The sequence below is a fragment of the Maylandia zebra genome, linkage group LG2 (genome assembly GCF_041146795.1).
Source record: "Maylandia zebra isolate NMK-2024a linkage group LG2, Mzebra_GT3a, whole genome shotgun sequence".
Lineage (NCBI taxonomy): Eukaryota > Metazoa > Chordata > Actinopteri > Cichliformes > Cichlidae > Maylandia > Maylandia zebra.
This window is the reverse complement of record NC_135168.1, coordinates 19242293-19303240: the sequence shown is the minus strand read 5'-3', so window position 1 is coordinate 19303240 and position 60948 is coordinate 19242293. Positions and strand designations below refer to the sequence as shown.

General features: G+C 39.8%; 3 protein-coding genes and 2 long non-coding RNA genes across 6 annotated transcripts; 2 read left to right on the top strand and 3 right to left on the bottom strand.

Annotated features, from left to right (window-relative positions):
- Nucleotides 1-249: 249 nt before the first annotated feature.
- LOC101470093 (uncharacterized) lies at nucleotides 250-24395 on the top strand. The gene is made up of 4 exons (XR_191755.3): nucleotides 250-339; nucleotides 465-555; nucleotides 23149-23319; nucleotides 23648-24395. It is a non-coding gene; the product is annotated as an uncharacterized LOC101470093 (long non-coding RNA).
- Nucleotides 24396-30065: 5670 nt separating this feature from the next.
- LOC106675807 (uncharacterized) lies at nucleotides 30066-34051 on the top strand. Its single transcript, XM_023154063.3, has 6 exons — nucleotides 30066-30500; nucleotides 30810-31072; nucleotides 31268-31458; nucleotides 31592-31685; nucleotides 31867-32060; nucleotides 32681-34051. The coding sequence occupies exons 1-6, from the start codon at nucleotides 30303-30305 to the stop codon at nucleotides 32866-32868; spliced, it is 1128 nt and encodes a 375-aa protein (XP_023009831.2). The 5' UTR covers nucleotides 30066-30302; the 3' UTR covers nucleotides 32869-34051.
- Nucleotides 32948-35530, bottom strand: LOC101484417 (uncharacterized). Its single transcript, XM_004576652.3, has 6 exons — nucleotides 35068-35530; nucleotides 34677-34805; nucleotides 34277-34470; nucleotides 33633-33780; nucleotides 33333-33537; nucleotides 32948-33252 (listed from the first exon to the last, which is right to left on the bottom strand). Exons 1-6 carry the CDS (start codon nucleotides 35275-35277, stop codon nucleotides 32948-32950), a joined length of 1191 nt encoding a protein of 396 aa, XP_004576709.2. The 5' UTR covers nucleotides 35278-35530.
- Nucleotides 35531-41641: 6111 nt separating this feature from the next.
- LOC112432625 (uncharacterized) lies at nucleotides 41642-47549 on the bottom strand. Its single transcript, XM_076889891.1, has 7 exons — nucleotides 47453-47549; nucleotides 47138-47243; nucleotides 45358-45428; nucleotides 43292-45257; nucleotides 42835-42993; nucleotides 42700-42753; nucleotides 41642-42269 (listed from the first exon to the last, which is right to left on the bottom strand). Exons 4-7 carry the CDS (start codon nucleotides 44952-44954, stop codon nucleotides 42022-42024), a joined length of 2124 nt encoding a protein of 707 aa, XP_076746006.1. The 5' UTR covers nucleotides 44955-45257; nucleotides 45358-45428; nucleotides 47138-47243; nucleotides 47453-47549; the 3' UTR covers nucleotides 41642-42021.
- A 2366-nt stretch (nucleotides 47550-49915) lies between these two features.
- LOC143421061 (uncharacterized) lies at nucleotides 49916-54787 on the bottom strand. 2 transcript variants are annotated; one of them, XR_013100791.1, is made up of 4 exons: nucleotides 53090-54787; nucleotides 52856-53006; nucleotides 52550-52742; nucleotides 49916-49997 (listed from the first exon to the last, which is right to left on the bottom strand). It is a non-coding gene; the product is annotated as an uncharacterized LOC143421061 (long non-coding RNA). The 2 variants fall into 2 exon arrangements; XR_013100790.1 differs by lacking the exon at nucleotides 49916-49997 and having other exon boundaries at nucleotides 51859-52742; nucleotides 53090-54786.
- Nucleotides 54788-60948: the final 6161 nt, after the last annotated feature.

Here is a 60948-nt window from a genome sequence, read left to right as displayed (position 1 = left end):
TGTCAGCAGCACTGAGAGGTAGGGGATAATACAAATGAAAACAACAGTTCATAAAGGTTATGAAAGAACGTAGCATTGTCTTGCCAGATATATTGCACTTTAACTGCTTTAAACTGTGTTGTATCCCTGTTTTATTTTTCTTCCTGTAGGCATGTACCATGTTCCAGTTCTGCTTTTCCTTCACACTGTGCATTATTGAGTTGCCACCCCAGCCACGTGGTCCAATCAGGGTGCCCCAGCTCACTATCTCACCTACCTAAAGAAGCAGCTAAGCTGTTAGCTATGGTGCTTGTGATTTTATTTTAGCACCTTGTTGCTGCTCTCTATTTTTAATTAGAGGTCTGTACCTTGTTTTACATTTGCTGCAGTGGTATTCTTTTTTTGTGAGTCATTAACGTAGCAAACTTGTAGGTGTGGGCTGAAATCCTTGACTCCCACCTTTTATGTGCTGGTTTGCTTTACAGACTGAAAGGTTCTTTCTTGCACCTGTGAAGAGCCTCTCTGGCCAAGCCTCAAGCCTAGATTACACCTTCCACCATACCATGGATCCTGAAGGTTTGTCTAATTAGACACATTTTGGTTGTAGGAGTGCTGCCTTAAGTGCTTTTGGTTTGTCACTGTAGTTTAGGTATGTTACCTTGTTTGTTGGTTGTTATTAAATCACAGATAAAGGAGACGGAACCTGCAAAGAACTCAAAGTCAGTAAAAAAATGTTTTATTTATTTAATTATTTTTTGTAAAATTTTGTTTGCATATAATACTTGTGAATAGTTTGTGTGTTGGGAAGCAATTTTCTAGGGTTTTCTTAAAAGTCTTATTTCATTGTATTTACTACCCGGTAGTACTTGGCCTGCACCACTACACTAGCTCGAGTGTCTGTCCCCCTTCCTTCTTGCACATCATGGTATGTTCCTAGTCCGTCTTTGCATATCACTGGCTACATGGTGTGCTTATGAAAATGAAGTCCCGCCCTGGCTTACGTGGTTTTCCAGCAGGGCAGAGAATAGCTGTTTGCTAAAACGAATTGGCACTTAGAGCTAGCTTGTTCACAAACAACACATCACTAATTTGGTCTGGAGTTTGGACTCATTTGTTGACTGATGTTTTAGTTCCTGTCTTGAGTTTTACTGTCACCCTGCGATGTTATTGATTGTTTACACCTGTGTCTCATTTCCCAGATGTTTTCACTTCCCTGATCAGCCATGTGTTTATAAATTGTCCTGTCTTCCCCTCATCCTTTGTCACAGAGCCTGTTATGGTTGTCTTTTGTTGGTTTCCCCATTTGTGGTCATCTGTAATAGGCAATCTTTCTTTAGGCTCATGAATGAAATTCATCTTTTTCACATTTTGTAGTTTTGTTGTGGACTCTGTTCTTCCAGTCTAACAAATGCCAAGTCTGCCTCCAGGCTTCTGCATTTGGGTCCAAACTTTGCACTTGTACGGTATGTTATGGCAGTTTCTTTTGATCAAGATTCACTTGCATCACCATCCTTGTATCATTTTGAACAGCAGTGGCAATTTATAAGAATTAGTAATGATGCAGATAAGAGGGAAAGTTCAGATCTAAGTCTCATTCTTTTCTGCTTGCTTCACCCATGACTACCCATAATACCTAAAAATGAAGAGCTGACTCCTCACTTAGAGACATCTTTTGATTACACTGACGATATTGAATTTTCAGTTATTTATTTGAATTATAACAGCATAATGAAGAGGAGGAAAATTAATGATAAGGACCACCTTTAGCTCAGAGTATCAATTTTCTTGCATGCATAATTAAATCAATTCCCTATAGAGCATGCTCACTCTATACAGAGGCACAAAGATATGATTGAAGGGAAAATGGGAAATGAATGTAGCAAGACTCTGAAAATGCATGTTGTCACCTCAGAAGGGTCCCCAGTGGTGCTGTGTAATATTTTGTCATCTTTAATGAAAGTCACCGCTTGCCGATGAAATGGCAGAAATGGGACAAAGTCATTGACTTTGTGAGTGATGAGTCATATATGCTAAGACTGGAGAGAATTTATTTAATTGAAGGAAATATTCAGTGAGGTCACAGTTCACAGCTGGGTTTTTTGTGTTTTGTTTTGTTAGTTGCAGATGTGTATTTGACTGTGTCAAACAGGATTTTGCTATAGGATAACTGGACAAACTTCAGTCAGTCAGATATTTTCATATTTCAATTTTTCCTTCAAATTAAGACATTTTGTGTGTCTGCAGCCACCTAGAAATCTTCTAATGTCTGGCCAATTTCATTTTCCAATTTTTGTTTTTATTTTACAAAACCAGCCTAGATGCTGGTTAAAAATTTAATAAAAATACTTTTGTCATCATTATATAGTTATACACAAATTCCTTGATTCTCTGAAAATGATTATTTGGAATAACATACTGCGTCAAAGGTTTCTCATACTGACTGCAGTATCAAATATGTTCTGTTCTAAATGTTGAGGAATAATAATTATGCCAGCTACCCCAATAACAAGCAACTACTACTGCTACTACCACTTCTAGCGGGTTCTCTCAATATAAAATAAAAACATATTTAGATACTGAGGACTTTTGATGATGTCCTACCTAAAGGGAGAAGATGTTGGAGATTTATTTTGAGACTGTCCTTGTCATAAAATCACTGTTTCTTTAGATACTTTTAGTCTAGTTTCATTAATGTCACATGATAAAGGGAACTACATTTCAAAAAGAATATGTACACAAGATCTGATTTAAATGGAGACATACGATGAGACAGAGTGAAGAGGTGGAGGAGCCAGGAAAGTAACAGAAAGAAAACATGCCAGCTGACTGCATCAGTTAAGCTCATGTGGTCAGACATGAGCATGTAAGATGGTTCATAGCATAACGTGTAACATCTTGACTTCAATAATGAAGCAGTCTGTCTTTTCATAAATTAAATGTCCTTTCATCATCTTGTTTTTGTATTTATTTATTTTTTAATTGAGATTTTTCTTTGGACACAGACTACATAACTTTTTTTTTTTCATGTGAGATCCATTCAACCAGTGCTTAATCCCCCATTCCTTTCATGCATAGCGAGAAAGATCATTTGAAAAATAGCATTCAATTAACAATTAAATTCTTTGTCGAAGGGCATCCTGATGGTAGCTATTCACTGAAAATTTCTCTTTTAATTTCGACATGTCACTAGAATTTTGTTACAAGAGCCTAAAATCTCAAGGCTGTTGCTCAAAAAAAAAAGAGAAACTATATCAAAAAACACTGTATGGAAAAGCATGTGTGTGCCCTAAATCAGTCAGTTACCAGAACATTAATGCAGTGAAGATTAATGCAGTCATCAGAGGGACAAAGAAACTCAATAGTGAATATTTAAAAGCTGTGTGCAGGTGCTCTGTGGTCCAGCTTGGGGTTTGATTGGCGGGATTATTACTCAGGTGTGTGAGTCAGTGATACATGAAGGACAGCAAAGCCTCAGTCTTACCCTCCTTTGATGTGCACAGCAAAAGGCTCATTAACTTCAGTCACATACCGCCAAAGCTGTGATGATTAGCATCATACTATTATCCACACCTGAGGCCCAGATGGCTAAAAAGTGTCAAACTTTCTCGCTTCCAACTCTTGACCTCCTCATCAGCATTCTCAAAGCTTGCCGGTGTTCTCTCTTCCCCCGCCACTTCCTAACAGACAACCCTGGAAGGTCACCCAAGAAGTTCATGTTCATCATCTGTTGATGTGATAAAGGTTAATAAAAAAATAAAAAATAAAAATGTGCTACTACGAAGGCATTCAGGTCGAGCTGGCTCTCTTGGGGCTTCTGTTTTGTATTCCATTAAGGCACTTTAATTTTCTTTGGAATGACATTCAACTTTTGTGTTTTCACTTTCAAACTACCAATTAGTTGAGCCATGTTTGATGTAGGGAGCACGGAGGTATCTCGAAGACTAATTTATGTGCGACAGATTTGCTCTATCAGCTGACATTACTGGTCATGGATGACAACTCGAGTTAATTGAATATTTGGATGTGACAGTCAGGAAAAGAGCATGCGCGGTAAAAATGACACTGCATTTCAGACCGGACCAGAGTCTGTGTATCCTTCTTTCGCTCACTGGCAACTTCATTGGGTATACCTGTTTAACTGTTTGTTAACATATAATGAACCAATCACATTGCAGCAACCCATTTTGGCATGTAGACATGGTCACGAACTAACAGAGCATCAAAATTGGGAAGAAAGGCATGGTTGTTTGTACCAGACAGGCAGGTGTGAGTGTTTCAGAAACTGGTGACCTACTGTGATTTTCTGCACAAAATACACATTGAGCTTAATTCTTTTTGTGGAAATGCATTGTTGATGTCAGAGGTTAGAGAAGAATTCCCAGACTGCTGCGTGCTGACAAAAAGGGCAGCAGTACCGCAAAGACTATGACTTTGAATCTTGATTGTCAAGTCATCCATTTCCATCCCTTAAAGAGATGGGTCACATAGGGATGAGTCATGCACAGAAAAATGAGTTCAGTGTAGTCTAATGGCCTTCATAGTCACCAGATCTCAATCCAATGGATTCTCATGGATGTGCAACCAAAAAATCTGCAGCAACTGTTTGATGCTATTGTTTCAATGTGAACCAAAATCTCTCAGGAGCATTTTTGTTGTTTCACCTTTTTGAATTGATTCTATGAAGATGCATTTCACATGGGTTCTTCCAACCCAGGACTATCAACCTGTAATTGATGAATTGGCCAGTGAAGCTATATCAAAAAAGACTTGCATCTGCCTAAGCTGTTGTGAAAATAGACTCTACAAATAAAGTGCATCTGGAAAGTATTCACTGCTTCACTTGTTCAAAGACAAATTTAATGCCCCAATGAGCACAGTGGCCTAAATTTTGGAACCAACAGGACTGTTCCAAGATCTGGGAGCCCAGACAATCTCAGCAATTGCATTAGAGTGGGCCTTAGTCAGGGTGGTGACCAAAAACTCGATCGTCAAAGGAGCTTGCAAAGAAAAGCGTCTGGACTTCTTTAAGTTGCTTGAAGACGTTTCACCTCTCATCCGAGAAGCTTCTTCAGTTCTAAGGTCAAATGGTGGAGAGTCCCAGATATAAACCTAGTGGGAGTAACCCCCCCACAGAGGGACAAAAGGACCCCCTGATGATCCTCTAATCGCCTGAGCCAAGGTGTGAAACTGGGTGTGGGTCCCAATCAGCCAGAGTTTCGGGTGTGTTCATTGTGAAACCTGGCCCCACCTTATCATGCGAATTCCTGAGGTCAGATGGCCCAGGATGTGAGTGGGCGTTAAGGCGTCTGGGAAGGGATCTCAAAACTGGATTATAGATGGCAGAGAGTTGGTGTCGTAAACCCCCGCCTCTGTTCAAAGATGGTCGCTCACAGTGGACATAGATGGCTTCTTTCACTCCTCTTTCAAACCATCTGTCCTCTCTGTCCAAAATGTGAACATTGGCGTCCTCGAAAGAGTGTCCTTTATCCTTAAGATGCAGATGGACTGCTGAGTCTTGTCCTGTGGAGGTGGCTCTTCTGTGTTGTGCCATGCACTTGTGAAGTGGCTGTTTGGTCTCTCCAATGTAGAGGTCTGAGCATTCCTCGCTGCACTGCGCTTTTCTTTGCAAGCTCCTTTGACTACGATGACCTGGATGACTGAGAACCTTCACAGACAAAAACTCGATCATTCTGTCAGAGCTTCAGGACTGCTCTACGAAGAGATGAACCTCCCAGAAGGACAACCATTTGTTTCTTTTCTTCAGACTAGAGAATTTAGACGATCGAACTCTTTAGCCTTAATGCCAATTGTCATGTCTGGAGGAAACCAGGCACCTGGCCAATAACATCCATACAGTGAAACATGGTGGTGACAGCACAATCCTGTGGGGATGTTTTTCAGCAGCAAATCTGGGAGACTAGTCGGGGTCAAGGAAAAGTTGAATGCAGCAACATATAGAGACATCCTTGATGATAACCTGCTCCAGAGTGATTTGGATCTCAGACTGCAGTTAAGGTTCATCTTCCTATAGGACAGCGACCCTAAGCACAGGCCAAGATAACAAAGGAGCAACTTTGGGAGCAAACTCTTAATGTCCTTAAATGGCTTAGACAGAGCCCATAGTTTGAACCCAATTGAACATCTCTGGCTGTGCATCAACACTCTCCATCCAACCTGATTGAGGTAGAGAAGTTCTGCAAAAGGAGAATCTGCTCAAAATAGGGTTTGATGGCTTCCGAGCATGGACAGCTCTCTTTAACTCACACCACAGATTTTCAATAATATTCAGGTCTGGGGACTGAGATGGCCATTCCAGAACGTTGTACTTGTTCCTCTGCATGAATGCCTTAGTGGATTTTTGAGCAGTGTTTCGGGCCGTTGTCTTGTGGAAAGACCCAGCCCCGGCGCAGTTTCAGCTTTGTCACTGATTCCTGGACACTGGTCTCCAGAATCTGCTGATACTGAGTGGAATCCATGTGTCCCTCAACTTTGACAAGATTCCCAGTCCCTGCACTGGCCACAAAGCCCCACAGCATGATGGAACCACCACCATATTTTACTGTAGGTAGCAGGTGTTCTTCTTTGAATGCTATGTTCTTTTTCCTCCATGCATAGCGCCCCTTGTTATGCCCAAATAATTCAATTTCAGTTTCATCAGTCCACAGCATCTTATTCCAGAATGAAGCTGGCTTGTCCAAATGTGCTTTAGCAAACCTCAAGCGGCTCTGTTTGTGCTGTGGGCAGAAAAAAGGCTTCCTCTGCATCACTCTCACATACAGCATCTCCTTGCATAAAGTGCGCCGAATGGTTGAACGATGCACAGTGACTCAATCTGCTGCGAGATGCTGTTGTAGGTCTTTGGTGCTGGTCTGTGGGTTGACTCTTACTGTTCTCACCATTCGTCACTTCTGTCTATCCGAGATTTTTCTTGGTCTGCCACTTCGAGCCTTAACTTGAACTGAGCCCGTGGTCTTCCATTTTCTCAATATGTTCCAAACTGTGGAAACAGACAGCTTAAATCTCTTTCTGTATCCTTCCCCTAAACCATGATGGTGAACAATCTTTGTCTTCAGGTCATTTGAGAGTTGTTTTGAGACCCCCATGTTGCTATTCTTCAGAGAAAATTATAAGAAACTTACAATTGACCCCCTTACATACTCTCTTCTCAATATTGGATTCACCTGTGTATGTAGGTCAGGGGTCACTGAGCTTACCAACAGTGTTGGGAAAGTTACTTTTAAAATGTATTCCATTACAGAATACAGAATACATTTTGCGGCATGTATTCTGTAAACGTATTCTGTTACGTTACTCAATGACAGTAACGTATTCTGAATACTTTGGATTACTTAATATATTATCATGCTTTTTACAACAACGTGAATGTACTATTGCTGTGTGATTTATTACTATTACTGAAGGTCCGCGACTCCGAACTGTAGTAAAGGGACCTCTGACTAATATGGCGGGGTCCTTGTCGGCTGGTAGCCGAAAAATAGCTTTACTTTGTTGTGTGGGTCAACTTTTCTTGCGAGAGACAGAGAGAGGCGTTGAAAGACTGCTCCAACGGAACTTATTGTTTTCGGAGGAAAACACGAACACTGTGTACAGTCGAGTCTTAATAGCGTACTTACAACTGGGCTCGTCAGGCACTCTTCTTGGCTGAAGTGGTTATTATTATATTTACATGCTTCCAGCTCCCGTTTTTGCTCGATGACAACTCGTACCTTTCCACTCCCCTTTTTCTCCCTCCTCGCGCTCACAGACACATAACGTGTATGGCAGTCCATTCTCCCTGCAACACGGACTACACTGCCCATGATGCTACATTCCTTAGAGCTATGCTTGTAGCATTTTGCCTGTTAGCTTAGCACAACAACAACAACGAAAAGGCGCTCTCTCACCCAGGAAACACACAGTCGCAGAGAGAGAGGGCGTCGCCCCGTAACCATGGCAACCGTAACGCTGCCGCCTGGAACAAAAGAACGTAGCTGTCAAACAAAACCCAAACAGTCCTGACCCGCGACAATATGAAACAGGAAAGTACCGCAGTGTAATCCATTTATTTCAACAAAGTAACTGTATTCTGAATACCACCTTTTTAAACGGTAACTGTAACGGAATACAGTTACTCATATTTTGTATTTTAAATACGTAACGGCGGTACATGTATTCCGTTACTCCCCAACACTGCTTACCAAGCCAATTTGAGTTCCAATAATTAGTTCTACAGGTTTTGAAATCAATAAAATGACAACAGTGCCCAAATTTATGCACCTGCCTGATTTTGTTTAAACAATTATTGCACACTTTCTGTAAATCCAATAAACTTCATTTCACTTCACAAATATCACTGTGTGTCTCCTATATGATATATTTAACTGACATTTTTTATTGTAACAACCAACGATTTATACAGGAAAATGACTATTAATAAGGTTAATAACTTTTGCATCCCACTGTATTCAAAAAGACTTGAGGCTGTAATTACTGTTAAACTGTTTTGTTTTGTTTTCTTGAGAAATTTTAGTGTCCATTACAGTAACTGCACATTATGGCGCAAGTTAATATCAACAGTCTCCCTAATAATTCTGTAACACAGCCCAGACAAGTAAGAGTCTCATTTTATTTTTTTTTTTTCATTACCTGTGATGTGAAAATATCAGATTTCCACACACATAAATAACGAGTATGCCATTGAAAAAATTCCAGTCCATCACCGAGCATCTCTCTTGCTGGGCTGCAAAAAGCACTGTTAACTGAAGAGTAAACCTCTCATGAGAACAGTGAGGGAGGTTCTGACAGCATTCTGGCTTCACTAACATTCAGCACCAGAGCTGCGAGCACTGAAGCACAAACAGGGAAGCGTCACAGTTTTGTGCACTGACGCCCTGCACTGCATTTCTATCCCCCCTTACTCTTCAAGTTACACTTTGTTTTACATCTAGGTTCTTTAAAGTCAGTTTGTCAAACTTCACAGCTGCCGTGTTGTGCTCCTGTATTAAGTGGTAAGCCATTATCTCAAATCTGCAGATTGTTCTAATGCCATGTTTCAACACTGTACAGGAAGTTGTGTCTCTACTGTTTATAATTTCCTCCATTAATGATGGAGTTACTCAAAGTATTGCATAACATTAATTTGTGCTGTACATAATTACTCACAGGATAAAGTATAGTTATTACACTACTTGTTTTATTACCTTTGCATTACTGACGTAGCATGACCTAAAATGCATTGTGACATAATTATCAGTTAACAGTTAAACTGTAGTGCTGTGTTGAAAGCTAAATGTTAATATTAATGTAAACTTAAATTAGTAAAAGGTAAGTTAAGCTGAGCCGTTATAGTCAGGATCTTCAAGCATAACTGCTTTCTGTTTTTGTTTCTATTCATAGTTATTATGGTGTCATTAAAGTATGGCTCCTTAGCTGTGGCGTCTTGTTTGCTCATCAATCAAATTTCTTGAACTTTGAAGATCTGGACCATCATTCATCTCAAATAGTTATAAAAAGTGTATATTTTTACCCACCAGTGGTGTAAAATAATCATGAATAAAGCAGTTATAATGGCTATTTAGGAGGATCTACATTTAGCAAATACAGGCATGTTTTTCTCCTAGTTATATCAATGCTAAATGTCCAAATAAAGAAAAAGATTAGTAAAAATATGATTTTAACTTCTCTCCTTTTAATTAAGCTTTCATAGCAAATGATGAATATTTGGGCAGTCACATGTTTCTGTATTTAATTTAATGCTTCGCAGGTTTTAATAGTCTAATATAAAGATGCAATGATGGCGCTGGGACACTGGACTTTGGATCAATACTCTGGTGCCGGCGGAAAACTTAATGGGGATCTCAAACTGAGGCCAGAATTTCATTTTACATCTCAGAGACTTTTCTCATGAATTTTTGCAAATATACTCATACATCAGCTTTATTTTAGTTTTCTTTTTTTCTTAAGTAGAGTTAGTGTCTCTGGTGAGGGAGACAGACAACAAATCAAAATTCCCGACATTTCTATTCCACCTTAAATTCAACACTAACTGTGCCTGGCATGGTACACGCTGCTGTCAGCTTGAGCCCTGAGCTTCATGGGTAATGTGAGTGTGTGGCTCCAGGAAAGCTGGAGCTGGAAAGCTGCTGAGTAAGGTGGTCTTCACTCACCAAGACATTTTAGAAATGCTTCTTTGTGCCTTCACTGTTTCCTGAATCCCCACTAGTCATCGCCTCAAAGATAAGCTGGACGTTTTGGTTTTTTTCTCTATTCTTTTGGACATTTTGGTCTTCCCATCAAACTGTGATACAAAAGAAGGAAAGGAGGCATCTCTGCCTCAGGGCACAGAAGTATAAAAATGTAATGAGGTGTGAAAACAGATAAATCAAAATTAGCTCTCCTGGGTTCTCCCTTAAAAAGGATGAATCTGATCAGCCTGCCTCAAACTTTCCCAAAGTAATGCATGAACTCATGGGCTTTCAAAGAGCCTAAGTTTTTCTGGAAGACTAGTCCAACACTGCTGTCTTCCAAATAATGCTCAAAAGTGGATTTGAATCGGGAGTTACAGCACATCAGTAGTAGAGATGGCACGATACCACTTTTTTATGTCCGATACCGATACCGATATCATAAATTTGGATATCTGCCGATACCGATATAGTGTTTTTTAATCAACAAAACTGTTTTTTAAATATCTTGCTGCATTTTGTATAAGTTCATACTCAAGTTTAAAACAACAACTACACTAAAGCTATTCTGTTATACCTGTATGCAAAAAAAAAATTTCATAGTTCAGCAATACTGATCAATCTAATAAACTTAAACCTACACCATCCTCCCTATTCTGGTATTTTAAAGAGTACTTAGCGTAAATATTAAGCAACCTAACTAATAGGGTTCCAACTCCCAGCAACAACAAAAATAAATAAATAAAAAATAGGGAACCACCCCTCACGCTCCACCTCATGATGCTTAATCGACGTAATCAACCTTAATTTGATGCAGTGTGAAAAAAAAAAAATGCACAGAAATCAATTATTTTTCAAGAAATATTAAATAGATTCAACATCTTTCTTCAACAAAATTGCAGACTGCACAGATGGTACCTTCCCAAAGGAAAAAGTACTATAGCTTACTAGGGTGTATGTATGTGTGTATGTATATATATATATATATATATATATATATATATATATATATATATATATATATATATATACACACACATATATATATATATACACACATATATATATATATATATATATATATATGTGTGTGTATATATATATATATATATATATATATATATATATGTGTGTGTATATATATATATATATATATATATATATATATATATATATATATATATACACATATATATATATATATATATATATATATATACACATATATATATATATATATATATATATATATATATATACACATATATATATATATATATATATATATATATACACATATATATATATATATATATATATATATATATATATATATATATATATATATATATATATATATATATATATATATATATATATATATATATATATATATATGTATATTAGACTTAATAGTTACTATATACAGTAATTGACTTCTATTCATTTTACATCAAATTAAAACTTTGGGTGTCAGATAATTATTTATTAAAAGCTAGACATTTTAAATGAGAATAAGAAAGAAAAGTATGTCTTTGTGCCCCCTTTTCCCTGTTCATGCCCTATCGGCCCCCCTGGCTAAACTTTGCTAGATCCGCCCCTGCACAGTTACCAGCTGTCAGCTACGTAGAAAAGATCCTCGAGTAGAAAGTAATAATAAATAAATTCTAACAACAGCTGATCAAGCTTAAACGTGCTGCTGTTGTTCAGCCGCTGGTTTCCTCTTTCTGGTGCAAAGTGGGCCAAAAGCAAACTAGAGACACGGACTCGCAACAGAAAAGCCGATCAGCTGATCGTTAAGCAGTTTCATGATTGAAGTAGCAGCAGGAGAGGCAGTCGTTTGTTAAGCTTAACGCAGGAATGCTTTACAAACATTCAGAGATGGACTTACACACTTGCTTTACTTCTCTCGGGATAACTTTGTCAGAGATGAAATGCCGGGTTGCTAGCGAAGCTCCACATGCTATCCAGACCACCGACAGGTCCCGCATGCCACAGCCGCTCTATCACGTGATGCATACTGCTCCGACGTGCTAACGTTCTGAGGTGAGTTACGGCGTGTTGCAAGTTTTGTGAGGTGCTTTTGTGATATTTAATGGATCGGATTACATTTTTTATTTTTCTCCGATATCCGATCCAGTAATTTAGGTCAGTATCGGACCGATACCGATACGTAATATCGGATCGGTCCATCTCTAATCAGTAGTCACAGTGCCTGTCAACAGCCATCACAAAGCCCGGGGGGAAGGGCAATATAAGAAGAGCTGAGTGTTGACGTATTTCGAGCCTTAATTTACGCACACTGGCATGTTTATTACTGGTACTCAAAGTGTGGCTGCATTAGATACCTGGCTTCTCAATCTTTTATATTTCACTTCTGCATTATAGACATTATAGCATATTTAGAGTACAGAAGTTGATGCAACATGCTTTAGAGACAGAAAGATTTACATTAAAAGTCTCCAAAAAAACAGTTTCAAAATGTCAGCTGTAATGTGTGGAGTTGTTTGGGTTTTTTTCCTGTATTGACTAATTATTGTGGAAAGTATAAATAACAGTGATGTAGTGCTCATTAAAATGTGTTCAGGTTGTAGCTCCGGAGGTAGAGCAGATCAGCCACTAATAAGAAGGTTGGTGGTTCTGTCCCTGGCTGCTCCAGTCTGTATGCCAAATATCCTCGGCCAAGATAATAACCCCAAGTTTCTCTCCGATGCATCCATAGGAGTGTGATGCCTGTGAATGTTAAAAAGCATTTTAACATAGAAAAAAGTGCTTGTATGCTTGTGAATCAGATATGTTGGAAAAAAGTGCTTTGACTGTTCGGAGTAGAAAAGTGCTGCGTAAGATCCAGTCCATTAACCAGTCTACATAATGATGATTCATGTCATCAATCATGACACATTGCATAACCTGCCTTTAAAGGTTAAAAGGTATCAACAATACTATTTACTTAGTACAGGATTGAAACCAAAATTTGCAGAATTGCTCACCACTACCCTAAATTAATATTTGCAAACTAAGCTGAAAGCAGGACTACCTGTTCTGTTTGAGCTCTGAACATAACAACAACAACAACAACAACTGAGGAATAATGTCGATGCTGATGGAGGCAATGGAAAGAGTGTGCTGGAAGATGCACAATAAAGACACAAAACTATCATTGAAATGCCACAAACTGTGAAGAACAATGTCTCCCAGCCAACAAAAAAACTTTTTTTTTCTTTAAAATATTTAATTATGATGTTAATAGCTAACACATTAGCTATTATTTTGCGTTGTGCATTTGATGGAATCACAGCAAATGAATGTGGCCAGTTTTTTACTTCACATCAATCTCTGCTCTCTGGCATTCTATCCATAGTGTTCTGTGTTCAAATCCCGCTCACAGCTCCCCCAATTATATTACTCTTCCTAAATCCCTGACTCAAAGAAACATAACATAAGATGCCACAATGCTGTTGCAGTTAAACACACTTTTAATAGTAGAAATATAATTACTACTAAAGAACAACATAAGGAAGGCAGATGGGAGCCCTAACAAAAAAATAAAAATAAATAAAAATGAAACGGGTGAGGAAGAACTTGGACTAACCATTCAATGGCCAACAGTTTCAGACTTAGTGGTAACTCCCTGATGTTAGGATTATATATTTTTAAAAGCAGGAAGATATTTAATCAAACATAAACTAGAATTTCTTTATCAAATGGCCAGAAATTACAATAAAATGCATAGACCACTGCTAACAAAAATAAGTTTTTAACAGAGCAGGTGATTTTCAGTATAGCATTCCTAACCAAAGTAGTTTTGTTCCGTTTTCCAATATTTCCAATAATTACCAATATTATCAGCCCCCTGAAAAGCTGCCATTTTTATTGAGCCATAGCACAAAAAAATAATGATGTTCTTTAACTTTAACGAACCAAAGAACAGCATCCCCCACAGTAACGGTGGTGGTGGGAGTATTATACTGTGGGGACTTCAGTAAGTCTGGAACTGGAAATCTCGTCAAGATGGGAAGAATCATGAAGAAAAGACGTGAAGATTTTGAAAGAAAACTTCAAGCAGTGAGCAGCAAAACTGGGTTAGGGGATTATGTTGTCTTCCAAAACAACGATGCCAAAAATATGTTGCTTCTGGTGAAGAACTACCTCCAAAGGTCCAAAGTGAACTTTACTGACTGGCACGCACAAAACCCTGAATTGAATCCTCTGAAAATCTGTGGGCTGAACTAAAGACCAAGGTCCATATTAGAAGACCATCAAATCTCAGAATCAGAAAGACTTTATTTATCCCCAAAGGGCAATTAAGATACAGCAGAGCAGCATGACGTTGGAGATAAGGACAGGGCATAAACAGGCCTGAGGAGCCTGAGACATTCCAAAAGAAAAATAGGCTGCAATTTCTAAGGAGATGTACATGACACTATTACTATCAGGGGAGCTAATATTTATGCACACAGAACACGTTTTTTCACAATAACCAAAAAATACCAGGGTCAAAGTTTAAAAAAAAAAGTAAGCTTTGAAAATAAAAATCAAGGATGTTTAAACAGTTTGGAAAAGCTCTTAAAAATCCCAGAGGCTCTGTGTTTTAAAAAAAAAAAAAAAATGGGGAAAACCCTTTCAGAATGTGAAGAATTTAGTTTTTCAATTTAAAATGACTCATGAAGATTTAAATGGGGAAAATATGTATTTGACTAGATATCGTTTACCAGGTCAGGGCCTGCTACACATGAGATCTAAAGACATGCAATTTGTCAGGTCTCATTTCTTCAAATGTGCTGTCAGCTACAGCTTGTGGAGGAATAATCATATCTCCTTAAGATGGCAAGCTGGCTCGTATCCCTGTGTGATAGGCTCATAGTGAGTTGATGTATTGGTTCTCTTCAGTTGCAGCTTGCATCTATGTTTGTATCAATGACGCTGCTGGAATTGCTGTCTGTTTTATTGCTCTCTGACAGATGTGCTTGTGGTTGTGTTTGTATCTGCTGGCTGCTGTGGGAAAAGAAGATGAAGAAACATAGCACGTAGTTACAGAAGGTAACAACAGTACAAGATTATTCACTTCCTGTGGATGAAACTTTATCACACGAGCTGTTTAATTGGATTTTTCTGTTTGTACTATAAACTCTTCAGTAGACAGGAAGATGACAAATCAAACCTATGAGATGTGTAGAAGCATCAGAAAAGACCCACAAATTGCTAATTTCCCCTTGTGTCTATAAATCTTTTTTTTTTTTTTTTTTTTTAAGGTGACCTTTTTCAGGTAAATTTAGCATCAACCCAGGAACATCTGGGAGAAGGTAATGTTACATACTAACACAGTTTATCTGTCCAGGGAAAATTGCACTAAACATCTGAGATATGTGCTCCACTGCTTCAGGTCAGCAGCTTTTTTTTATACCTTTGCCTGCATGCTTGGCCCTGGAGGCAAAGGCTACCTAACCTTTCCAGCATGGGACTCACATGGGATTTGTAGTCTGTTGCCCTGAGGCCTAGATACAAAGATAAGAAAATTATACTTTTCTTGACTAGGGATGCCTTGGAACACATTTTTCTTGCTTCCAGTGCATTAAATTTGTATCCTGTTTTACATCTATATGCTTATTTAGTGTAATCACAGCCTGAAGAAGAAACACCATCCACAGGGATATTTTGTTGTTTTATTGCAGTGGATAGCTCAGCATGTTCTTTCTGTTTTTGGGAGAAGGATATGACAAGAGTCAGCTACAGCTATAAGGAATGTAAAAATATTTTATTGTAGTTAGTCCTAATTGTATCTTGCTGTTGTCCCTTTTATGATCTGTGTCTCATAACAACAAACGCGTGTCATGATTGCGAGTTTTTGATTTTCCCATGCTTGGTGAATGAAGTGCCTCTGTGTACTGGGTCAGTGCAATCACAGATGACTGATGAATGAGCTGCTTTAAAAACAGTACCTGATTCTCTTGGAGATGAGGCACTGGTGCTGCTGTAATGTGGTTAAACTTCCAAAATGTCTTCATCTGGATGTGGAAGCTTACTCCCTTCTTGAATATTGACTCTAAAATATTTTATTCTGTGAGAGCTTTTGTCATTTTCTTGCTCCAGACTCCAGGCTACATGAAAACTATTAAATTGTCCTCATGCCTTTGTCCTTATCCAACCAATTTAGCATTGTTACTACTGTGTGCTGTGAAAGCATTGTCTTGGGGCAAACACCCTAGTGAATTGATTTATGGGCCTCTGCTTCTCAATTCTCGTCCAGCTGTCAGGAGGAGTGAAGCAAAAATTACACCCAGTAATGGAAATTAACTTTTATTTATCTTGCTCTCTCCCCCAGAAGTTATCTTCACCAAGCAGGGGCTGTAGGAGGCTCAGCCTGAGTGAATGACTTGTTAAAGCCATCAGCAACACTTTACAAGAACTATCTTAGATGAATTGGTAATTAGACTTAAGTAAAGAGTGTTCCTATACTGCGTCATATCCATGACATACAATGCTGTGCATAATTACTAAAAGCAAACAATGAATTAAGAACCTCTCCAAAAATAAAATAAATTAAGACGGTATACATTTAACAGCATGTGTGCAGTAGCCACAGCCATCTCGTCTGGGATTCATGTAGGCAAAGCAGCAGTCGATCCTGGAAATCTGAGTTGGAGTAGGGCATGAGTATGGTTAAGGAACAAATAAAAAGGTACCTCAGAGGGGATATCGGTCCTATTTTCATCTGTTTTAAGCTCCCAGACCCAAGATTAAGTTTTCACAGGTGGTTAGGTCTGCTGTGAGCTTCTGACTGGAATCAAAAATAGGGTCTTCTCCTAAAGATTAAGCATAACCCTCAACACTAAGCGTCACATTGACACAGTAACATACATCAATTTCTATGGTCTAATCTGTCGGCAGGGGTCTACAATATCCAACTCAGTCTACCTTTGGAAAATCAAGACAGTCAGTCACACCACCAGTCTGCACTAAAGGCTCTCACTTAATGCCCCAGTTCAAGCAAAGAGAGTCTAGGTTCCACCTCTCACACGCCCATTTAAAGCTATTACAAATCTCAAAGCATTCTCTAATTATAGATTGTGTTGTACTCCAAATGTATTTAGAATACAATAGAAACAGTGGAGGATCTATTACCACTGACCTGTGAAAATAAGACAGAAACAAGAGCAACTCAAAAAGGAAAAAGAAAAAAATTCTCATTTTTGGAATGGAAGGAAGATTCAACCTGCTAAAATTTACAGAAACATTTATTTCACCGCACAACAAGAATCTTCAAAACCAATTTTGATCCAATTTTATTTATTTATTTTTTTCCTGGAGATGTTAATATAGTTGCCTAATGCTGAACCACCAACAAAAAACAAAGTAAAAAGAAAGAGGTATGCTTTCCTTTCAAACTTTAATTACATGTTGAAGTGATTCATTGAATATTTTTTATTATTCATAGAATATATAAATATGTTTTCAAACCTAAGGGCAAATGAATGATTTGCTGCTACATTTGTGAATTTCTGCAGTTTCAAAGATGAAACTGCGAGGCTAAACACTTAGCTGTTACAATGAGTAGGAGAAGCTCCATATGCAAATTTATACAGTGAACAAGTGACTGGGGAGGGACCATGTTTATCAGTTTCTCACATCTACTTCCCAAGGCAATAAGTGGCGTGCCGGTGGCTTGTAGAAACATAATTACAGCCCTGATGCATGTGCTTAAATGCTCCTCCTCCTCCAACTTCACAAGTTCAGCCTTACAGGACTGCAACTAATTTGAACAGAGCCAATCATACTGGTGCAACATTCATCTCCAATAGTTTTTTTTTTTCTCCCTGAAATGGAATTAACAGCTTTACGCAATTCCCTCCCCCTATTGCTCATGCATACAAATGAAGCACGTGCCATGGTCATTCACCAACTAAACCAACAGCACTCACTTTTCACTGCCTTTGTTGAAAGAACTGTGCATAAACATAACTTTTTTATGATCATGATGATTAAAATAATGATATGGTCTCAGGGTTCTGTGGCGTGTTTGAGTTTGGATTCTTGTTTCAGCATGAGGATTAAGGCTACTCTTTTATTTTGGTCTACTTTATCAAGTCTTGATTGACACTGTCTTTGAGAATCTCATCAGGGATTTCTACAGGAATAGTCACTTAGCTCCTGACCAACTTAAAGGTCAGCTGTATTGTAAAGGTAGCATAAAAAGGGTTGTAATTGGAACCACTACGGTTTGAATCCTTGGATGAACTGATACGTGCAGAAGCTGTGAGTCACTCTCCCGAGAGAGTAAAGCTCTGGATGCTCACTAAAAGAGATGAGAAAACCAAACCTTTGTTCTGTCTCTTGTTTGTTTGAAAGCTAGTCATTTTTTTCGTGTCAGTGGGATTCCCAGTCTTGCAATTTATGACATTAAGATTCAAAGTGCTCTTTCAAGCAATTGCCATTTCAAAAGCATGTTTGCCAGACAAACTGGCAATCTAAACATGGATCTTACAAAAGACTGAACAATATACTGATGGCAGTGCCTGTGTTAAATACGTTGGTCGTCATATAAAGTAAACCTCCTGTGACACTCCTGATGCCTGGCAAAGCATTCTGCTCATCACTCTTGCTCTGCAAATTTAAACAGTGTGTTTGGGTTTCGACCGCTGTGTGATTGGTACAGTAAAAAAAGACAAATACACTCATTTACATTAGCATTCAGCTGATAAATGATTCAGTGCATTTACGTTCAGCCTTCCTGCTTAGCAAAAAAAAACACCATCGGTGTAATGAAATGCAAAATGTGGTGCCATATGGGGACCTAATGCCATGTAAATACAAAAGAACTGACGCAAATAGGTTTGTCCAAGTAAAGAAGATACTTTGCATGCATGCTTTTGAAGTAGAGAACTGTGAGGCTTTGAATAAATGGCCTGAAGGTGCACCTATAATAAATCCACCATACATAGTAAACAGGTAAAATCTTTAAACTAAGTAATCAGAAAAATGTGAGCCAGAGGCTACAGATGGGATAGCAGAGGCAGGATACGAGTGTTCACCCTAATAATTCTACCACCAAGCTTCTAGGATAGCATTACATTTGTGCACAGAGATGCTTTTGTCTCAGCCATAATAGGTGAATATGTTGCATTTGAGGTTTGAGAGAGCATGCAATAATATTTTCTATGCTTGGGCCCATTTTTAAGAGTCAGCACACCTGGTAGGGAACTCTCTCTGATGACGCCACAAACCTTTGAAGTCCGATATTTGATGCAACAGTAGCCCAAAGCTTAAAGAACCACAACAAGAGGTCTACTGTGCTTACCCTGAGAGCTGTATCATGGTAAACTCCATTCTGTCAGTCTAGTAAAAGACACAGACACCACAGTAATTGGGGCAAAAATAGGTTTCCTGGTATGTGCTTTACAGCTCGCTTCTCATTTCCCCATGCTGAAAAAAAAAAATCACGGCAGAGGCAACCAAAATAATCCAATCAAGTCGTTTCCATGGATTTAATTTACTGTTAATTGCCTTGCTTGCGCTTGGAGGTCACTCGCCACATTGCAGAGCTGGTCAAGGTGGCTGTCGCCTACATCTCTATAATAGCCACAATTCCCTACAGGATTACCAGCGGCGGTACGGTCAGATTCTATGCACTGCTGAAGCCATTACCCTCAGTCGACCAACCGATCCCTGCAACATGTCAAATGTTATTATTGCGCTATGCTGCAGCCATTTAGCAGCACTTGTGTGTGCTATTGGTGTTTGAGCACACATCTATGTTTGCTGACTGCTGCCAAACCGTAACCTTTTTCTTTTTTTGACCCATTTTAGCCTAACAAGAGAAAGATCCATGGTTCAAGACAAATCCCCTTTGGAGTTGTCAGGAAGGCCATCAGGGCAAAAAAAACCACTGCCAAATTAACATGTGGAGCTATCCACTGTGGAGACGCCTTGCAAACAAGGCAAAGTAGCTTATTTAAGCTTCTGATAAGCAAAGAGCTGAGACGGGTTTTACATAAGCTTTTACTTTTAAGGTCTTCTGTTTGGATGCATTTAGCGGTGAAGCAATGAAAGCATTTTTAAATTTCACAATTAAAGGTTAATCAGCAGCAACAGCACTGATAGTTCCCCCTCCTAAAGAGTTGTTCCTTTTTCTTCATCATTCAACCACCTCCCTGTTTTTTCCTCAGTGTGTATGTTTTGTTTGAAGCCACAGCTGCTTTTATAGATTCTCCTCTGCAGGGGGATGAAAAAAGTGGGGCAGCAAGAAGTAGAAATTGTACTGAATGGGGTGCGCTGTCTGAGCTGTATGCAGATGAAAGTAACAGCTCAGGAGGAATATATTCATGAAGAAGTCTTGAATGAAAAACCCCTAAAAAGAAACAAGAGTGCAGAGAGAGAGCTTCAGAGCAGCAGATGGTGTACCTCCGTGTATTTACATATGAAGACCACATTCATTCCGAGACGTATTATGTTGTAAAATAGCTGAAATCCTACCTTGAACTCTCTGTTCTGTATTAAATGAGTGTTACAACATCTTATGTATTGATTTCTACATTTACCAAGCTTGAGGTTTTACTTTAACCAAAGTGTGCTATTGGATTCAGCCTGTTTTAAATGTTCATATCAAATAAGATACAAACCCTGACATTGGCTGAAAATCACTGAAATTTAAGCTTTTTTTTCTCTAGTGGGAAACCTTCACATGGAATTAAGTCTATAAATTATTTCAGGAAGGATTGTGTAGCAGACCTTTTTGTTTTCTCTAATTTTTTGTCTAAACGTTTAAAAAAATGTGGGTCAGACCAGGTTTGGGAGGATGAGCATGTATGTATATTTTTGTGCTTCATGTCAATTAGAGGAGAAGGCTCCAAAGTGTAGTGATTTACACATCTGCCAAATTTGAAGAGGGAGATTTGCCAACCATCCCAAATCAAACATGCAGAGCAACCTCCTGTGGTGATGCCTTATGAAAAAAGGAGCCATCAAAAGTTACTTTATCATAGCAGACTAGATCAGCAGCAGGCGCGAACATCCCCTTTTCATGGTTTACGTTTCCACACAGCGCCTACATGCACTTTCTCCTGCAGGAAAGAGCATTCAGTGTTGTTTTACACAACAAACAAGCAGATAGCCAAGCTCGGGATCTTCCTACAAATGGCTAAATGGGTAAAGGCTCTATCAACCCTCCTCAAAATAGCGTGTGTGTGTGTGTGTGTGTGTGTGTGTGTGTGTGTGTGTGTGTGTGTGTGTGTGTGTGTGTGTGTGTGTGTGTGTGTGTATATATATATATAATCTCTGAAAAGACATTTTGGTGTTGAACAGTGATATTGAAATATGCTTCCACTGCCTCGTGTGATGTATTCAGAAAAAAAAAAGAATTGGACTAAAAATATTTTATTTTCCAGTACGTACCTAAAAGCTGCTCCACTGATAGCCGAGGACCATGAAGCATAGACCCAGACACATTATGTTCTTGCCAAACAGTGTTCTGCCTTTTGGCCACCTCCATGCTGAGAGTGTTCTTCTCCGCAGAGCTGCCTGCTTCTGCCCACAACATGTAAGTGGGACAACAACCACGCTGCTAGATGATGCTGTTTTAATTTGGTGAGGATGTAAATATAGAGTTACAGAAACAAAACTGTTACACTTTTATCTGGGTATAATTAAGGCACATTAAATGACATTTTAAATTCCAAATCACTAAATCAGGGTTGTAAAGAAAGCTTTTTTTTTTTTTTTTTTTTTTACATGATCCTGAAACACCTACAGCACTGGACTTTAATCTAGTCTCTGTTTAGTTGCTAGTCTTATTTCTTTGAGGTAAAGGAGGGGATAACTCTTCCTAATGAATGAATAAGAAATGTAGGGAATATGTCACAAGAAACTATTTCAAACACTGTGTGATGCTTATAGTACAAATGCTCACAAATCAATAGGCATCACTGTCTGTTATTTGATGGAAATAACAGCAGATATTAATTATTAGGTAGAAAACTGCTGATGGATGAGTGACGACAAAAACAATGAGAACAAAACGGCTCATTTTCAAAGACAAAAGACCAAGAAAAATGAGACTTTGAACCAACACTGAACACACATACACAAACCACAACTTAAACAAGGCCTGGCTAGCATTGTATAGGTCACTCTGGCAAAAATACCTCCAGCACAGCAGAGGCGTGGTTAGCTGGCAGGGTCATAGGACACCCGGGGTGTCCTCTGGTGCCTGGCAGAGTCTGTACACTCAGGGATGTGATGATTTTGGAGGCTGCGTAACGTCTTGGGCCATTTGTCATGTTCTTTGAACTAAACTTGAGCCTATTTTAATTTTCTTATGCACTGTGATGTTGTACATTGCAGAATAAACTAGCTAATCCTCTTGGTGGAGGTTGTCCGTATGTGAGGTCTGTTTGGATGAGTGGTACACATCAATCTAATACCCAGATAGATCACAGTATCAAGTGTGTTCCAGCAGAAACTTGCACCGGAATGAAGTAATCAGTGCTATTTACGTCACCCATCTGTGGTTTTATTGGTTGGTGTATTCAAATCAAAATATCCACCTGCTTTTATTTTGCACATATTGCAGTATTTCCCCACAGTCACACAAAAACGTAATTCTCAGAGGGGGAGTTGGTTCTAAGACCACGACAAGGGATCATCTGCAACCCCACAAATTTCCCAGGGGGCTTCAGCTGAATTGAAGACATGATTGATTGACTGTTTATGGTCATGAATTCACTGAGGAACAGAAATGGTATGCATGTTTGTGCTATTTATTTATGGATTTTTCCCCACTGTGACACTGGGGATATGTTTATGATGTTACCTGAACCACTGAAGCGTGAGCTGCATTACAATGATGACTTAAAGTTTTAAATTTACTACTAAATCTTTAAAAAATGTTAAGATGCTGTTTTCTGGGTAACATTTTTAAGAAATTGGTTTAAGATAAAGTCTTGTTTCATCGTAAATTGACTGAAAAAAAATTTCTGCAATTTCTTTTCAGGCTGCTTAATGAGTTCCTTGAGAGCGTCCACATGTGTGCATCTCAGTCCACTGTTTTTAGTGTAACAAAGCCATATAGCTACAAAAGATCACAGAGGAAGAGTGATGATACCAGGATGAGTTTGTGACCGGCAGGTTTTTCACCTTTCCTCTGTGTGGCAATTATTAACAGGTACAAACACATTTATCTTCAGAAAGGGGAAAAACTGAAACACTTTTTCTTCCAAGATATTGACCTCCTTGGCCTCAAGGAAATATCTCAGAGTCAGTTCAGTTTTTCATTATTAGTAAGAGTGCTTTAAGAGTTTGGCTGACTTTCTTTCCACACCACTTGGGAAAGAAGCCAAAATCCATTTTAAGCCATTTTAAGAAAATAGGTCCAATTAGAGGGCCCCTATGAATAATTTATTAGAAGTTTTCTGCTTTTGTTTGTAATACTTAAGTTTCAAGTAATATATCTAATTGATGGGCATTTTAACCTGTCTTTTCATGTATCCCAGATGTCAATTCTCCAGCCATTTTCTTAGCACTTGGGGTCTCTAAGATGGGAGACAGGGAGAAAACATCAAAGACCACAAGCCAGGCTGCCTTTGGGGCTTTCCCAAAGAAAAGGCCCACCATCTTCAAGGAGAGAGCAGGAAGAGGGAGATGAAAGAAGTGCCGGGGTGTGCGGAGCCATTTCAACTTTTGACTTTGTAGCCAGGAGGGAGGGACATTACCTGAGAGGGGGAAGTGTTGTCACAGTGTTTTAAGTGTTTTGGTTTAGCAGAGCACACATATGTGCAGGTAAAAATAAGCAACCACCTACAGAAAAAGTACCTTAATGGTGGGATGTGCCATGAACTGCTTAAGCAAAGTATCATCAGCTGTGAAGCAGCAAATCAAAAACAGAGTAAGTGCTCTGCTTCCTTTTGAACAACAGGGAGAGAGTCAATGTTGACACAGAGATTGGTACAAAGGAGCTGATTCTGAAATATTCATGTCATGTCAGATAAAAAGGTACACGTGGGAAGAATTGCCCCAGATATGATTTATCACACATTTTAGTAGATATTTTAGACGCTGCCCTAAAAACACTGATGACTGATGATCACTGTCATATCCAAATGTCAAATTTCAACATTTCATAAACCCATGTGATGTATTACTCAAAATGTATGTTAAAGTAGCTTGACATAGTTACAGCAGGAATCGGTTATGCCTCAGAGGGCAAAGACGTAATGAATTGTTCAAAATAAATAAAGGTGAGAGACAATGAGCGCTGCTATATGAGTGTGCATTTGTTAAGGTATGAAGCTTTACTCCAGGTAATAATTAAGTGGAGTTTTTTTGTTTGTTTTTTTTTAATCAACAATAACGCATTTTTATTATTTTGAGTACAGGCTCAAACATCATGTCTGAGAGAACGGGGTGAGAAAAGATTTCTCATTCATTTCACTTCCTGCGTTTTAAAGAGAAATGTTTTTGTCTCTGGGAGATTTTCAGTTTGACTCTAATTTGAAGACCTCTGTCGCCTGAGACAAATTAAACGAGTGCTACTCCAAAACTGTTCCAAAGCTTCTGCAACATTTAGCCTGGATATTTCTAATGAAGCCTGTGCCACTGGTTGCTTTATCGATCCGTTCGGTGCAACTAGACTGCTCAATATTAACGATAACAGTGCAGCGTTTGAGTTATTTCACAGCCTCACTCAAATGGAACATTTAAAGAACTTGTACTGTTCCAACTCGTGGCTGATTTCAGGAAAACTGAAGGACTTATAACAAGTGCACTTCTCTCCAAGGTAACCTCTTATGCATTCGCTGTAGATAAAAGATTCTGTCAGCAGTGTTGAATACGGCTCGCTCATTCACTGAAAATTCTCGTCTCCAAAGCCTCACATGCTCTTCAAGTGGCTTTTTGGGAACGTGTTAATGGATTTGTCTTGATGTACGCTCAATCATCCAGGCAAGGAAATCCTAAAAATTAAATTCTGCTCATCTGGACGTAAAGTTTTCAGTGGAAGAAACGTTTCGTCACTCATCCAAGTGACTTCTTCAGTCTCAGTCTGATGAGTTTTTGAATTCATCAAACTAAAGAGGAGAAGCAGTATTGTGTAACAGAACCTGGGCTACATTTATAACACACATCTTCAGGTTTAAATGCAGACTGTCTCAAATCATGACTGAAGCAAGCCCTAATTTATGTCCTATTTTAGACTGAAATCTTGTTGTGTGACAGTTAGGTGACATTTTTTTCCTTGCACAATTTTTCTGTTGTTCTCTTTTTTACCCAAGAGTTTAGTGGTGACAACAGAATGGGAAGTAAAATACTAGATATGATAAGGTGTCAGGGTTGGTTGAAGTAGGACCAAAACGCAGGACTTTCTGGATGAAGACAGTGTGTTTATTTACAAAGAAAAAAACATAAAACAGTGCCAACAATCCACAGTGTTGTGTCCTCCTCAGTGCCTGTGTACATCAGTGTTCTGCCCCGTCCACATGTTTCCACAGTCCTCTATAACACTGCCATGCAGTCTGCCGCTCCACTACTCTCTTAAATAGCTTCCTTGATTAGGCTGATCAGCAACAGGTGAGTGATTACTCCCAGGTGTGGAATGCTCAAAGGTGAGACGACTCTCCATACCTGGTGTGGCAGCAAAACTCACACACCACAGCGCGCGCGCGCACGCGCACACACACACACACACACACACACACACACACACACACACACACACACACACACACACTCAAATGTGTACACAGGGAAACGAGAGACCAGGAGCAGATCACACCCACAAACAACAATAAACAATCAGATAGTCTAATAAGACTTATCATACTGTATTCAGTACTCCCAAAAATAACACATGAGCCCTGGGTCCACCCAGGCCCATGACAAGGAGCATTATGCTTCAGTCACACAAACTGCAAAATTCACTTCACAGGCAGTCATTTCTGTGCCTGTTGCAAATTATTTAAAGCAAAAAACATGTCATAATTTAAGTAAAAGCTTAAAAAGTTGATGAGCTTTAAACTGACAAAATTTCTCTTATTTGAAGGAGTACGTGTTTATGTGGCCTAGTAAATTTATTCGAGCTGAGAAATATTTGCTTGTTTGACTCTGCTGTCTGACAGTGCTTGAATTAAAATTGTGCTTTGATCAAATAACACTACATCCTGAAAACTTGAGTGTAATTACCCTGAATAACAGACTTTTAGTGACATGAGACAGCCAAATATTTGATCTTTGAGGGTCTGTGTTAAGTTCCAAGTCAGCTGCATTGGAGATTCCCAGTTGTGTGTATTGATGTGAGCAGTAATTGAAGATCAGAACAAAATAAATTACAGTTTTTCTCGATTGGTTTGGCTCATTTCTTGAAACCGAGATGACATTCTCAAAATAACATGGACAAATCTCCAAACCACCTTGCAATTGTTCACAACAGAATGTCATTTTTCATTGGTTTTATCAAATTGCAAATGCTTTAGTACATGTCTCAAGTGACTCTGTGCTTCTTTTCAAATGATTATGTACAAGTAGCTACAGTTAGCACAATGAGCCCACATTTAGCACATTTTCCAAATAAATAGATCTTGGCGATCTAAACTGATTAGTTGATTTTTCAGTGAAATAGTTACTCACTCCAAAACATATCAGCAGGGTTTCATTGTGTAAGTCATCATATGCACAATTGTCTGTTCAACTGTCAAAATTAGTCAAAGATATAATACCATGAAAGAATATCTTGGAACATTTGATAAAGTTATGACAGTACTTGACAATCAATCAGGTGAAATTAGAACTAACGAAGGAGCAGTTTCCCACATCTCAGATGACCAATCAAACAGGTTGTTTAGATACCTGACAGGTGTTGTCTATGATTATGACTGCTGCCAAAAGTATATAGACAGAGCTTGGCCCGGGGCCAGTTTCATTTGCAGTGTGAACATGGAAGCACCTCGCCAAGTACAACAGCAACTTCCTGCTCGAGGAAGAGGAGGAAGAGGAAGAGGAGTGAGAATGCATGAAGGAATAGGGGGAAGAGGCCGAGGAGCACGGAGGCACCATGATGTCCCAGATGAAATCCGGGCCACCCTTATTGACCACGTTATAAACCATCGCCTCACAATGGCAGAGGCAGGTCGCCGAGTGCAGCCTAATGTGCCTCGGTCTACAGTCTCCTCCATCATCCAAACCTTTCGCAGGGAAAACAGGTACAGAACTATGCTATTGAACTATTCAGTGTTGGTGTGTGTGTAGGCCTAGAGTACTGTAATATCTTCATGTGATGTTATATGATACTATAAAAATGGAGAAAATACTGTGAATAGTATTCCAGTCACTGTGCAGTGCATCACACTTTTAGTACCATACAACAGCAGTACAATTACATTGGTAACTCATTTTGTAACAAATTTACAGTGTTGACCTTTGACTTGTATGTCTAGGATTGGACGACAGCCTCAAGTGGGTGGCAGAAGAAAACTTCTAAATGAACAACAAGAACGAGAAATATGCAACATGGTCATTGCAAATAATGCCATCACACTGAGACAGATTCGTAATGCAATCCTGCTAGACAATGTAATGTTCCAAAATATAAACTCTATCAGCATCTCCACAATAGACCGGGTATTGAAGAAACATCAGATGACCATGAAACAGATTTACAGGGTACCATTTGAGAGAAACTGACAGAGTGAAAGGGCTGCGGTACCAGTATGTGCATGTAAGTCAACTACTGGTTGTCTATCATTGTAACACTATTACAGTAAGACATGGTTACCACTGTTTTTTTGTTTTGCGTTATCCTTTTTACCTTCAGAATCCAGCTTTGTGTGACTAGAGCATTTTGCCTAGAAATTGTCTTCAGTTTTCCACTCCCTGTTTTTACAGTACTTTAGATCCTCCCTGCAGTATCTGTCTCTACTTGACTGATTAGATTTATTTCTCTTCTATTGTAGAGAATAATGACATTAGAAGGCAACGAAACCCCTCACATCCTAGTGTTCGTTGATGAAGCTGGCTTCAACCTGGCCAAAGGTCAAAGGCGTGGCCGTAACATCATTGGCCACCGAGCCACTGTGGATGTCCCAGGCCAGCGAGGAGCAAATATAACAATGTGTGCCGCTATATCAGAAAGAGGTGTGGCCACACATTCCCAGTTTAGGGCCCTACAATACACAAAAGCTCCTCAATTTTTTGGACCACCTTTATACTGATCTGATCCCAGAAAATGAGAGAGGTGAAGAAAGACCTCAGCTACCACATTATGTCATTGTGTGGGATAATGTGAACTTCCACCGCGGCCCATGCATCAGAACCTGGTTCACCACCCATCCCCGGATGCTAATGGAGTTTCTTCCACCTTACTCTCCTTTCCTAAATCCAATTGAGGAGTTTTTTTCAGCTTGGAGGTGGGGGGTGTATGAGCATCAGGCTCAAGACCAGAGGGCCCTGCTGCATGCAATGGGTGCTGCATGTGAGGACATCACAGGGGATCAATGTAGGGGATGGTTGAGAGATTCACGCCGTTTCTTCCCTCGCTGCATCGCAAGAGAAAATATCTGTTGCGATGTGGATGAGAATTTATGGCCTGACAGAGAGCAGCGCGTCGATGGCCAGGGGGATGAGGATGTGGCCAGGAAAGAGAGGGTGACAATGGCGACCACTGAAAATATTACTGTACTATAGTTCTGAAACTTTATTTACAGTATGGTAGGCTAGAGTTTTTTGGTTTTTTTTGTTTGTGTTTATAACTGTTCACATTTACAGAATCCTGTATATGTTTTCTTTTCACAGTATGTTCTCTAATGTTAACATTTCTTTGTACGAATAAAAATGTTTACAGTTTCCTTGAGTATGAGTGGTTTATTGGAGGCTGATTTTACTGTAAAATCTTTTAGTTTTATTCATAGTGGTATTCTGTTGCTAGACCTGTGCCTCAGTGACAAAACGTCTAAGCATTTTGACTTGCAGTGCTTAAACAATGCCAAAGGTATAATGCATTTTGGGGGCATTGACTATTTATATGAGGATATTTAGTTTTGACACATGGATAAACTCTTTTGGGAGAGATATGAGCTTTTGCAGGGGATCCATGGTGTTGTGCTAAACCATCCAGGTTATTTTGACAAAAGCACTAAATGAATGCAGATGTGCCAAGGCAATTGAGAAGGATCTGTGCTATTTTGACTGTACTGACCTTTTATATGAGAAAGGAATCTGCTTTTGAAGCATGGACGAAGAGTTTGGGGAAAGATATTTGATTTTGCTAGTGAGCTATAATGTTGGGCAGAACTGTAAGACTGTTTGGGCAAATGACCTTATGGTTTTGAGAATGTCATCTCGGTTTCAAGAAATGAGCCAAACCAATAGAGTGAAACTGTAATGAAAACAACGGAATTTGAATGAACAGAATTTGAATCAAAACAATGGAATTTGAATGAACAGAACAGAATTAGAATGTACAGAACAGAGTTTGAATGAAACCAAAGAATTAGAATGAACAGAACAGAGTTTGAATGAAAACAAAAGAATTTGATCAAAAACAAAATAATTTGCATGAAAACAACGGAATTTGAATCAAAACAACGAAATTAGAATGTATAGAACAGAGTTTGAATGAAAACAACGGAATTTGATCAAAAACAAAATAATTTGCATGAAAACAACAGATTTAGAATGTACAGAACAGAGTTTGAATGAAAACAACGGAATTAGAATGAACAGAACAGAATTAGAATGAAAACAACGGAATTTGAATGAAAACAACAGATTTAGAATGTATAGAACAGAGTTTGAATGAAAACAACGGAATTTGAATCAAAACAATGGAATTTGAATAAACAGAACAAAATTTGCATGAAAACAACGGAATTTGAATGAAAACAACGAAATTAGAATGTATAGAACAGAGAAAAGGTCCGTGTACTTTTCGGTATTTGAAGTTTTGTTTCAGAAACCAAAACGAAAAAACGATATTTAAAAGAATTTTCATTTTTTTAATTTTTGATAAAGAATAAAATGGGCGAAAATAACTTGTTTTTTCATTCGGTGGTAACAAATAGCCGTCATACACTTAAAATTAGACGTGCTTTTTTGGATTTCTTCGTGATTCAAATAATGAAAGTATACTAGCGCAAAAACAAAAAAATAGACGCATTTTCAATGTCTGAAACGGGAAGTACTTCTTCTGCGCGTTTTTTTATGGCGCGCGCACACCGTCCCCCACACAAGAGATCGACGGCCTTAAAGTTACACTGGAATAAACAGAGGATGGACCATTACGTTGTTTTTAGGAAAACTAAGAGAGTGACACTCCGGGACGAAGACATGACTGCAGAAAAACTGGGTCGCATCTTTCAGGTAGATATGTAAACTTCGCAAACTTTGCTTTCAGCAGTTTTTTTATGAACGTTATTGTTCTTCCTTACTGCGGAACGGCTAACGTTAACATTTGGTGATTTCATGTAGGCCTACTTTTACTAATACTATGTCTAGCCGTCTTCATTGTGCTAATATGTGAATTGTGCACATGTGCTAATGTGTAAATAGTTATTCATTGACTTTTACCGGCTACTAGCTAATAAGTAAGCCTTTAGAGCCTATTAACCGTGTGCACAGGAGTAACACGTTAGCAGAGCAACGTGATTTACGGAAACTTTTCTTAAACAGGTATCCGCGCATACTCTGTACATCACGGATGATTCAAACGTGGCTATGTTCCCCGGTGCGGTCTCTGGTGTTTTCAGCGCATTAGACCTTACACCCAGAGGTCACTATGAAGTCCACGGAGAAGACATGGAGTCAATTCCAACAGCAGGTTCCAGCGGGCAGCGTTTTGCATTTATGCGAGCACCAGCTGTGGCAGCGTCTGCACCTTCACGTTCACAGCAGGCTACTTCAAGTTCCCCTATGTCCTCCAAAACATTTCAGAGGTAGGATGAGTCTGTGTTCTTGAATATTAAATTACAGAACAGGCAAAATAAAAAGAAACATAAGGTGCATGGATAGTTGAATTGTTAAGAATAGCAAAGCTGTTTTAGTACAATTTGCCTATAGCAATCACTGAATGGATTTGTGGCCTGCTGTCTTTTACAAGATATGTAAAATTATTATGTTTTGTTTTACAGATCAGTGTACTTTGCAGATGTAGTTGGTGGGAGGTTGATTCCCAATAGAATGGTGGTTGTACGATTCCTGGAGTCTGAGGCTACGCTTCAAGGGATAGTAGGAAAAGTGCAAGATGCCATTGGTAATTACAACCCAATAATTTTGACAGATGCACAGGGCAATGCAATTCTGGAGTCGGAGGGCACAACAGGTGAGCCATAATATTACAGCTAAAGCCCATATCTTATGGAGAGACATGTCTTACCAGACTCTTTGTAATATTTATTGGGTAATATGGTATTGGCTTCTAAACAGGTTTCTTTGGTTTTGTTTTTCATCTGTAGGGTCACAGTACTGGAGACAAAATGCACGAAAAATTCTTGCTGTGCCTGAACAAGACTTTAATTGCCTCCAGGGAACAAAGAGGAAGAAACTGAGGTATGTGAATAAATATGTATATACTATAGGATGAACATCAATATAGAAGAATTAATTTGATTTAAATCCTATAATAGCAGTAAGACATCACTACATAAATCATCATCTATCAGTAAGTGATGTGATGTTTCTTTAAGCCAGTAAGTAGCTTTGACATCTGATTATCCATTTTTATTTGTAGCAGCCGTAAAGATGATGACAGTGCCAGTTTGGGAGAAGTGAGTGACAAAATAGAAGAGTTGGTGTTGGCATCTCAAAGTCTGCCAGCTGTCACAGCAGCAATCAAAGAGCTCACTGATCTTGCAGTTGCCCAGAAAGTCACAACCCCCAAGCTGCAGACACTCAAGGAGGGATTTAGCTGCGTGGTTTGTATGAGTATGTTCAAATGTTGCTTAGTAAATACATTACATCTACACTAACATTTTAATTACAATTAAAACAATGTCAAACCACATTCAATCATTACTTTGGACAAACATTTTTTTACCAAACATAGGCTCTTTATTCAGCAGTGTCCATTTAAATACTTAGGCACAGACAATCAAGATGCAGGTCTACTGTAACATAACATTCAAAAGTTTACATGCACATTTAATTTGGGTTCTCCTTGCAATCTTGACTATGAAAGTATAGCTTTTCAAATTGATTACAATGTCAGTATGCGTGACGGTACACTGTTCACAGTAATGTAAAACTAAAAAGTTCACATTTAAAATGGGACTGTAGTTGCATATATTGAATCAAGTACCTGTAACTTTTTCATTTTTCTTGCTTGCTAATTGAGAAAATGTACTGATTTTGCCCCTCATCAATTATAGACAAAAATATAGACAGGGACTTTCTCAGAACAGCGTGAACAAGAGGAATTACAGAATAACCAAAAATATTCTGCATGCTGTCTGTAAATTTATGTCAAGACTGACTTTGAACCTATAGTTTGAACTAAATTCAACATAAATGGATAACAGTCTCACTTATCTGATTTACTTTTGCAGACATCATTGAGGATCCAGTGTTCTCACTGTGCTGCAGAAGCATTATTGGCTGCAAGACATGTGTGGAACAGTGGCAAGAGACATCACAGCACTGTGCAAAATGCAGGGAGAGTAACAACGGAGTTCTACAAATTACTGGTCTAACAGCTGCATTTTCTGTATTGAAATCTTTTTTTGCAGAGGAGTAATGTAGTGTGTACACACAAATGTTTACAGTCAGTTGATTTTTTTTTTTGTCTGTTCTGTACAGTTTACAGATGCAGTGGTTCATACATTTCTCTGAGTTATGTTTATGAGACAGAGCAGAGCTTCTTTGTATGGCATAAAGTCACCATTTACGGCTCTAAAAAACAAATGTGAAATATCAGGATATTTTTCTGCAAAATGACTCTCTGTTCTAAGTTTGTCCTGTTCGGTTGTGAAGGGATCAACTCCAAAAGTCGAATATTCTTTGAGTGCAGATCCCAAGTGCTGCCTGTAAAGGTCTGCTGCTTCAAGTGCATTTGGCAAGAGCTCTGGAGAAATTCTTCTTTTACACCCATGTTCTGCAAAGTGATTTGGTATGCCTTTTCCTGTAAAAAATAGAGGAGGTGTTTAAATGTTCATTATCAGGGTTGTAAGCAATCTGACTTTTTTTTTTTTTTTTTTTTACCTGGGATTCTATGAGCATTCCATGATTCTACCACACTTGCAAGACCAATGTTACACAGCTGACAGGTTAGATTGGACACACAGTATCGCACAAGGTTATCCTCCATATCTATCTCCTCCTGGTCCATCAGCTGGAGTAGGGCAGTTTTTAGTGGGTAGTTGACACGGTTGTTGATTTCAGGCCAAATCCTTTCAACTGTGTGGTTCTAAAAGAGTTAAAAGAAACATGTCTTAAATGTACGTAGTAGTACACGTAATAGTATAAGAATTTCAGCTGATGTTAATGGTACTTAAATCTTACTCTTGTGGATGAGGTCTGTAAATAAGGCAGTCTCTCCTGATTGAAGCGATGATGTGACAGCATCTCTTGCATGAACAGTGTTAAATAAAATTCCTTTCCATGGTCTACTCGCACCTGGTCCCACATACCATAGGTGATCACTGCAGGTCTGGTACAGGAAAAATAAAGAACATTTATTAACTATTTTGCTTTAAGACCAGCAAAGGTGTTATTATTTTGAATGTATTCATTCATGTTTTTTTTGGGTAATATTTTAGTTGTAGTAGGACAACATATATTTCTTAAGTTTCTTTGCAATGTCACTGTCATGCTCAGACTTTAGATGTATGTCAGAACAATTGAAAGATATGTGGAAATCCAAGAACCTTGTTCCATTCATAAATGAACACTGATTAATTGCAATAAAGTAGTTAAATGATTCATGTGCAATTCCATTTTATTTATTTTTACATTAATAGAAAATGTTGATCAAAATGTTTGGTAAGTTCTTAATATATTATATTCAGGAACATAACCAGACCCATCTGTTGCATGTCTAATTTAAATTCAAATATTGTAAATTTGGGTGCAGCTCATGTCCAATATGACTAACATGTCCATCAAAACACTTAAGATGAAATAAATGGTTTGAGAGGTTGTATTACCTGAAAACATATTCATAGATGCTCAAGTTGTTTTTGATTGGCATTGTGGAATGACTCACAATCTTTTTACTGAATCCATCTACAGCTAAAACATGGGTGACTCCAAACATTACAAGTTTCTCGTTTTGGTCCAGGTGAACCTTGTGCCCCATGCATTCAGCATGGTACGGTGTGGGATTAAGATTCCGAGCTCCCTTACAAAAAAATCACAAAAATAAATGACAGCTGACTGGATAAAGGCAGATTTGATCATACGTTTGAGGAAGAGTCAAGTAACTGTTAAAGCAGGGCGTACATCTGTTAAACAGAATTAGGCCCTACCATTACATGATGTATATCACAAATATGACAAAGAACATTGGAATACAGTTCTAGTGGAAGATTAAATAACATAGGCTACCTGGCGTCTTGCTTCATGATAAGGTTGATGCACCTCTCTTAAAATTGACCCAATTCGTCCCTCTGCAGCATGTACCCCTTTTGTGGACAGATAGCCCTTCATCATTTTGCGGCCATATGTTGGGCCCACCTGTTTAAAATAAAAGATCATGCTACTACTAGAACAACAAATGTAAAGTAGCTTATTCTGAAAGCAAATGTGTAAAGCTAAAGTATTGTGCTAATTAACTGTACAAATACCAGTGAGAGACATCTTTAAAATAACTAACGTTACCCACCACCCGCAAGACGCTAAAACGCGCGGGCGCGCGCACACAGTCTAGACTAACCCCCTTACAACCCAGTTAAGACAACCATACACAGTCATAAGGTGAAGGAAGAAAGTACCTTACCTCATTTATAGCTTGTGTCACCTCAAGCTCCAACCGTGTGTCCGAGAGTCGACAGCTAGTGATTTGCTCAGCACAAAACTTTCTAACATTTCTCGCAGAAAATCCTCTCACTTCCCCGTGTTCATATGACAGACGCTCTGATATAATTTCCGATGACAGGCCTTGTTTTGCCATCTCCATGATCACGTCTGAGTATTTTTCCAACGTCATGATGTCCACACTACAGTGTTTGCCATAAGTTTGCGCATCACTTGTACAGGTTGTTGACCTACTAAAACTTCCGGTTCAGACAAAATAAATAAAGGGCCCTTTCTCGTTCTTTTTTCTTGGGTTTTTCGTTTCTGATGTGCGAAAGGACAAAATGAAAAAAACAATTGTTTTACGTTTTTCATTTTAGCTTTTTAAGTTGAGAATTAAATAAGTGTCTCATTTTCTTTTTTAAATTATACTTTCTGAAACGAAACTTCAAATACCGAAAAGTACACGGAAAAAACGGAATTTGAATCAAAGCAACGAAATTAGAATGTATAGAACAGAGTTTGAATGAAAACAACGGAATTTGATCAAAAACAAAATAATTTGCATGAAAACAACAGAATTTGAATGAAAACAACAGATTTAGAATGTACAGAACAGAGTTTGAATGAAAACAACGGAATTAGAATGAACAGAACAGAATTAGAATGAAAACAACGGAATTTGAATGAAAACAACAGATTTAGAATGTATAGAACAGAGTTTGAATGAAAACAACGGAATTTGAATCAAAACAATGGAATTTGAATAAACAGAACAAAATTTGCATGAAAACAACGGAATTTGAATGAAAACAACGGAATTTGAATGAACAGAACAGAATTTGATCAAAAACAAAATAATTTGCATGAAAACAACAGAATTAGAATGAAAACAACGGAATTTGAATGAAAACAATGGATTTAGAATGTACAGAACAGAGTTTGAATGAAAACAACGGAATTTGAATGAAAACAACGAAATTAGTATGTATAGAACAGAGTTTGAATGAAAACAACAGAATTTGATCAAAAACAAAATAATTTGCATGAAAACAACAGAATTAGAATGAAAACAACGGAATTTGAATGAAAACAACGGATTTAGAATGTACAGAACAGAGTTTGAATGAAAACAACGGAATTTGAATGAAAACAACGGATTTAGAATGTACAGAACAGAATTTGAATCAAAACAACGGAATTTGAATGAAAACAACGAAATTAGTATGTATAGAACAGAGTTTGAATGAAAACAACAGAATTTGATCAAAAACAAAATAATTTGCATGAAAACAACAGAATTAGAATGAACAGAACAGAGTTTGAATGAAAACAACGGATTTAGAATGTACAGAACAGAATTTGAATCAAAACAATGGAATTTGAATGAACAGGGGCCCGTTCTTCGTACCTCGCTAAGTAAGTTAGCCGGATTTGACTGTTGACGATTTCGCGTGATCCTGGATTGTTCGGTTCTTCGAAGCCCATCCGGGACTTGCTGTCATAGCAACAGAGCCGTAAGCGTAAACCTGCTCGGGAGCAGGTTTACTTTATGTAAACAGGATTAGATCGCGGCCACTCAGGTATTTCCGCTTCATGTATACGAAAGCAACAGCGATATTTTACCACTGTTGTACCATAAATAAATAACATCAATGTAACTAAAGATAATGCAGCACTTGATCCTTTTATTGATTTCACACAGATACATACAGGTCATTCCCTAAAAAAGGGAAATGTACTATTAACATTCTATTACATGTATGTGATTATTACAGATGTAATTCAGATTTCAGAGTAGTAATTGCAATTTACTTCGTGTAATCAAGATGAGAGACCACGGCTATAAAAGCGAAGGTGGATTTGGGAAGCCTGTCGCAGCCATGTCCTGTCCGTATACGCGAGCCACCCATTGCGGAAGGTGCAAGATTGATAAGGAGAGTCCTCAGAATCCAGCGTATATTGCGGGACAGACAGGATCCTTTAGCTCAGCGCGACAGTGTGCTCATAGAGAGATATCGATTTTCCCGTGAGGGTATTATTCACTTAACCAACTTGTTGACGAGGGGGTGCAGGACCACCACCTGTCTTTTTTTGCGCTGCCCCTTTTCTTGGTTGCTGTTATAAACAAACAAACAGATTATTTCAGGGTCTCTGTCCAAGAGACGAAAAGCAATATAAGTGATCAATATTACCATTCTGTAGAATATTCTTATATTTCACTTTTACTTGTTCCCATGTTCTAGTGGGTCCTGTTGTGGCTCTAATGTGAAAGGGGATATAATATAACATAATGTAATATAATATAATGTAATATAATATTGGATAATATAGTGTGATATGATAAATCTACCCTACCACCTACTGGTGTTGGCCAGAGGGGCCGATGGCGCGATATGGCAGCCTGGCTTCTGTCCCAGGGCAGCTGTGACAGCTACCAGTGTGTGAATGTGAGAGTGACTGAATAGTGGCATTGTAAAACGCTTTGGGTGCCTTGAAGAGCGCTATATAGATCCACTCCATTATTATTGTTATTATTAAATTACTTACGAGTTTAATTTGTCAGCAACTTTCTGCCAGCCCTCTCTCCTTGCTTTTGTAGCCTTTGCAGTGTTCCCTTGCGTTTTAATTAGACTCTGAAACTCCTAAAATCCCTCACTCAAGAGTTCTTGCTCTGCTGCCGAAGAATACCGAGCGCGCTCCTTCGACATTTTCGCCGACCAATCAAAGGGTTGCCGATCAATGTTTCTACTATCGATGCGTAGCCCCTGTTGGGCCACCCAGTGATCTCACATTACTTCATCCAGCTATACTAATCGTCAACAACAGGTGTGTTCGGGGAACCGGAATAGCGAGCTCAGAGTTAGCGCGATGATTTGATCTTGGATGTGTCATTTGATCTTGGATGTAGTAAGCGACGTACGAAGAACGGGCCCCAGAACAGAATTGGATCAAAAACCAAATAATTTGCATGAAAACAACGGAATTTGAATGAAAACAACGAAATTAGAATGTATACAACAGAGTTAGAATGAAAGCAACAGAATTCCAAAACAAACAATAGAATTTGAATAAAAAGAGTAGAATTAGAATGAAAACAAATGCATTTGAATGAAAACAACGGAATTTCAATGAAACGAACAGAATTTGAGAACAAACAATGGAATTTGAATGAAAACAACAGAATTTGATCAAAAACCAAAGAATTTGAATGAAAACAACGGAATTAAAATGAAAACGATGGAATTTGAGAACAAACAATGGAATTAAAGTATAGATGCTGTCTGTATGTGCATGTGCATGTGCACTTAAAGAAGTCCAGACGCTTTTCTTTACAAGCTCCTTTGAGTATGTGCATGATATTGGTGAGAGATAATAAAAGCAATTACTTCAGTTAAGATAGAGTGAAGACTGATGTTTCCCTCACCACACCTCTCTGAGTAACAGCGGTATTGTGCCCAGCTGGTCCTTTCCTCCCCATCCCTAATTACATCCCTCCTCTCGTTCCATCAACCCACTCATGCAGGACCTTGGGGTGCAGGTGCATCACTGAGGTGCAGAGGAGGTCCTCCTTCTCTCTGCCCCCATGGCCGTCTGTGTCTCAATTTTACTTCACAACTTAGACATTCTTATTCATTACATTCTCAAGACACATACATATAGGGTCTTAGGGGTGGACACACTGAACGACATCCAGAGGGGGATCTATTCATTCAGCCTCACCTCTGGAGCCGGTGCGCTCTTGTCAATTTTAAATTGCATGTGGACATTTAGGGTTCTGGGCAGGGGCCATCTGCATGTCTCTCTGCTGTGTGTCTTCATGTTGGGTGTGTATGTGTGCATGAGGGTGGGAATGCATGCTTGTGACTGTGTGTGCCTGTTTGTCTATGTGTCAGGTCAAGAGTCAGACTCCCCACTGGGTGGATGCTCTGTTGTGTGCTGGCTCACTCCCAGGAGCTGCTTGGCGGGCCTCAGCCCCCTGGCTCTGTCAGATCCCTGCTGGGGGCTAAGGTGTTCCTGGGTCTTAGGTCTTTGGATGACTGTGGTCCAGGTCTCCTCCATGCCTGCTTCAGGCAGGGGCTGTGGCTCCCCACACCCACTATGAGACACTACATGGAGAAACCTTATGAACATAAGCACGCTCACACGCTCACACACACACACACACCCACACACACACACAGATGTGTACACAAGTGTTCACATAGGTGTACACACAGGTACCCACAGACACACACTATCTTGGAGTGCTACTGCCTTTAAAAATATCTTGTATTGTCAATACTGTGTGATTTTTATTAACATTGTCATTGTTATTTATGCATATGTTTGCAATTGCTGTGCTGTTCTAATAAAATATATCACTATCTAGTGGAATATTATAGCGAATAATGTTTTTATCTTGCAATATAAAGAGCCTTGAGGCAACTGCTGTTGTGATTTGGTGTTTTATAACAAAAAATTTATTTAAACTGAATAGAAGTGAACGGAAACTTGTTGAAAATGCTCAGCAGAATGTCTGCAAGGATGCGGGCCCTGTGCCAAAAATTAAGACAAGGGAATGAAAAATAAACGAATGAATAAAAAAATGCAGAGAGAAAGGCTGTTTGATAGGAAAGTATTGTTGTTAGATTAGATTTGTTTTACGACTGACTGATTTAGTGACTCATCTAAAAATTTTGATTAGTTTATTGAAGCCCTTTGTTTGATCCTTTGACTTGCCAGTTTTGCTCTTCCTTTTAAACTTAAGCTTAACACCAATCGATTTAGTGTAAGTTATGCTTTTCCACTAGACTACCAGGGTATAGATTAACCTATAACCAATCACCTGCTTTTCATTAAATTGGCTTTATTCTTGAATTAAACATTGCAGTAAGATGCTTAATTTGGGGGTAAGGTGGTGTTTTCTCCTTTTGTGCAAAGGTCTGCCAATATTGAGTTCAAAGATGTTGGTTCCAACCTGATGACCACACCATACATAAGGAACCAGCTCCCAACCAGCAACACAAGTGGTTTTCTGCAACTTCTGCTGTGAGCTTTGTGCTCAAACTTAAAGCAGGCATAGGCCTTTTTATTTTGGTAGGGTAAGGTAAGCCTTCGTGTTTTAGTTGGGTTTATCTTGTTTGGGACTTGTGGACTGATTTGTTATTCTGGCCCTAACTTACCCCAACACTAATTTAATCTCCTATGTTTTTAAAAGTGTTGATTAATAAATAAAACCTTTATTCATCATTAGTTAGCTGTTCATGAGGCTGCTCTGGGAAAATGGATGCTTTTCATTTTGCATCTCAGCCCCCTTAAACCGGGCATAATAAACCTACTGAAAATATTTTAGAGACAAAGCTGTACCAGCCACAGCAGATCTACCTACTAATCACAGTACCTTTTAGACCCTTAAAAAAAAGAAGCTCACATAAAGCAGTTATTTTCCCGTGCCACACGTAGTCCTTTCTGTGTGAGGCCCAATGCTGCCAAATCACACGCGTGACGGACATCTGCACCGTGTTTATGTAAATAACTCCTTTTGTTCTGCTGCAGGACATGCTACAGCCAGGAAATACACAAAGCCTGGCATTTCTGCTTTGTCTATGACATTTACAAAGGGACAGCTAAACACTGAGGCTGTGTAACCCATCGGAGACTCCAAAGACCGCGTGCCGATTGAACTGTCATTGTGCCACAGTAAACCCCATTTTACTTTTTTTTTTTTTCCCTGTTTGATTTCCACCCCCTCACTTTGCTGCCACATTTTCTGTCGACCAGCTCATGGACAGGCCATGTGATGCGCAGCCAATGACGGGAGGTGATACCACAGCCATGATGCACCTGTGCTGCTTATAACAGGATGAAAACCCATGGATGTCACCAGCTTTTATGGTTCATTCCCTGCAAATGTGGGTTCACTCTTGGGGGGTAGAAAGACGGGTATCTTTCTTTTATCCAAAATGACTGCTGGCATGAAATATAAGGCCTATAAACAATCTCTGACTTTTTTTTTTTTACTTTGAATTGCTGATTAAAACAAGAAGCTGTTTTTTGTTCAGCTTCATTGCTGTCACGATTAGTGGAGCGGACTCAGGCGCAGACTACAAGTTCCTTCAAATCAAAAGTGAATTTATTTACAGTGTTCTCCACAGTGAAAAAAAAAAAAAATATACATACATACATACATACATACATACACACACACACACACACACACACACACACACGGGTCTATGTGGTATGGCGGGACTATACTACGTCAATCCGCCCGGTGGTGGTTTAAGTGGACTACCCTTTTGAAAGGACTTAGAGCCAAGGGAGCGAGGTTAAAGTGTTCGAAAAAATCTGAAAAAAATTTGGGTCACTTCAGACCTCATACACTCCCTATAGAAGTCTAGATACACTGATACACACCAACCAGACTCTATTGTGTTTTCTGGAGACATTGTCCACTTGACAACAATGTGTTTTATGAGGTCCAAAAAAAGCAATATTGGGTCTTTAAAGGGACAATGATGTAATATTTAAATAGCTCATCATTACCATGAATACACATCTGACAGGACACAGGATTACTGGAACATCATTTTATTAGTGTTCTTGGATCTGAACATTAATTTTAACCATAAATAAAAAAAGAAATCTATGGACAAAAATGCCCACGCTTCCCACAGAAATATAAAAATATAGAAAACAGAAAAATTAAAAACATTTAAAATGAATTTTAATAGTTTAAAGGTAAATATTAAGGGGAGAAAATATGCATTTATAATTTTTTATTTTAAATATAACCCGTCAAAAAAAACCCTAAATAAATTAAATGTAAAAATTATGAAATACAAACTACTTCTGTATTTAACAAGAACTTTTTTTTCTTTAAACAGAACATCAGTGTTAACAACAATTGGCAATCTGACCAAGATGTAAAACCACAGCTCTCTAAACAGTTATTTTAGTTCATTTTTTTCTGCCTTTTTGCAGTTAATCCTCTGTTTCTTACAAAATCTCGTATGTTTTGAACTGTTCTTCCTGCCAACACCGGATCTTCTACCAATTTGCAATGACTGCATTCATTTTTGGTGGCTAGTTTCCCTTCGTTTATGTGGTCTTTAAAATGCCTCATCACTGCAGCAACCTCAGCCTTGGACCACATGTTTTTGGGAGCTCTTCGGGAATTGTGGGATTGAGCAGCATTTTTCTCTGGAAGATATATAAAGTAGTAGTAGTTAAAACAAACAAAAAACCAAACAAAAAAAAACAAAAAACATTTGGTGGTTAAAAGAATGGATGCTACCCTGTACTAACTTCTGAAATGTGTTGCTACCATCAATATCAAAACGAGCTAAAATTCTCTTTGAAAATTTATCAAATTTCTAAAATGAGACATTTAGTGTTCCGCTGTGAATAAAAGACTGAATAAAAAGTTGAATAAAAGTCTCTTGATGCATGCTCAATCATCCAGGTAAGTAAATCCCAAAACGTTGATTCTGTTAATCTGGACGTAGCGTTTTCAGTGGGAGAAACATTTTGTCACTCATCCAAGTGACTTTTTGCCACCACTCTGCAGTTTGCCATATGTTGCAAAGTGATGAAACAATAATAAGCTTCGAGAACCAACTGCACCCCTTACCTTCAGAGGGAGCAGCAGTCTCACTTGCTGCAGGCATTGTGAGTGGTCCTTCATCTGCTGATTACACAATTTGATTAAGTTTTAATATTTGTAACAAACATTTTATCCACAGAAACCAAGCTAGTGGTAACTTACCACAATCTACAGTGTCTTGGAGCTGCGCTGTGTTTGTGGAATCAGCTACTGCATGTACAGGCTCACTGGTGCCACACGCCAACATTGTGAGTGCTGTGTCATCATCATCTGATTCACTCTCACTGTCCTTTGTTTCAGCATCACTTAATGCAATTTCATCTGAGAAATTGTGGGAAAACCCCCCCAAAAAACCAAACACAAACCCCCCAAAAACCTCACATTAACAACGAGATATGACAAAATACAGAACAAATACTGGAAATTATAGTACATAGTTTTACTATTTAAGGCCACCACTCTGCAGTTTGCCAAATGTTGCAAAGTGATGAAACAATAGACTTCAAGAACCTTAAATCATGGACATTTAACAGAATGGTCTGTGCTTTTAGGTTTTAATTCTGTTGATAAAGCATAATATTCAACTACTGCCCTAATATTTGCTCCTTTCAATACAAACCTTCTATTTTGATCTCATCCAGTGATTTCCCCTGGATCTGGGAAAGTTGTCCTTTTTCCAGTGTTAAAAGCAGTTTGGAAATCTTGGCCAGCTGTGTTGTGGGAACTGGTAATCTGTAGAATTCGCGGTGAACGCGGATATCATGACCCAGGAAATCTGCAACCTGATCAAGTTCGTTGTTTTTCAAATTAAGGACTTGTGAGAGTGTGGCAACATGTTTTCTGAGCTGTGTCGATCTTAGATACTCAGGCTGCTTTGCTCCACACTGGTGTGCATGAACACGCAAGGAGTCCATTCCTCTGTAATGACTCATTGATCGGGGTCTTGCAAAGAGGTAGATATTAGTGGCACAAATACCACAGTCAGGCCTCCTACTAACCAGTAGTGACAGAGCATCCAGCATGCTTGGTGTTAGCAGAACTGGAACATTTCTGTCCCTTTTTCCCATTATTTCTATTCTACAGAAATAGTTACAGAGTCTCTGTTCCATTTCTGAGAGCCCCATGGCAACATCTGTGTGGAGTGCTGTTTTGTCTCTTTCAAGAAAACTTTTGAGGCGCATCTTTGAAACCTCTCCAGAACGTCTTCGGTTGAACACAATGATTTGTGAGAGTGTAACTTGTGCAAGTTGGGCATAATTCTGAGCTGTGGCTTCGTTCTCCAAGCTGCAAAAGGCACTTTCTGCAGATTTTTGAAGGTAGTGATGGAGAATCCGAACATCTTCTGTAAAGGGCAATGTTGATGGCTTGTTAAACTTTGCCTCACTCAATGTGTTCAAGGCACGGTGAGACACCATCTCAGACCATTTGGAGACATACAACTTCTTGAACGCATCAGTGGACTTGATTAGGGCTTCATCCTCTGTCATGAGGGCACGACAATGGATAATGTCAGACATTTTATGCAGTGTATGTCCCAGTTTCAGCGCAAGGCTTGGAGTTTTGTATGACAGTGTCTCTTCATCAAAACCTGAAACTTTCTTTACTGCTTGCACAACTCTCTGGAAATTAGCAGGCTTAATAGCTTCTTCCATGTTATGCACTGAGAATTCTGTGCGCAGACACAACAACAAACGTCCCGCTTCACGAAGCTTCTGTCGTATATAATCATACTTTGTAGGGTCTTGTCCATGTTTATTGTAGAGGGACTGGGCAAACTGAATAACAGTAAAGTCATTTCGCACAGCTGAGGCAATCTCATCTTGTTTCATAACAGCAAGAACCTTCCAGACTCCACTTGACACCTGCGGATAACACTGAGACTCCAGAGTTAAAGCCAGGCCGAGTACTTTGGTTCTTCCAGGTTCTTTATCCGTGTCATCTTTTGGTTTGTTAGGACATCTGCGGACATGTCTCCAAAGATCCTTGCGAACATACATCCCTTGACAATAAAAGCAATGAGCAAACTTTCCCTCTACTGCTTTAATCTTGGGTCTTCTCTTCACTTTCAGTGGTCCCACTCCACCATGCAAAACTGCAGCATTATGCTTAAAATTTCCCTTATTTCTCAATTTCTCTAACAGACTTTTACGCTCGTTTGAGTCTCTAGGCAGGGAAAATGCATGCACAACATCAGGAGCCGTTTTGTGCGTTTTCAGGTGGCGGGAAATTTTAGCTTGTGGTTTGCCACAAAAATAGCAGTAATTTCTTTTACTTAAAGTCATTTTTTCTGATTCAGTTTCGCAAAGCTCACTTTTATCTTGTGGCTTGTCCTTTGTCAAGTTGTGGATTAAATTCGTTGAATCTGATTGTTCATGCGCTTTGGAGATGTCATCTTGGCATAGCAGACCTTTTGATGTGCTTGGCAATAATGAGATGTCTTCATCTGAATCTTCATCATATGACTCTGAATCTGGCACATATTCTTCTTCTGATATGCTGTGGTTGCCATCATCATCGCTTGATATTTGATCCAGAACTGAATGTGGCAATCCATCCTCCCCTGAATATTCAGAAATTTCTTCTTTCTGGAATGTAAGAACAAAAGTTTTTTTAATTGATCAATACTTTAGACAGGTAAAAAATAAACTGAAAAAAAGTCAAGCCAAATATGAATGGGATACACACCTGTGTTGACTGGTGGCAATTCTGATTTGCCAATTTTGCAAGGCAAGATTTGTGCCAGACCCCTAAACAAACTGAAACACATTTTGATAGACTTAATTTAGCTTTGCAGTTCTATTTAAGTGAAGTAGTTTTTTGTCAAAGCATTGCAGTAATGTCAAATGCTGAAAAAAAAAAAAAAAAAAAAAAAAAAAAAAAAAACTGTTCACATTAAGGATATTTTAATGACTACACATACACTGCTAATCCCCCTCCCCCCCCCCCCCAAAAAAAAAGGACATCCCAGATGTGAATGAAGGAATTATTCTTATTAAATACTTTGTTCTTTAGGTAGTTGAGTGGCATGAAAGTGTGTAGTTGAATGTGTGTGGCCTCCAGATGCCTGTACGACTTCCCTACAATGCCTGGGCATGCTCGGGATGAGGTGGCGGATGGTCTCCTGAAGGATCTCCTCCAAGACCTGGACTAAAGCATCTGCCAACCCCTGGACAGTTTGTGGTGGATGGAGTGAGACATGATGTCCCAGATGTGCTCAATTGGATTCAGGTCTGGGGAACAGGCGGGCCAGTCCATAGCATCAATGCCTTTGTCATGGAGGAACTGCTGACATACTCCAGCCACATGAGGCCCAGTGTCGTCTCGCATTAGGTGGACCCCAGGGCCAAATGCACCAGCATGTGGTCTCACAAAGGGTCCGAGGACCTCATCTTGTTACCCAATGACAGTCAGGCTCTCTGGCAGGCACAGAAATGCCACCCCTCACCATTACTGACCCACTGCCAATATGATCATGCTGGAGGATGTTGCAGGCAGCAGAACATTCCCCACGGCATCTCCAGACTGTCACGTGCTCAGTTTGAACCTCCTTTCAGCTGTGAGGAGCATAGGGTGCCCGTGCTGAAGTTGCCAAACTTTGTGTTTTCTGGCAAATGCCAAACATCCTGCATGGTGTTGGACTGCAAGCTCAATCCCCACCTGTGGATGCTGGACCCTCAAGCCACCCTCATGAAGTCAGTTTCTGACCATTTGAGCAGACAGATGCACATTTGTGGCCTGTTTGAGGTCATTTTGCAGGGCTCCTCTTGTTCCTCCTTGCACAAAGGTGGAGGTAGCGGTCCTGCTGCTGGGTTGTTGCCCTCCTATGGCCTACTCCACATCCAGGTAGCACCTCCATGCTCTGGACACTACACTAACAGACACAGCAAACCTTCTTGCCACAGCTCACATTGATGTGCTACGCTAGATGAGCTGCACTACCTGAGCCCCTTGTGTGGGTTGTAGACTGTCTCATGCTACCACTAAAATGAAATCACCGCCAGCATTCAAAAGTGACCATAACATCAGCCAGAAAGCATAGGTGCTGAGAAGTGGTCTGTGGTCACCACCTGCAGAACCAGTCCTTTATTATGGTGAATTGACTATAATTTCCACTTGTTGTCTACTCTATTTGCAAAACAGCATGTGAAACTGGTTGTCAGCGTTACTTCCTAAGTGAACAGTTTGATTTCACAGAAGTGTGACTGACTTGGAGTAACATCGCATTGTTTAAGTGTTCCCTTTATTATTTTGAGCAGTTTATGTTATGGAATGGGGAATTGAGGACAATCCCAAGTATACCATTTTTACAAGGTCCTGCACCAATGAGGTAATACTGCATTTCTTTAATTAGACGTGACCACCCATTAATTAAAAAGGGAGCAGTGTTCATTTCAGCACGTCTTAACTTGTTTAACTCTATTAATGCTTTTTACTATACACTGTACCTATTCACTAAATGTCTCACCTTTGCACTTAAAGCCAAGCCACTTGAGGGAGGAAACCGGTCCCACACACTGAATGCACTTGTCCAAAGATGATATTGTTGTGCACACCAGACGATGATTGTGACACTGTTAGCAAAATATTGCAACATTTATTTGTTTTGGACAGTTGGAAAGGTGTGTTTTCAATTCAGTTGCAGATATCAACTAATAAACTTCGTCCATGTAAATCACATCACACCCAGGTGACAGCCAAACACACACACACACAGCATCCATAAAGAATGATGATAGATTAAATTATTAGTTCATTAAGTGGTACACTGGATTATATTTACCCTTTCAGGCTCTGGATGTTTCAGGTCCAGATCATTGTTTGGAAAGCTGTTTGGTTGCGGCTTTAGGCAGCTCACAGTCTTCTGAATCTGGCTGGTCTCAGTCTTCGTGTGTAACAGATAGAGAATGAAGACAAAAGAACAGTAATCTGACAGTTACTAAAAATGCATCACTCAAGAGGATGAATAAACCATTTCACTATCGGCAAATAGCGTAAGGTACACATCGTGCATGAGAAACATTCATTAAAATCTGTCCTAGGTCAATGTTACCTCTTCAAAATCTTGCACTGAAGAAGAATGCATGGCTTCTGAGCCTTGCTGAGGCATTTCTTCATCAAGATCCTGCAACAAAGAAAAGATGGCACAAAGATTAGACCAAGTGCTCTTCTTGCAACTGTACTGGGCAGGCCTGTGCTTCTGTTTTTAATTTGCATGTGTGTGTGTGTGTGGGGGGGGGGGGGGGGGGGGGGGGGCTTTCCACTCAAGAAATGTTTTCTTCTGAAAAAAATACTGGCTACAATAATTAACAACTGATTCCTTTGCAATCATCCATCCTCTTCCACTTATCCTTATCAGGATTGTGGGGTAGCAGTTTTGGGGCCTATACCAGCTACCATAGGGCAGTACAACCTGGACAGATCACCAGTCTAACATGGAAGGACAAGCATTTGCATTCACACCAAAGGGCAGTTTTGAATCACCAGTTAACCTAACCCCATAAGCTACATCTTTGGACTGTGGGAAGAAGCCAGAGTACACAGCCAGAGAGAGCCCATGCACTAAAGCAGTAAAAAGTGCCTAAAACAAGTTAAGAAGTTGTATAGTACTATCTATCTTAATGTTCAAGCCTGAGTTTCAAAAAATTTCAACATAGAAACAAAGCACATGCAGTCAGTTCTGCATGCTGTAGGTCAAACTGTCAAGACATACGAGAAGACCCCTCCTAAAACCAGAGTGATGTCACCATGAAGCAAACTTTGACGGAGTCCCCCAATAACAGTGTGGTCCTCCTAAGTCACATTTGGGTGGTTAACACACACACACACACACACACTCAGATGTTATCCAGACTTGCACTTTGAAACAATGAAAAGGACCTACAAGCCACGGTCCATGTAAATCACATCACACCCAGGTGACTGCCAAACACACACACACACAGCATCCATAAAGAATGATGATAGATTAAATTATTAGTTCATTAAGTGGTACACTGGATTATATTTACCCTTTCAGGCTCTGGATGTTTCAGGTCCAGATCATTGTTTGGAAAGCTGTTTGGTTGCGGCTTTAGGCAGCTCACAGTCTTCTGAATCTGGCTGGTCTCAGTCTTCGTGTGTAACAGATAGAGAATGAAGACAAAAGAACAGTAATCTGACAGTTACTAAAAATGCATCACTCAAGAGGATGAATAAACCATTTCACTATCGGCAAATAGCGTAAGGTACACATCGTGCATGAGAAACATTCATTAAAATCTGTCCTAGGTCAATGTTACCTCTTCAAAATCTTGCACTGAAGAAGAATGCATGGCTTCTGAGCCTTGCTGAGGCATTTCTTCATCAAGATCCTGCAACAAAGAAAAGATGGCACAAAGATTAGACCAAGTGCTCTTCTTGCAACTGTACTGGGCAGGCCTGTGCTTCTGTTTTTAATTTGCATGTGTGTGTGTGTGTGTGTGTGTGGGGGGGGGGGGGGGGGCTTTCCACTCAAGAAATGTTTTCTTCTGAAAAAAAATACTGGCTACAATAATTAACAACTGATTCCTTTGCAATCATCCATCCTCTTCCACTTATCCTTATCAGGATTGTGGGGTAGCAGTTTTGGGGCCTATACCAGCTACCATAGGGCAGTACAACCTGGACAGATCACCAGTCTAACGTGGAAGGACAAGCATTTGCATTCACACCAAAGGGCAGTTTTGAATCACCAGTTAACCTAACCCCATAAGCTACATCTTTGGACTGTGGGAAGAAGCCAGAGTACACAGCGAGAGAGCCCATGCACTACCAGCAGTAAAAAGTGCCTAAAACAAGTTAAGTTGTATAGTACTATCGATCTTAATGTTCAAGCCTGAGTTTCAAACCACATAGAAACAAAGCACATGCAGTCAGTTCTGCATGCTGTAGGTCAAACTGTCAAGAAATACGAGAAGACCCCTCCTAAAACCAGAGTGATGTCACCATGAAGCAAACTTTGACGGAGTCCCCCAATAACAGTGTGGTCCTCCTAAGTCACATTTGGGTGGTTAACACACACACACACACTCAGATGTTATCCAGACTTGCACTTTGAAACAATGAAAAGGACCTACAAGCCACGGTCCATGTAAATCACATCACACCCAGGTGACTGCCAAACACACACACACACACAGCATCCATAAAGAATGATGATAGATTAAATTATTAGTTCATTAAGTGGTACACTGGATTATATTTACCCTTTCAGGCTCTGGATGTTTCAGGTCCAGATCATTGTTTGGAAAGCTGTTTGGTTGCGGCTTTAGGCAGCTCACAGTCTTCTGAATCTGGCTGGTCTCAGTCTTCGTGTGTAACAGATAGAGAATGAAGACAAAAGAACAGTAATCTGACAGTTACTAAAAATGCATCACTCAAGAGGATGAATAAACCATTTCACTATCGGCAAATAGCATAAGGTACACATCGTGCATGAGAAACATTCATTAAAATCTGTCCTAGGTCAATGTTACCTCTTCAAAATCTTGCACTGAAGAAGAATGCATGGCTTCTGAGCCTTGCTGAGGCATTTCTTCATCAAGATCCTGCAACAAAGAAAAGATGACACAAAGATTAGACCAAGTGCTCTTCTTGCAACTGTACTGGGCAGGCCTGTGCTTCTGTTTTTAATTTGCATGTGTGTGTGTGTGTGTGTGTGGGGGGGGGGGGGGGGGGGGGGGGGCTTTCCACTCAAGAAATGTTTTCTGAAAAAAATACTGGCTACAATAATTAACAACTGATTCCTTTGCAATCATCCATCCTCTTCCACTTATCCTTATCAGGATTGTGGGGTAGCAGTTTTGGGGCCTATACCAGCTACCATAGGGCAGTACAACCTGGACAGATCACCAGTCTAACATGGAAGGACAAGCATTTGCATTCACACCAAAGGGCAGTTTTGAATCACCAGTTAACCTAACCCCATAAGCTACATCTTTGGACTGTGGGAAGAAGCCAGAGTACACAGCCAGAGAGAGCCCATGCACTAAAGCAGTAAAAAGTGCCTAAAACAAGTTAAGAAGTTGTATAGTACTATCTATCTTAATGTTCAAGCCTGAGTTTCAAAAAATTTCAACATAGAAACAAAGCACATGCAGTCAGTTCTGCATGCTGTAGGTCAAACTGTCAAGACATACGAGAAGACCCCTCCTAAAACCAGAGTGATGTCACCATGAAGCAAACTTTGACGGAGTCCCCCAATAACAGTGTGGTCCTCCTAAGTCACATTTGGGTGGTTAACACACACACACACACACACACTCAGATGTTATCCAGACTTGCACTTTGAAACAATGAAAAGGACCTACAAGCCACGGTCCATGTAAATCACATCACACCCAGGTGACTGCCAAACACACACACACACAGCATCCATAAAGAATGATGATAGATTAAATTATTAGTTCATTAAGTGGTACACTGGATTATATTTACCCTTTCAGGCTCTGGATGTTTCAGGTCCAGATCATTGTTTGGAAAGCTGTTTGGTTGCGGCTTTAGGCAGCTCACAGTCTTCTGAATCTGGCTGGTCTCCGTCTTCGTGTGTAACAGATAGAAAATGAATATACAGTGCATTTTTGAAGAGGATTTTGAAACATTAAATAAACTGTATGAGAAAGATAAGTTTCAAGCTATTGTCTTTAAAATATTCACTGTCATGTATAGAGAATTTAAGGCCCTATGATTAAGAGACAAATAGTCAGTGTGATTTCTTTATTTTTTAAGCCATTGCTAAAGGAGTAAAACAATCACCTGTAGCAGCAACGAACTGTCACTAGGGCCCATTTATCTTCGAGGGACAAAATTTAAAATGAATCTAACTAAAGAGGCTACACAGCAAAATCTCCAGTGTTAAATTAACACTAGAGAGTGTCTATATGGGTCCACACAACACTGTTGAGTGTTGAATTAACACTTTTGACAGTGTTATATGTTTAAAAGTAACCTAGTCAGTTTTGAAGATTAACAAAGACTAACACTGAGCAGTGCTGATTTTCTAACACTGGAATATTTCTAACATTTTGAGTTATTTTCCAGTGTTAGAAAATCAGCACTGCTCAGTGTTAGCCATTGTTAATCTTCAAAACTGACTAGGTTACTTTTAAACATATAACACTGTCAAAAGTGTTAATTTAACACTCAACAGTGTTGTATTTAACACTCAGAGGTGTGGACCCTTATAGACACTCTCCAGTGTTAATTTAACACTGGAGATTTTGCTGTGTAGAATCACATTAAACATCAATCACTGTTAAAATTTAGAAACCGAAAGCCATTTTTTATTTCTGCATACCTGCTGATATTTTTTTAGTGCTTTTAGAGGGCTTTGATGTGGCAGCCATCACAATTGCCTGTTTTCCATTAGTACCTACCCCTGTTTTTCCAGTAGGTTATAGTACCATGTAGTTTTTCAGTAACTACTGCACCAAGGTTCCAAGTGATCCAAAGTGATCAGAAAATTTGACATAGACTGAATGCCACCAGGTGGCTGGTCAATGGTGTCACTCGATAAGTTATGAGTGCGCCTCCTTCGTGAAAATCCAAGCCATCATTTTTGAAACTCTGAAATGTTTGAAATAGCGACCAAAATTAACAGCGTGATCCCTGAATTGAACACTAAAGTATAGACTGAGCAGCAGGCATTTTGTCACCTTGACGTCCATGCTTGCTGTGGCATTTATATCACTGGATGCTCGGCTGCATTGCTATAGTTACCCCAGGCACAGTAGGTGATACTCAATTTCAGTGAAAAACTAGATGCCGTAAGTCACGTTAAGCCAATTTGAGTAGGTACAAATGTAAAAATGGCTTAGGGTATGCAATTTATCAGTTCCAAAAAGTACAATTGTAGAAATACCTTGCATCTCCAGAGCCAATCCGAGTCACCATAATTATAGTCTATTTCTTCACCTGGACTTATGTCTCTGCTTGCAAATAAGCATAGATGGGGCTTTCCATTGATATTTAATATTTTCATCTTAGCACTTGGACTGATGTGGTTGTCGTTGACAAGTCTGCCTAATGACCCATCTTCTTGAGATGCATCCACACTGTGGGGTTAGGCAAAAAAGTATTAGCTTAACTAGTTAGGAAGCTTTTTTTTCATAAATCAAAAGCAATGTGTAATTTAATCTTAATCAAACTACACTGATATAATACGCACCACCAGAGTTTTCCATCAAACATGAACACCTTCAGGCTGTCATGATAAACTCTGTGTCTCCGCTCACATTCTTCTTTTGTTATGAGTTTACCTCTGTATTCCAAAAGAAAGTCTCCTTTTTGGAATGGAACAGTCGTGAAAATGCCCCGACCTGAATTGCAGAGGCATACCAAGTGAGTGACAAAAGACAAAGTGACAAACTCCAAATCTAATCCAAACTAAAGACCAACTTACCTTTGAAGGCATTTATGTAGTGGATATCAAGTCCCAGTTTGTCCCTTCCAGCAGAAACATGACAGACTGCATCCTCCCGTGGAGGAATGCGTCTCCTTCGCATGTTCTCCTGTACGTTTTGATTGGCTGTATTACCAAAGCATATAAAGTATTACGATTATCGTCATCATTGTCATCATCATCAGTAGTAGCAGAACTAGCAGTAGTGTAGTTTACAGCATAAACACAGCTGACTTATTCATAGTGCTAATTTATGCCTTCTTTTAAAATGTTAAAGGCCTAGTACTCAAAATGGCGACATGTGACATTTCTGTAATGGCGACTGCAGAGAGTGATACAAGTACTGAGAAAGCTTAGGCATCAAAACTGTAAGAAGTTTTTTCTTCAGGCATATAAATAAATACACGACTAAATACACTTATACCCTTGCTTTTATTTTAGGGCTGTCAGCAGAATGGACAGACATTGGACAAACTGCCCGAAATTAGCTAACAGCGACATCAGGGATTTTGACTCAGACTGCGCTGGTTTAATTGTTAATCGCGTTAGTCGCGATGTCGGCATTAACACGTTTAAGCCACAATAATGCTTTAACACCGAGTAAATCCTAACACGGGTTAGCCCGCTTTATCGCGTTGACGCGGTTAGTCGTCAGCCCTATTTTATTTACTCAATGACAAACGCTGGGGCCGTTTTACTTCTTCAAAGACTCACTAACAGTCCATAAAGCATAAATTAAACCAGTTTAATATAGGCCTGTGCACCTATAATTTCATATAGTATTAAAGTCATGGTGCATTTTACATTAAAAAAGGCTTACCTTTGTGTTTTTAATCCGTCTTCGTATTGCCGTCGACATACACTTGTTAAAGGGCACGCGCGCGAAAGTTGTGGCGCCGTTTCCTGTAGGTACCGCCTATATATATAGCCTACCAATCACAATGACTTCCGGCCGTGTGTATTGAAAATGTGTATTAAATTGCAGTACCTACACACATCCACTCTAACTCGAAACGTCGCTGTGCAATACACTGGAATACACAAAAATCAGGTGAGGGGTATAGGTGGACTTTTAAGAAAATCAGAAAATCTTTTAATTATAGTTTAATAAATGAATTTACACTACAGTTTAAGCAAATACAGGTCAAAAGATAAATAATGACCTCATAAGAAGTAGAAAAAATTATTATTTAGACACTTAAAAATGCATTTACAAGTCATGTTTTAGGGGGACACATGAATACACAGCAAAAAGTCGAAATGTCCCCGGAGCCCAGGTACAGCGCAGGTCAAATGTCAATCCATACCACATAGACGCACTCACACACACACACACACACACACACACACACACACACACACACACACACACACACACACACACACACACACACACACACACACACACACACACACCTGTGTCTGGGGAAAAGGGGCCGGGGTTCCAGGGTCCTGGAGTGAAAGGGGCAGGAGTCCAGGGAGGGGAGATTTCCATACAGCCCTCGCAAACACACACAGCTCCTCTTCTTTCCTCTACCACTCTTGCTCATGCTCAGTCACCGTGCACAGGGAAACGGGTCCAGGGGAAATCTATACACAGACAGAGGAAACAGTTAGTCTCCTGGTTCAGACGTACTCACGAACAAACTTTGCAGAGTGCAGGACGATTGACACTGATAGCTCAACGATCCAGCGACGAGTAGAGCAGACTCGCCATCTTAAGTAGGACTCCAATTCTCGTAATCAGCGGCAGGTGTGCTGATCATCCCCAGGTGCGTGGGCCAGGAGCGGGAGCCCATACTGAGCTCCGCCCCGGCAGGAGAAAGAGAGAGTGGGAGAGGACGAGAGAGAAAGAGAGAGCAGAGGCGAGAGAGGAGAATAAACAAAACAAAGCGCCTGACTGCTGTCAGCTGGCGAGGTGCGGGGACCATGACAATTGCCTCCAGTTGTTTTGACAGAAATGTGTGTGCTTGGAAATGGTCTTCAAAACAATATTTTGTTATCATTTGTCAGGTATGCAGACACAGGAAATTTGCTTGTCTGTACAGTCAGAGGAAGGACTTTATTGGACTCCTGGCAGCCATTGTGTAGTCTTCCAGTACATTTCCTCCATTAAAGCTGCAAATTTGGCTCCAAGTTGCAACATCAAACGTTACAAAAACCTCCATCAGAGGAAAGTACAACAGCAGTCATTCCCTGTTGTAAGCAGAAAAGCATAACTAGAACCATGAATACATTTGCATAACATTTTTAAATAAATGTTGCACTAAACAATCTCTGACCTTTTTCAGCCCTATAGCTAAAACCAATTACTGCAGTTGTTTTGTGAAAAGAAAATCAGTCAGTGCATTGTGTTTATTTCCAGGTGTTCTTTTGTTTAGTAGAGGAAATGTTTTTAAGAAGAGAGCAAAAGCTGTGGAGAGAGAGCTTTAATTGGCTAACTGCAGGTCACCAAACAAACCCTTCCAACCTACAAAGCAGCACAAAATCCATGATCATCTTCATCAGTATGTTTAGAGGGTTTTTTTTTTCTTTTAATGATTTGAAAGCCCAAGCTTAAGCATCTCCCAGTGCTCACAGATGGGAATTTACTTATTTTGATTTTCTTCATGAGTGAGGTGAGAGTGGAGCAGTCACAATCTAGTGACCAAAAGAATATACAGAAGATACAAGCAATAGGAATGAAGGTTTTTTGTAGGTTGTCTGAGCTTCTCCCAAATGAACGAGCTCCTTCTTGAGCCCAGAGTAGAGCTGCTACTCCTCCACATTGAAAGAAGGCAGTAAAGGTGGTTTAAGCGTCTGACCGGGATGCCTCCGTTTGGGGCATGTCCTAGTGGGAGGAGGCTGGAGAGGTTACATCTCTTGGCTGGTCTGAGAATTCCTCGGTGTCCCACTGGGGGAGTTGGAGGAAGTGGCCGGCAGAGGGAGGTCTGGTCATGTCTAAATGGAGACCAAGATGTGAGGTTGATATGGAAAATTCCTAGGCTCATTACATTGATGCCACTAAAGCATCTTTTTTACATCAAGAATTCACGTTTACATGCAAATGAGGCCATAACATTGGCCTGTTATTAAAGGTGCTTCCAGATTAGTTATGACTGATGTGTACTATGTGGAATCCAAGCACTACCAATACACACGTGTTCTGGTTTTGGTATGGCTACTTTTCCACCAGACCACATTATTGTATGCCTGAGCTGGATCCAGCTCTGCCTTCATCAAACTGACTCTGGCGTAGCAAGTGTCATTAAATTCAAAATTCAATGTGATCTGCCAGACTTGGTTAGTTTTGAATAAAAGTACTTTAACACTAGAATTACTGAGCCTTTTTTTTCCTGGTGCAAGTCCCTACTACTAGATTTATTAGCCCTGGGCAAATTTGCGTAAATCCCCTGAACCTCCCCGTAAGACCTCCTAGAATTACTGACTTTTTTATTTTCTGGTGGAAGTCCCGAGGTGTTAATCACCCCTGCTGAAATTTTCACAGATCATCAGCTCGATTCTCCTCCTGCTTTTGTTGTGCAAACCACCCATTATCTTTGAGGCCTGGAACATTTGCATTTGTTCACTCAGAGTAGCTCAGATCCAAGGCAAGAGAAAAATCGGTGTTACAACCCTACAATGGAGATGAAAGCCTCTCAGCAGGGTGCTAGGAGGTGATAGGTTCAGGGAATTTACGCAAATTTGCACAGGGTTAGTAAATGTAGTAGTAGGGACTTACAGCAGGAAAAAAAGGCTCAGTAATTCTAGTACTAACACCCCGCTGAGATTTTCACAGGCCTTCAGCTCCATTGTTCTCCTGCTTTCGTTGCGCAAAACACCCTCCCCCAACCAGGAGAGATTTGTGTATGTGTAGGAGTGGCATTGCTTGACTACAGCACAGTGCTGTGCATAAAAGCAGACCGACCAGGAGGGAGAATCATTTCTTGTTCGCATTTCTGAGAACGCACATCAGGATGGCCTCTGTATCACTGCCACGCAGGAAGAACCTCTCCGCGCAACAGGCTTGGGCCTTGCTTCAGGAAATGGACGAAGCAGATTCTGACGGAGGAGAGGTTTCATTTGTCCAGCAGGCCACTGATACCTCCTCAGAAGAATCTGAAAAGGAGACGGAACAAGAACCCAACATGCCTCCACGGAAGAGGCCCCGTGGTGCTGGGAAGCCCTGTTTGAGCCAGACGGCAAAAGACTGCACTGTGTGGGTAGAGGAGGACATTGGAATGCCCAGTGCAGGAGCAAATCGCTCGTGCTTCACTGTGCAAGCTGGACCCACAGAGTCTGCTAAGGTTTGTCACTGCCATATTACATATTGTAACGACCGTGGGTTGGTGGAGCTAAACTGGCTAAACTGCTCACTAGCTAAACGGCTAGTGGGGCGCTAGCGGCTATCGCTAAACTTCGCAACGGATGGAGAGCGCTTGTGCCTCATACACCGCACGACCCCGAGCGTCTCAGCAGCAGGCCGATAATCCCCAAATGATCCAGCAGGAGGCAGTAGTGGTTCACACCAGTCGTTTATTTACCATCGTTTTCTACAACAACGTAACGCTGCTGACACCGAACCCCTATCCCGCTCCCACCACATAGAGTCGCGGTGTCAGCCAACCATGCCAATTCAACCCACTCCACAGAACACACATCAACTTCACTGTGGCTTACATTAACATAACACTAACACAACATGCGAATCAAACACATAGGAACTAGCAGAACGATAGAAAACACAGACAACACAATACCCAGAATGCATCTGGCTAACAACCCCAGCCAGGTCATTACAATATGATATTTATATAAACCCATTTAGAGTGAGGTTCATGTAAATTTACCATTCTCTATTTATCTTCCGACAGCGTAAAATTACAAGTGTGCTCCAAAGCTTCCTTTGCCTGTTAGACGTGGGAATGCTACACACCATCAGAGAGTATACGGTACATCAAGCCCGCAGAACAGAGCCGGACTGGAATTTGTCAGTTCATGAACTGATGGCATTCATTTCAATCCTGTTTGTAAGAGCAATCATGTGTCCTGTTGGTGCCATTGTGGATTGCTGGTCAGAAAGATTTCTGGTGCCAGTAATCAAAGAGACAATGCCCCGAGATAGATTCATTTCAATTATGCAACACCTTCGATTTGATGACAAGGACACGCGGGCAGAACGGGTGAAAACAGACAAATTTGCAGCGATCTCCGACATCTGGACACACTTCAACGAGAACTGTGCTAAGAGTTTCACTCCAGGAGAACGCATGACCATAGATGAACAACTGTTCCCTACCAAGGTTTGTTGTCCATTCACACAGTATATTGCAACCAAGCCAGACAAATTTGGGATCAAGTTCTGGATGGCCACAGACTTGGACACCAAATATGTCTGCAGTGCATCTCCTCACTTGGGAAAAGACCCCAGTCGTCAGAAGGGAGAGAGGCTGGCAGAGAACGTGGTCATGAAACTGATGGAGCCGTTTTTGGATGATAGGAGAAAGGTCACAACGGACAATTTCTTTACTTCACTGTCACTGTCGCACAGACTGCTGCAGCGCAAAACAACATTGCTGGGCACGGTGAATAAAGTCTGGCGTGAACTTCCTCAACTTGCACGGATGTATTCCGTAAGAGCAGCAACACGCAGGTGGCCAGTAGCAGTTTTCTACAATATGCTGGACCTGGCGGCTGGGAATGCCTACATTTTGTACAAGGTATGTACAGGGTGGACAGGCAAAAGAAGATTGTTTCTGAGTCTTCTAGCTCAAGAACTACGTTGCCGATTCATGCAGCACAAGGAAATATTAGCACAGGCTGCTGAAGCTGCTGCAGCTGCTGTGCCAGGGACTGGAAAGACAACGCAGTGCCAGGTGCAAGAGAGCTGCAACAGGAATCGCAGCAGGTTTACCTGTGCAACATGTCAGAAATTCACCTGTGCCAAATGCAGGGATGATGAACACTGGGTCTGCAAACGCTGTAAAGTTTGAAACACTTTGAAATTGTTTCTGAAGGTTGTAACACAGAGGTTTGGCCTGGCTTGGATCTGAGCAACTCTGAGTGAGCAAATGCAAACGGGCCAGGCCTCAAGGATAATGGGTGGTTTGCACAACAAAAGCTGGAGGAGGAAAGAGCTGACGACCTGTGAAAATCTCAGCAGGGGTGATTAACACCTCGGGACTTCCACCAGAAAATAAAAAAGCCAGTAATTCTAGTAGGTGTTGGATTTAGGGAAGTTACGCAAATTTGCGCAGGTTTAGTAAATCTAGTGTTAACTAACTTACTTCCAGGTCTCAATTTTGTGACTTTGTATAGAATTGGACTAAATGTGAATTCTGCATCATTGCATATTTAAACATCAATATCAATGAAATGTATTTCTATAGCTTTTGTATTAGAAACCAAAATATTTGTATGAATCCCAGTGCACAAAAAACTTCCTATTGAGTTTAGAAAAATGTAAATAATTATATTAATAAAGAAGCAGAGTATACTGAAAGGCTCCGTACTCATAAGATGTGTAGTAAACCGGAAGCCTTTTGTATTTTAATCAATTATAGTACCACTGGATGTGTATTAGCTCCTCTGGGTCAGTAATAATGATCTGAATCACCACACCATATGCAGACTAAGTCCACCAATGTGGTTTCGTAAATTTGTACTGGCGGACAGCTGCTTCAGGGCTTAGAAAAACTTCAATGGAAGCAGAAATGAAACCCAGCAGCAGTTCAGTGCCTCTTGTCTTATAGAAAATGACAGATACTATCAACTTGAAGCGTCACACAGAGTGTGTTTTCATCAGCATAGGCAAACCTGAGTGGGCGTGTGGCAAGCCTATTGTCAAACACTTACATCAGTGACTTTGAATGAATACGCCTGCCAAAAAAAGTATTTAACTGTCTTTACTTAGCAGGGGTTTTACTCACCCTTTGTTCCATTAAAAATTTAACTGGGAAAACATGAAACAGTGCGGCTCAAGAAAAACATCTTTCAGGTCATTTCAGAGCCAGACTAAATAATTCGTAAGAATTCTGAGGCAACAGGGCAGCTAGCTTTGTCGTCTTTTAAATCTTGGATTTCCATTCACAGTAAAACTTTGCTCATACTGTCAAAAAATGGCCTGCAACAAATTTAAAAATGTATTAATATATAATAACTGTTCAGACTGTTCTGTCAGAAGAGGTTTAATACAAGTCCTGCTCCAGAAACTTAGTACATTTGTATTTTCTTTTCAATGTGAAACTTTTAATATTTTGATAATAAGTTGAATGGTTAGATACTAATTGAGAGCAAAAATGAACTTTCACTCTGACCCTCTAGTCTTCAGAGCTGTTTAAAATTTTCAGGGAGATGCCAGAAAGCTTCCTTTGTGCCAAGATAACACCCCAGCACCACCATCAGCAGCCCAGACTGTGGGTACATAACCCTATCATGTGAATGTGGCAACAGCTCTTGTTAGATTTGTATTGTTTATTGTCATTTATGCTTAGAAATATTTAACCATATATGCTTAGAGGTGTATAATCGATTGTGTAGTGATAGGATGTGTGATCTTTAATAGTCTACAAAGGCTTTGTGTGCATTCCAGAATGTTCTGGCATTCACACCAACATTCTGGGAGCATGGGAGAGGTCATACCTTGTCTTATTGTTTTATGGTAGGATAAACGTATCTAACGTATCTATAGATACCTACTTTGTAGGTACTTTGTTCCTTGTTTTCTCTGGAATTCTCTGGAGTCTCTGCCTTCCAATTCTTAACCCTCGTTACCTTACGGTCCATTTCCTGGACTATTTGGATACTTGTTTTGCCCCTTTGGTCATGTGGAATCAATTCCTTATGGGGCCGTTTTTCCTAGTGAGTTTGTTTTATTAAGA

Excerpts from the sequence above, each read along its gene's own strand:
- LOC106675807 (XM_023154063.3), top strand. The coding sequence starts at position 30,303 with ATGTCTGAAACGGGAAGTACTTCTTCTGCGCGTTTTTTTATGGCGCGC. Across the intron at positions 31,073-31,267 it reads TCCTCCAAAACATTTCAGAG|ATCAGTGTACTTTGCAGATG; the intron begins GTAGGATGAGTC and ends TTTGTTTTACAG. Across the intron at positions 32,061-32,680 it reads TAGCTGCGTGGTTTGTATGA|ACATCATTGAGGATCCAGTG; the intron begins GTATGTTCAAAT and ends TTACTTTTGCAG.
- LOC101484417 (XM_004576652.3), bottom strand. The coding sequence starts at position 35,277 with ATGACGTTGGAAAAATACTCAGACGTGATCATGGAGATGGCAAAACAA. Across the intron at positions 34,806-35,067 it reads TGACACAAGCTATAAATGAG|GTGGGCCCAACATATGGCCG; the intron begins GTAAGGTACTTT and ends TATTTTAAACAG. Across the intron at positions 33,253-33,332 it reads GAATGCTCATAGAATCCCAG|GAAAAGGCATACCAAATCAC; the intron begins GTAAAAAAAAAA and ends TATTTTTTACAG.
- LOC112432625 (XM_076889891.1), bottom strand. The coding sequence starts at position 44,954 with ATGACTTTAAGTAAAAGAAATTACTGCTATTTTTGTGGCAAACCACAA. Across the intron at positions 42,994-43,291 it reads GGATGAGATCAAAATAGAAG|ATGAAATTGCATTAAGTGAT; the intron begins GTTTGTATTGAA and ends ACAATTTCTCAG. Across the intron at positions 42,754-42,834 it reads CCAAGACACTGTAGATTGTG|ATGAAGGACCACTCACAATG; the intron begins GTAAGTTACCAC and ends TGTAATCAGCAG.